The sequence below is a fragment of the Uranotaenia lowii genome, chromosome 2, assembly GCF_029784155.1.
Source record: "Uranotaenia lowii strain MFRU-FL chromosome 2, ASM2978415v1, whole genome shotgun sequence".
Taxonomy (NCBI): domain Eukaryota; kingdom Metazoa; phylum Arthropoda; class Insecta; order Diptera; family Culicidae; genus Uranotaenia; species Uranotaenia lowii.
This window is the reverse complement of record NC_073692.1, coordinates 276,837,047-276,908,874: the sequence shown is the minus strand read 5'-3', so window position 1 is coordinate 276,908,874 and position 71,828 is coordinate 276,837,047. Positions and strand designations below refer to the sequence as shown.

The 71,828-nt window shown below is 39.2% G+C and overlaps 6 protein-coding genes across 6 annotated transcripts; 2 read left to right on the top strand and 4 right to left on the bottom strand.

Moving 5' to 3' along the window:
- Positions 1–21,671: 21,671 nt before the first annotated feature.
- LOC129742713 (uncharacterized) lies at positions 21,672–27,434 on the bottom strand. Its single transcript, XM_055734657.1, has 4 exons — positions 27,120–27,434; positions 25,654–26,229; positions 22,900–25,404; positions 21,672–22,478 (listed from the first exon to the last, which is right to left on the bottom strand). Exons 1-4 carry the CDS (start codon positions 27,432–27,434, stop codon positions 21,672–21,674), a joined length of 4,203 nt encoding a protein of 1,400 aa, XP_055590632.1.
- Positions 27,435–42,755: 15,321 nt separating this feature from the next.
- Positions 42,756–46,703, top strand: LOC129742712 (uncharacterized protein K02A2.6-like). Its single transcript, XM_055734656.1, has one exon. It carries the CDS (start codon positions 42,756–42,758, stop codon positions 46,701–46,703), a length of 3,948 nt encoding a protein of 1,315 aa, XP_055590631.1.
- Positions 46,704–48,579: 1,876 nt separating this feature from the next.
- On the top strand, positions 48,580–49,330 carry LOC129747573 (39S ribosomal protein L12, mitochondrial). Its single transcript, XM_055741853.1, has one exon. It carries the CDS (start codon positions 48,687–48,689, stop codon positions 49,254–49,256), a length of 570 nt encoding a protein of 189 aa, XP_055597828.1. The 5' UTR covers positions 48,580–48,686; the 3' UTR covers positions 49,257–49,330.
- Positions 49,331–49,579: 249 nt separating this feature from the next.
- On the bottom strand, positions 49,580–50,586 carry LOC129747133 (eukaryotic translation initiation factor 3 subunit K). The gene is made up of 3 exons (XM_055741167.1): positions 50,401–50,586; positions 49,872–50,311; positions 49,580–49,811 (listed from the first exon to the last, which is right to left on the bottom strand). The coding sequence occupies exons 1-3, from the start codon at positions 50,469–50,471 to the stop codon at positions 49,657–49,659; spliced, it is 666 nt and encodes a 221-aa protein (XP_055597142.1). The 5' UTR covers positions 50,472–50,586; the 3' UTR covers positions 49,580–49,656.
- Positions 50,587–59,714: 9,128 nt separating this feature from the next.
- Positions 59,715–61,559, bottom strand: LOC129742711 (uncharacterized protein K02A2.6-like). The gene has a single exon (XM_055734655.1). The coding sequence runs from the start codon at positions 61,557–61,559 to the stop codon at positions 59,715–59,717; it is 1,845 nt and encodes a 614-aa protein (XP_055590630.1).
- Positions 61,560–64,837: 3,278 nt separating this feature from the next.
- LOC129742710 (uncharacterized protein K02A2.6-like) lies at positions 64,838–70,024 on the bottom strand. Its single transcript, XM_055734654.1, has 3 exons — positions 67,817–70,024; positions 67,597–67,708; positions 64,838–66,633 (listed from the first exon to the last, which is right to left on the bottom strand). The coding sequence occupies exons 1-3, from the start codon at positions 70,022–70,024 to the stop codon at positions 64,838–64,840; spliced, it is 4,116 nt and encodes a 1,371-aa protein (XP_055590629.1).
- Between the last annotated feature and the right edge of the window lie 1,804 nt (positions 70,025–71,828).

Sequence of the window (71,828 nt, the reverse complement as noted above, 5' to 3'; positions counted from 1 at the left end):
GGTGAAATCATTAGGTACGTTATTGAAGATTAATCGTCTTTTTTGGTGCATTTGCTTATCAAAGGTATTCCTACGAAATGCCCGGATAAGAAGACCACGACAATTGGCGCCCAGAAAACGGCTTATTTGGTTTGATGAGAATTTTTGTGATGCGATAAATATTTCTTTACTTTATGGTAATAATGTTGAGCTTTTAGTTTATGGTACACTTTGAGTTGGTTCAGAAAGATTAAAATTTAAACTCAAGCTGGGAGAAATAAAAATTCAGTTGAGAGTGAGTTCCAATCCGTGCCGATGGCCATGCAATAGTGGATCTCAGTTTAGATATACTTTGATCGCGGTTCGGTTAAGATCGTTACATGATATCGTGTTTTCTTTCGCTCGGTTGAAGTTCACATGCAATTGAAGTGTTTCTTTACAATTATTACTACCGCATTACTAAATTTACATGTATTAGCAAAAGCTAAAAATCTTTTTAATACATACCTATAATAAAACTAGTGTAATTACAATAAAATTGTGTGTTCGTAAAGGTGTTATTTCTTGGTTGATAATAAGAATAAGAACACCAAGATACTTTGCTTAGATTTACCATTTGCTCGAGTTTTATTCTATATCAAGGTGTTTTGCAGAAACGAAAGTTCAACAAAACTTAGATAGAATCTAAGAAAAAAGTGTCGTTTAGGGTATAAAGATTCGAGAATAATCAATTGAAAAAGAAAAGTTGAAAATAAAATCGGTGCAATTACGTGTAGTAGTTAATACGGGAAGAATAATACTAATAATACCAAGAAGCAGTTGTGATCAACAAGGATTTTGGTGGTTGATCCTCAAATTTGCAATCATCGTTGATTTTATAATAATAAACCAGGTGAAGTGGAAAAGCAAGTTTCAGAAAAAAAACAAAATCAAGTGTTCAAATTGTCCCCGTAAAAAGCAAAAAAAAAATACGGAATCTCTACTGCACTGTGCATTGTGATAAACAGCTCGCTTTCTGAGATCTTTTCATCTGGCTGGTAAGTGTTCGTGTAGGTACTATACACTTCAGATTGGGATTATTATTTCTTCATTTTTTTTCTCGTTTTTGCATTTGCTTTTCTAAGCAGCATGAATTTATCACACTTGCTTACTGAGCAGTTTAACTATGAGTGCTCAATTAGGAAGATTTCTTCTTCATTTAATGGGGGAATGCGACATAAGATTTTGGAACAAACCATCATGAAAGAGCAAGTGGGGGATATTATTGCTCCAGTATTAGATCCATCTTTAGACATAGGGAAAGAAATTGAATTATTGCAGAAATACGTCAACACTTTGTATCCTGCGTTAGAGGAAGCACTGTTAGAGAAAAATGTTTCGAAAATTAAGCCCTTTCTTTCCCAGCTGGTACACTTGGATCAGCGCGCTTGTAGAATCAAGTCAAATGATGATAATATAATAAGGGACAGGGAAATGATTTTAATACAAACACGTTGCATTGCAGAAGATTTGGAGGAAAGTTTCCCAAACGAATTTGCTGCTAATATACTTGAGAATTCTGGTGACACAGATAGGATGATAGGGTGTGAAACAGAAGATTTTGAAGTTCCGACGGGAGGTAATATACGCATTTCTAAAACCGCTGAAAAAACTTTTGATCCCCAAATTCCGGTTACTTTTAATGGAGATGGTGAGGAATTGCCAGCCTACGAGACAATGTTGAAGTCGCCCAACCCAAACACAGGCACTATAAGAAAAACTAGGTTTCGTGCGAACTCTACCACGTACGATGGGGTGAACCGTGATCAAGTGAAGGTTCGCGAAACGGATCGCGAGAGAGATTACGGTCAAGCAACTTCAGGTTCTAATTCTGATTATTTAGTGCAGCAGCTAGAGGAGCTTCGACATTCCGTAAATAATTTGTTATTGCGAGATCGAAATAGTTTTCGTATGCATGAATCGTTGGGGAGAAATTCTCAGTCAATAACCATGGATCGATCCCATGGAAAACCGGTTCATTTGTGGAAGATAGAGTTTTCAGGGGAATCAGGTATGAGTGCTAATGACTTTTTGGATTCTATTTCTATCTATCAGAATGCAGAGAAGGTTTCAAATCAAGATATGCGGTCCTCCATTGTCCACCTCCTTCGGGGCGCTGCGTTGAGATGGTATCGCGAAAAATACTACGATTTTTCTTCTTGGAGAGATTTTCAAAAGAAATTTAGGGAACAGTTTCTACCCCCACACTATGACGAACTTCTTCTACAAGAAATCGACACAAGACTGCAAGGAGAAGATGAATCGTTTGCCACTTATCATTCGGCGATGTCCTTGCTCTTTCGTTGGATTTCCGTACCTTTTTCTGAACATCAAAAGTTGTTTTATCTAAGGAAGAATTTAAACTTGTTCTACTTTGAAAGAGTTTCTATTCATGATTTGAAGTCGGTAGATGAATTAGTTGCGTTGTGTAAAAAAATAGAATCGGCTAAATTCCTCATGGATAGAAGAAGACATGTTCGTAGAATGCCCTTTTCATGTCTTTTAGAACCATCTTTATCAGCTCCTTTTAAGTCTCGCGGAATTAACATGATCGACTCCAATTCAGAACAGGAGCCCCGTTCAGAAACAAATGATCCGGAAATAAACTATTTGAGAAAAACTTTCAAGTCTCCACCCCTCAAAGTTGACAAGGCAACCTCGACTTCAACTCTCGATAATCCTGATAATAAATTTCAACGAACATGTTGGAACTGTCATTCAGGAGAACATTTTCTCCAGCAGTGTCCTGTTCCACGGGAAGGGCTGATATGCTTCAAATGTGGCCAGAAAGATGCTACAGTTAAAAATTGCCCTAACAAGGATCAACATCGCTCGGATTCCGGAAACGAGTAGGCGAAATCGCAGTACCGGGGGAAAACTGTGGTTTCGCGAATAGTTACACTCCAGTAAATAAAAATGATTGTGCCTCCGAGGTCGCACATGCTTCGCGATCAGTGGAACTTCAAACGTTTGATGAAAATTCGGATTCTGATCTATCTAGTGAAGATTCATTTAAGGAAGATTGTTGCTCAGATGAAGTTCACCCAACTGTGTATTCAATTATCGAAGGGTGCAATGGAGATTCTCGCCCCTACTTGTCTGTAAAGATTTTAGGAAAAGTTTTCTGTGGGTTGCTTGATTCGGGAGCCAACATTACTATTGCTGGTTCAGAAGAGGAAAGTCGTCTTAAACAGCTGCAATTGCAAGAATTCCCTTCAAACGTAGTTGTCTCCACTGCCGACGGTACAAAACATTACTCTTCAGCGTATGTCAATGTCCCCTTTGAAGTCAAAGGAAATATCCGAGTCCTACCAGTTCATATTGTACCCACTATCCAGAAACCGTTGATTTTGGGAATCAACTTCTGGAAAATTTTTGGAATTAAACCGTGTTTCTGTGACACTCTAACAGTCGATCAATCAGTTTCTACTCCGCCAACTCCGAAAGTTTTGGACATAAATCAACAGGAGCGATTGAACGAGGTGATCCGCAAATTTCCGTTTACTATCGAGGGTCAATTAGGTCGTACGTCCGCCATACAACATGAGATAGATACAGGGAACACTGCTCCGATCAAGCAACGGTACTACCCAGTATCGAAGCATCGGTTGAACCTTATGCATCAGGAACTAGATCGGATGTTAAGTATGGATGTAGTAGAAGCTTCCTCTAGTTCGTGGAATAATCAAGTAGTTTGTGTACCAAAGAAGAACGGGAAGGTGCGCCTCTGCCTTGATTCGCGAAAACTGAATGAGGTTACCAAGAAAGATGCCTATCCGCTTCCATTCATAGATGATATATTTAGTAAGATTGAGGGAACACGGTACCTCAGCACTATCGACCTTAGCGACAGTTTTTGGCAAATTCCTTTAAAAAATTCGGATCGATGTAAAACCGCTTTCACGGTGCCTGGACGAGGGCTCTTTCACTTTAAGGTTATGCCATTTGGTTTGACAAACGCCCCAGCAACAATGAGCAGAGCTGTTTCCCAAATATTAGGTTTTGATCTACAACCCAAGGTGTGGACATTCTTAGACGATATTCTCATTGCAACATCTACTTTCGAAGAACATATTTTGATGCTAGAGGAAGTCGGTGCACGTTTGGGTGCAAGCGGTATCACGATGAATCGTGAAAAGTCGGCATTTTGTGTGCCTAGTGTTCGCTACCTTGGTTATGTTTTGAGTGAGGATGGGGTACATACAGACCCTGAGAAAGTTTCCGTTATTGTAAATTATCCAGTTCCTCGATCAATTACTGAAGTGCGTCGATTTTTAGGCATGGCTGGATACTACCGTCGTTTCATTTCAAATTATTCTAACATGTGCTCTCCTCTTACTGACATTATAAAGAAAAACCAAAAATTCTGCTGGACAGTAGAAGCGGATGAGGCGTTTACCCAGTTAAAATCTGCGCTTGTTTCTTCTGCCGTTTTGTCTATTCCAGATTATACCAAACCTTTTCGAATAGAGTGTGATGCTAGCGGATTTGCTATCGGGGCGGTCCTCTGTCAAGGTGAAGGTGCACACGAAAGAGTAATAGCCTTTATGAGCAAGAAACTCACAGGTTCGCAAAAGAACTATAGTGCTTCAGAAAAAGAGTGTTTGGCCGTCATAAAGGCAATTGAACACTTTAAGCATTACGTCGAGGGGTCACACTTTACCGTATGTACCGATCATAAGGCTTTAACATGCCTCAAGAACCTCAAAGATCCTTACGGTAGGTTGGCAAGATGGGCTTTACGGTTAGCGGCGTTCGATTTCGATGTGGTTTATAAGAAGGGGTCACAAAATGCGGTTCCAGATGCTTTATCGAGAATTCAGGAAAATATATCTCCGCAGTTCGAAGAGGATTTAAATACTTCAAGTTTAGCTACCTCCACCCTGTTTCAAAATAATGATGAGTCCCTCCGAAATTTAGGTGTTGAGGTCGTGGATCAAAACTGTAAAAATATTGATAAATGGTATGAGGATTTGATGTCGAAAGTAAGAAACGAACCCGACAACTACCCACAGTATCGGATCACGAATGGCACATTGCAGCGCTATGAGCCTCTCAAGACGCCGGATACCAGCCTATCGTGGAAAACGGTTGTACCTTCAGCCAATCGGGAGGAGCTTATTGGGAAATTCCACGGCGGTTCTTTTGGATGTCATCTGGGCATAAGAAAAACTACCCATAAACTCTGGCAAAACTTCTACTGGCCAGGTCTTTCGCAAGATGTAAAGAAATTTATCCGAACATGTGATACCTGCAAGATGTCGAAACCAACCAACCGGCGTGAGTTAGCGCCTATGGGAATCCAAAAGCCCTCGGATTACCCGTTTCAGGTTATTTCGTTAGACTATGTCACCCATTTTCCACGTTCTAAGTCGGGCAATGCAGTGTTACTGGTCTGTACTGATTGGTTTACCAAATGGGTGGTTGCTAAACCTTATCGATCAGCAACTGCTGCTAACGTTATATCATTTTTTCGAGAGGAAATCTTGTTTAAATTTGGCATACCTGAAATAGTCATAACCGATAACGGGAAGCAGTTTGTTTCTCAAATTTTTCTGGATCTGTTGGCAGGACATGGAATTAAACATTGGAAAAATTCGTTCTACCATCCCCAAAGTAACCCCACTGAAAGAACTAATCAAATTATTGGAACGTCTATTAGAAGCTTATTGGGTGCTGATCAAAAATGTTGGGATAACCATATCCAAGAAATTGTTTGTGCTATTAATACTTCCGTGCATGAAATTACCAAGTACACCCCGTATTTTTTGAACTTTGGACACGAAATGAGAACTGAATTTGCCAAAAACAAATCTAACGAGGAAGATCATAGGGAAAAGCTTGATAAAATTGGCAAGATCAGGGAAATCGTAAAAGAAAACATCGCGAAGGGTCATGAGAAAAGCAAGGCAAGATATGACCTTAGAACACGACCAATAACGTATTCGGAAGGAGAACAGGTTTGGCGGAAAAACTTTACCTTATCCGACGCTTCTAAGGAATATTCCGCTAAGTTAGGGCCAGTCTATTTGAAGTGCGTGGTAGTGAAGAAACTTGGAACTAATTCTTATCAGCTTCAAGATGTTGATTCAAAAAAAGTAGGAATATATAGTACCGAGCATATGAAGAAATAGTTTAACACACAATTTTATAATTTTTGTCTTTAATGTTTTCTCCCTAATTCAATTATCTATAAGTTATTTAAACCCATTTTTTTTAATTATCTTTCGAAAATACACTTCCAGTCAATTCTTAATATAGTGAACATAAGAGCAGATACATGAGTGTTCTTCTTGAAGCAAAGATTTTAGTTATAGTTTTTATAAGTATCTGATTTTTTTTTACATTTTTTATCCTAAAAATTTAAGGAATAATTATTCGAGTTCAGTTCCATCTAAAGATATTTCGCTGGAGACCAGAGTTCTTTAACGTTGACGGTCAGTAGCTCTCTGAGTGAAATAGAGATGTAGTCTCCGGACCATGATCATATATGACCCCGAGTATCTTTAGAATAGAATTGCCTTCGCAAAGATTCTTAATGTAATTCCCTCGACATCGCTGGAGACCTGAGTCTAACCACGTTGACGGTCAGTAGCAAAATGTGAAATTGAGATGTAGTCTTCGGACAATGATCATATATGACCCCGATTGTCGAAATGGGATACCGAATTACTTTTGTACTTTTTTTTCCTGCGAAGTTTTGTGGTGGACCTGGTAAGCTAATACACTTTAAAAGAGGTTGTTCGTCAGTTCAGTTTAGCTTGAATTTTCCTGAAAATAATTTCTAAACACCTTGCAGAAATACTTCGTTAGTTTGGATTTCTAGCTCAGGGGGTGGTTTCTCCAATCGGTAGAGAGGGTCATAGAAAAAACCTTGTTTTTCCCTTGATGAAGGGGGTAGTGTAACGGTTCACGAAATAAGTTGTTCACGAAAAAATCCCTCATGGAAGGAATATACACGCATAGGACTCTGTGTAAAAAAATATCCAGAAAGCGAAAAATATGGAAAACTTTCGGTATAATGGAAAACCCTCCAAAGGCGATAAAATAACTTATCGTTATTTAGTCAGCCGCTCAGGTTACTGATGGCGGTTTTTCTAAGGGAAAATAGCGGGGAAGTTTACCTGGAAGGAAGAAGGGAGAATATACCTCCTTATGGATTTTGGTTTTGCTATCGAGAAGTTGAGATTTTGAGAAATCGGATCGTGATATCGGGAAAATTCACCATTTTGGCGGTTGTATTGTCGGCCTCGTGAACCCGGAATTATTTAGCGCGAACGTTCGTTGGAATCAAGAAATCCCGAATACCGGAAACGGAACTGCTATCGCCCCCGGTCCGTGGAAACTTAGCCGGAAGTGCCTGTATGCGGAAGGAATTCGATTTACCGGTAAGTTTTTCTATTGGACTGTTTCTGGATATATTTTACTTTAGCGGCGGTATAGGAAATTCATTTGTGGATTATTTCGTGAACATAGGCTAATACAAATATTATTTATCGCGATATTTCTTCTTTCTGTGCCGATTTGGTAAGAAACCTCCCCTGAGATCGAGTCCGGGCTTTACAGCGACTTCTGCACATCAATTTCTTTTAATTGTTGGCGCTTAAGTGCTAGAAGTTAGAGTACGCAATAAGTGCTAATAACTTATTCTTTGGGTGAAATCATTAGGTACGTTATTGAAGATTAATCGTCTTTTTTGGTGCATTTGCTTATCAAAGGTATTCCTACGAAATGCCCGGATAAGAAGACCACGACAAGTGTTCCGAAAATCACTCATATTCAATGAATGTTCCTGATTGCACTTCGCAACTGAACGTACAGCGATCGGGTTTTGTTATTGATTGCTACTGGACTTATCCCATCATCGATCGTTCTATTCATCGCTAAAATACAGATCACCTCGCACGATGTTTGCTGTCAAAACAGTGCAGCACTATCATAAAATTGGAATCTCACCATTGAGCGATGCATACGGCGAATCATGTTGGGCTAGGATCAGGAGTGAATGGTTCAGGCAGTGAGCGAGTGATACATGTAACCGATCATTAGCAAATGTTATTTGATTTTAAACATAGCCAATTAATAAATTTATTTGATTTTTCAGCTTTTTTTAGTACAGTAAGGATAAAATCAAACTGTAGTTGTGTTTGTGATGGAAAGATGGTCACTTCCGCCGTCTTTTCAATTTCTAATCAGCCAGGCGGATATTGAGTGGGTGACATTCAGAATGGATCAGTTGGTATCTCACTCATCTCCGATATGCGATGTTTGCAAACCCGATGATTCTGAATGATGGGACTCGGTTGGCATTGCTGAGTAGAGCGCTGATCGAGATTGCATACCAGTCAGGCGAAGCAGTTGCGAGAGGCGCTATCCCATTATACAATCAGAATGTATCCAACAGGAAACGCATCCTGAGTGTTTATTTTGATTGATTTTCGAAACATTGAACACAATGATTCAAATATTGAACAGGCAATGTTCTAATTATTGAACACGTAAACATTTAATGTCATTGTATATATTTAGGGGTGTTTCGCTTGATAGTATACTTTGTAGGGGAAATTTGGTTGAGCTAGCAACCAAGAAACAGTTTGTTTATATTTCCAAACACCAACTGTTTTCTTCATCCAGCCGAAAAACCAAGCCTAAATTTGAACACATATTCTAGTTTCGGGGATTGTGGCTTTAAGAGTCCGAAATTCTTGACAAAAATTTCAACAGAGGTAGAAAATGCTTCAACAGTCACACAACGATTTTTAGTACATTTTTCTCCTGTAAATTATTGTTTTAAATGGTTAGTGTTTTAATACTGTTCAATATCTGGTACCTGTTCAATAACTAGCGCTTCTACCCTATAAGTTTTAAATCATTCATCAACTTTCCTCAAGACTTGTAAGTTTTGTAGTTTTGAGTCTGCGAAAAAAGTAATAGAAGTTTTCTATTTGTTTACTTTTCCCCATTCAAAGAATTTTTAAAGAAGTGTTTAACCCTTCATTTCATAAAGAAACAAATTTGCAACAATCAATGTATGGAAAAAGTGAACAATCGTATTTTATTTTAATTTTTTTCTCGATGTACTCATCATTTCCAACTGTTAAAAATGGATTCAAAGGAAAAATAAAAAAAACATGAAATGAAGGGTTAACTATATTAATTTTTAAGGCATAAATCCATATTTTTACATGTTTCAACAAATTTAATAAATGAAATAAAGTTTTTTTTAGTTTCTGCAGTAATACTTGTAATGATATCTCGCCAAATTTGTAAAAATGATAGAATTTTACTTGTATAGTTCATGCATTATAATCAACAAAATATTATTCCTTAAATGAATGAAGTATAAAAAGCAAATTCAGAATCAATTTTTTCTTCACAGATCCGCCTTAAATGTTAATAAACTTATCTTTACCATCTTCATATTTTGTTCTTATTTTCAAATAAATTTACCAAATTTTAAAGTCAAACTATTTAAGTTTTTTGAAATATTTCGTATTTTTTATTTTTTGTTTCGATTATAGTCGTTTTAACATCTTGATGTCATTCGCGACTTATATCAACGATGCAGTTGGCGGACAGTCATTGAAAGACTTATCCGATACAACAGTGATCGATGTTTACTCTTGGGCTCGAACTCACGGACATCCGCTCAAGAGGTAAATGACTTGCCAACTGAGCTATATCACAAGCCCAAAAAAGCCCAAAAACATAAGCATTTGAATTTAATTTTTTATAAAAAAAAATCTACCTTCTGTTCTTTCCAGGACCGAATGTTTCAATTGAAATTGACAAAATCTTCAGAAATTGAAATTTTAAACCTTTAAACCTGCGATTGAAAATTTATAAACCTTTCATTTATTTATATGTTTTATATGTTGTTTGGATTGATCATGATATTTCAATTTATTTTCAAAAAGTTAAAAAAATGATTCTAAGTAGCAACTTTTAAGCATTGTATTTGCTTTGTACTTTCAATATTTACAACAAAACATGGAATTTTTATCTATTGTTTTAATCAGTTTTTTTATTCGCAACACGACATTTACTTTGACAGTATAATTGAACATGATGTATCAAAAATATATGCAAAAATTCAGTTGAAAATAAAGATAAAAATCTTACAGGCTAGCTAGCGAATAACGTTTTTTAATACCGACCTCTGCATTTTGTAAAAAAAAATCAATGACTTACCGGGAATAGCATTAGTTCGAAACATTCATAATGATTTGTTTTGAAAATTTTGATTTTATTTTTCAGCAGAATTATTAGGTACTAGGTAAAGTTTACCTGAATCGAGCAGACAAAAGTGGTAGAATTCATCTATAAAAAAAAAGGTAAATTCAAAAAAAGGTACTTTTTTTACCTCTTCGAGGTAATGCTTACCTTGTAGCGAGATGGAATTGACCTGGATTGCGCTGAAAAAAAAAACGATACAATTCACCTCGAAATAAAGGTAACAGTTTTCCGAACCCGTTTATTGAGGTTTAGTGGGTTTTTTTTCATCCAGGAATACGTTTTATTTCGGGCGCAATACTTGAAAATAGGAACAGAAAGGTAAATTTAGTATAAGATTTCATTTTGTTGTGCTAGTTCCAATCATGAAACTATATAACAAATTGGCCTGCTGAGCTACAAAGTTTTTTCCTCATAGTTCCGGAACAGCTAATATTATCCCCCAGCCTGGCCGCATGCGTCGAATGTTGCGGAAGGACACTGAAAAGGCAACGTTGATGCCCGAGAGGATGCAAAAGTAATTTCATCCATCAAAACGGAACATTCAAGAAAAATAACGGAGTTCATCCCGATACCACTGTAGTACATCTTTCCTGTAGTGGCAGCTTGCCAAATCTGGCCAAAACTTTACTGGTCTTTTGTGAGATCTAATGTACGGAAGAATACGTTTTCTCAGCCACTCCTCCTTGTACATTTTGGAGTCCATGGTATTGTTTGTCACAAAAACCGGGGTTTTTCGTCCGCAGCTGCAAATAACTTGTCAGATCAAACACCTTTTTGAAAACTTATCGGCAAAAACAAATTTGAACCTGCCGGGGACATAACCCCGACGAATGGTTTTATAAAACTTTTGGCTTGGAAGCTGCCCAAAATCCATCATTACGTACGTTTCGTCATCCATGAGGATGCATCCATCGTACTTCGTTGGAACTTTGTTGTATAACTTCCAGGCACGTCCTTTGACTACTAGATTCTGCTTCAATGTCCGATTTGACCTACTGGCTTTAAAAAATCATTCCTTCCCTCAGACGAATCCTTCTGACGGTGCACCGGTCGGCATTGAATTTCTTGGCGATGTCATAGTCCGACTGCCCAGGGTTTGCCTTGATCGTTCTCACCACCTTCAAATGCAGTTTCCGATTCTTAGTTCCACTATAACGCTTGGTATGAACCTGCCGATCGATAGTATACATCTCACGAAAACGTTTGAGAACGCTACACACGGTCGAATTGACCATTTTCAACGATTTCGCGATTTTTAAACCTGACCACATCAGGGTTTTGACATTTTCAGCATTGAACAACATTCCAAAAAAGTACTGTCAAAAAGTTCCAGATCCGATCACTAGGAGCGCTGTGGTTTAATATACAATGTTATGCTTCAAATCCCAAGGGTTTGAACAAATGTTGGTTGGTACCTGGTTTCTATTCTACCAATATCGGAAAACCTGTGAAGACGTTTTTAAGTCTTCTTGAGAAGCCTCATCCAAGTGAAATTTTGAACAGTTTATTTGAATTGACGGTTTAACATTTGAGATAAGTGTCGTGGCTGATCGGACCGACCAGATTCTCCTCGCTGGAATAAGTAAAAGTCTTGTGAGTAGTTTTCTAAAAAAAACCAACGGTAGCAGTGATACTAAACCAATCATTGCAACTTAAAACAGGTATCAAAAATGCAGCAAATCCTCTTTAAACATTTCGTTTTGTTTCTCAAGAGCAAATTGTGTAGAATTAAACAGAAGGTAGCGGAAGGATCATAAAATTGTTTGCCATTCTTAAACTTCGAGCGTTATTTTTTATTTTATCCTTTCTTATAAACATTCCGCTGACGACGAAGACGGGACAGGAATATAAGCAGAACAAAAAATACCAGTTACATTCAGTCGACCGAAGCCCGGTAAAATATGGCTCCGGTCTCCTGGTCTGTTGTTTTCTGATCCCACCGGATATCTTTTGCCATGAGTCTTACCATTTCGTTTTTATTTCACGAGAGGTTCCGGAAACATTCGTAGAATTTATGACCCAGAGAAAAACAATCCGGAATTAAATCGGCCTGTGGCTACTCAACAGCAACCTCGAATTGCATTATATCCTGTTGTCTACGCCTTTATAATGCAATACTGTTCCCCCGGATTTGCGTTGGATGGCCCGGCATGAGAGACGCAGCCAAGATTTGGTCCTTCCAATCCTTTTGCTGAGACCCTTCTAATTGGGCTGAGCACTAGCCACCACGTTGCATTGAGGGCAGAGAAGAGGCTCTTGTTTGATTTTGTCTGCACATCGTCGTCGTCTTGACCGAGGAAGAACGGGATGGCGCATTTATGAAACGGAAAGGAAATACAGACGATAGCAGACATGAAAGCTAAAACCACAAACCAAAGCTTGTTTAACAGTTTGTTTTGGGGAGGTTTGCTTGTTTGTCTGTGGTGGTTCGAGCAGATTGAACAAACTTGACACTGCAGCAGTAACTACATACTTAAAATGGCACAGCAGACCCTACAAATGAGATTTCGATATGACTTTGAAATTTGTTTTGCAATGATTGTACCCGCTCATATGTGGCAGCCACAATGTTGGGAATAAAAAGAACTCATTTAGAAGCTACATCAAATTGCTTGCTATTAGTTTTTGGGGCCCCAAGCTTTACAACATGGTATTAGGATATAGTAAAGCTGATAATCGCTGTTTGTTTCAGATGGAGTAAGATGATCTTGGATATACTGGGTGTGGTTGCCGTGGGCTGTATTTTGCTCTCGTAATGGGGAAATGAACCGAAAGTCCGAAAACGCAATGATTTTGTTGGCCATATCCTCGATCGATTCAATGACCGCAATTCGATGAAGATCTTCGGTGCTGTGCCAAGGTGGAAGCCGCAAAATCATGTTCAGAACCTTGTTCTGAATCCTCTGGATGGCTTTCTTCCTCGTCGCGCAGCAGTTAGACCAAATCGGAACCGCATACATTATCACTGGTCGGAACAACTGTTTGTAAATAAGCATCTTATTTCGCGTTGACCCGAATGACAATTGTTAAAGGGTCTTTAATAAATATTAATAATAATAATCTTATTTCGCAGGCAAAATTTTGATTTTCTGTTGATGAGAGAATAAAGAGATTTAGTGTATTTATTACAATTAGATCGAATATCTTCAATGTGATTTTTAACAGTAAGATTCCGATCAAGTGTGAGTCCCAAGTACTTCACGTGATCAGACCATTCTAATGAAACCCCATTAAAATTTATGGAATGATTTTCATTAGGTTTTCAAAATTTTGCTCTTGGCTTATGGGGGAATAAAATAAGTTGAGTTTTAGAAGCGTTAGGAGAAATTTTTCACCTTTTCAAGTAATTCAAAAAGTAATTTAAATTTTGTTGCAATCTACTGCGTACCACCCGTAAATTACTACCTCTGGCTGAAAGCAAAGTGTCGTCAGCAAATAATCTTCTGCCTTTTCCTCCTGAATCATCAGGAAGATCAGAAGTAAAAATACTATATAAAATTGGCCCAAGTATACTGCCCTGAGGGACACTAGCTCTAATGGGTGTTCAGAGCATGAATTTTGATAGCTTACTTGTAAAGTTCGGCTAGTCAAGTAAATTTGAATCATTTTAGTGAGATGTACAGAAAAATAAAATCGAGCTAATTTAGCTACTAAACCTTTGTGCCAAACACTGTCAAAAGCTTTTTCAATATCTAGAAGAGCAACACCAGTTCAAAAACCTTCAGATTTGCTAGCGTTGATCATATTAGTTACACACAAATGTTGATGTGTAGTAGATTAACCATGGCGAAAACAAAATTATTCATCGGGGAAAATAGAATTCTGATTAATGTTGATCATCATTCTATTCAAAATAACTTTCTAAAATAGTTCACTTAAAGAAGGAAACAAACCATGGCCGTAGGAAGAACCGACTCATGGGGGGGTTTTGGTTACTAATTTTAACCTATGATTTTTTGTCTTACAACACACGAATAAAGATAAATCAAAACAAATTATGTTTGTAACTATATGATTATTCATTTTTAAGTACTTATCAATAGTTTTTGTATGAAATTGTAATTTGAGGGAAGACACGGATGCCCCAAGGATGGTAAAATGTCATTAATAAAACCTTAAAAAAAGAAACTTTAGAAAAGTGGCCTTTAGCCTTAAGGGTGAGCTAAATTTTTTTTAATGAAACCTCTAGGAACAAAATATAAAATTCTTTTAAGCGATGGTTGACATTTTTGAACTTATTTAAAAGTCCGGTAGATCTAAGTTATTTAATTTGACTATAAAATAAGTTCTTTTAAGGGTAGCCTTCAATTTCTTATTAAAAAAAACTTATTCTATACTCAAGCCTCGATCAAGCACAATCTTCTAAAGTATTTTGCTCAAAACTTAGAAAATTATCTCAAATTCTACTTTTTATTTGGGATTTTCAGCTGAATTTTGTGTACAAACTAATTCTGATTAAAAATTTTGAATCTGGAAATTGAATTGACAAGCAAATTTTAAAGTTTATGTTCTCTTGAATTTCTCAACAATTTTAAGTTGATTTAAAAACTCATTCACAAGCTAAATCGTTTTCTGAATTTGAAATCTGAATCCTAAACCTGAATTCAAAAATTGAACTTTGAATCTGTTTCCGAATTTCTATACAATTTCCGAAATGTGTACAAAATACGATTTCCGAATCTTAATTCCAGATCAGAATTTCATGAGACAAATCTAAGACATGAATCTTTTATTTAAATTCTCTAGTGCTGATTCAATCTTGATTCATTATTTCAATTATTTATTTTTAGTCTGTTTTGTGAATCTGATTTAAAATGTGAATTTCGAATGATGAATCAGAATCTGGTTTTCAATTTGGGATCGCCACTTAGAAGCTTTAAATGTATAAATTTTGTGTTAAAATACAGTTTAAGAACTTCGAGTTTGAATATAAAACAAATTTCTTTTTTTTCCATTTTCGGAAAACTATTAGCAAATAATTTTTCCGACCGGGGTAACTTTAAGGTTATGTAGTGGCTTTTCGGTCTTATCGGTAAGTGATTAAAACACTTATTTGTGCTTCCTCCACCAAACTATTATCAAAATTGATATTGATTATCAAATTTGATATGAACCGAATTCGAACAAGGATTTCAAAGTAGCTTTGCATTCCTAATTTCTTATGAATATTCGAACTGAAACTCAAAAATCCTAAACTTTATACAATATCAGAAATATGAAAATATGTAGAAATACAATTTTGGTTATAGGAATATGGAATCAGAACCTCCAAAATGGGTTTATTTTAAAATTTAATATTCAGACCTGAATTTCAATGATAAAGTTACCAAATTGCCCGGATTGGCCCGGACATTTAATGAAAATTTGGGAAGGTTTTTAAGTTTTTTTTTTTAGATTCCTGATGAGTAATTCCTAGGATTCAACAAAATTGCCCAGTTTTGCCTGGATTTGGACGACAATTTTGAAATTAAATACCCGGATTTTGCCAGGTTTTTATATAAAATAGCCCGGATTTGTCCGGCCTGGATACGTACTGAAAAAAATCTGATAACCTTATTCTATGAACAAGTGAGAAAATTTTGAAAAACTGTAGCCGAATTTTGAACTTGAAATGAGTTTATGAGGTTTTTGTATTAGTTTTTAGTTCAGGTAGTTACTCTTAAATATCTTTGCTCTATTTTCATAATTTGATTATGAATTTAAAATTTTGAGTGTAGAGTAGAATACCTCGCTTGCTTTTTTTAACCCTCATGGGGGGTGTTTAACCCCCAAAATCCACCCCCCCCCCCCGTTCCTACGGCCATGAAACAAACTAATTGGTCGATAACTTGAAGGCTCTGAAGTACTTTTTCCAGGTGTCAAAATTGGAATTACTTTGGCATTTTTCCATTTATTGGGAAAATAAGCCAAGTGAAATTATTTATTAAAGATTTTAACTAAAAAATTCAAAGTGCTTTCAGGCAACTTTTTTATAAGAATATAGAAAATCCCATCTGCCCCCGGAGCTTTCATATTTTAAAATTGATTGAAAATCAATTTAAGTTTATCAATATTTGTCTCACAAGAACTTTCAAATACATTTTGCTTAGAAAGAATATCACCAAATTCAAGGGAAATTTGAGCATCAATTGGACTTAGGGCCTGTCCATTTATGATGTCACGCAAAATTTGGAAAAAATTTACACCCCCCTCCCCCCTCCGTCACATATTGTCACAAATTCCGTAACCCCCCTTTTGTATTACGTCACGTTTTCCTACCCCCTCCCCCCTGGAGTTAAATTTTCAACTCTTAGAAATTTGATTAAAATTGTTGCTTTTTTAAATTCATCAGTTTTATTCAAAGAATTGAAAAAAAGGTTAACAATTTTTAACAAGCCTTCAAACACATTTCAATCATGAGTTTTAGGATTATGTTGATCACTTTCCATATCAATGACCAAATCTAGTCTATCCAACCATCCAAATCTAGTTCCTCTTCTTCAATCCATTCGCAATCCAAATCTTCTCCACAGGTTAGAATAGCCAAGCAATCCTGTTCACGTTTTGCCACAATTTAAGTGGGAAGGACTGTCCTGACTCCTGAGTGTCGTAGTAAAAGTGTTTGTGTTAACTTTCTAATGCTAATAAAATTTACCAAAAGTGATTACGTGAGTATTACCTATTATTCATTAAATGAATGGTGCAAGTATGGTTTTATTGAATTTAGGATAAAATTATTTGTTATTGTTTTGCTGTGTTTTTTTTTGTAATGATAAGTGATGTCACGCTCAAGCTGACCCCCCCTCCCTCCATGTCACAAATTGTCACAAAAATCGAAACCCCCTCTCCCCCCTAACGCGTGACATCATTTATGAACGGCCCCTTACAACGTTTAAATTAAAATCATGAGCAGACTCAAATTGTTGGGCTAATTTTTTAGCTTTTTCTGCGTTAGTTAAAAGAAGTTTATTTCTATACTTCAAAGTAGGAATTGGCTTCTGGGGCTTTTTCAGAGTTTTAGTTAATTTCTAAAATGACTTTGATTAGGGTTTTATGTTCTCTACTGCTGACAACGTTGACATTGCGTAACATTATGAAGAAAATTGATAGAAGATTTTCAAAAAGGTTCAAATTCGACGCGACCATGAAACATAAGACGAGCCTTTTCAAGAATTTGCAAATTATTTACCTTATCCTTTTTAAAATGGATTAAATGAAGCTCAGGAGCAAAACCAACACTAATGATATTATTCATGTTGGTTCTTTTCCTCATTTGAATTACTTGAATCGGGTAAAAACCTAACAAAGAATTTAACTCGGTTGTGATTTCATCAACAACGAAGTACAACTTTGAAAGGACGATCACTTTCAGTGTCGTAGGAAAAAAAGTTGTTGTTTTTTATCATTCAATTAATTTAAAATTTTGAAAATCATCAAAAGATTCCGTTAATATACGAGCAGTTCCCCTTCGACTGATTTGAAAAGAAATCTTCACATCCTTGACGGAACGGACGATTTCTTTCCAAAAGGCATTGAAGTCAGGAATCGTGACCGTAATTGGTGGAACCTTTTCGTTTTTAAGAGTATAAGAAGAAGAAGGTTTGTACTCTTATCAGAATTAAATATGAATATTTCCTCATCACCGATGTTATGAAAGACATTGAATGAATTGGAAATTTCAACTTTTTCGGGCGATGGACCTGAATTAGGTTCGGCCATCCGTTTTCTTCCGGCTCTTGAGCCGGCCGATGACTTCCCCGTGCTGGAAAGAAAAGAGAAAAATATGAATAAAAGAAAATGAAAATAATTTTAGCACTGAAAAATGCTTAGTTTAAAACAGGTAACAATTTAAAAAATAATGTAAAATGTTCCTGCAACGATACGATGCTCCGGCGTACGTGTTGACGGCTCAACGGTACAGATGGAAGTCCGTAGATCTTTGTTCGTTCGCACTAAATATAATTAAGCTTCCACTCATGCGGGGATCTCGCATGGCCTACTGTTGTGATGTTATGTGAAGAAAAGTTTTCAAATTAAAAATAACCTACGCCCATTTCCAAGTCTTTCTTTCTTGGTGGTATGAACTATCCAATATTACGAAAACCCCTTAAAAAATCAAGTCTTTCGTCTTCTTCTAATCTTTCATCCGTATATAATCTTCAAGTCTTAAAAAAATCTTCTTAAAGAATATAACATTCACCGATATAGCCGTCAAAATAAATCAAAGATGATTAACTCCTAAACCAGTGTTCTAACCCTCAAATAAAGCATAGATCACGATGAATCTGAACGCACTGTTTATTATACCATTGCGCTCATAGTTGTTAGATCTGGAATGTTTTGACAGTACTTTGTTCGGAAATGTTTCCTCTACCAGTGTTGAAAATTTCATTGCGATTCGTTTTGTTCCAAAACAGTTATACGTGATGACAACTGCGAGACGAAAATAAATTTTGGACACCCATGTCAAAAACGTGGTTGGGTTCAAAGGATATCGCAAAATCCTGGCGCGAATTCCAAATCCTGGCCAAAAATTTTATAAAGCCACTGCAGTGGTGCACTAAACTGGTCGGGGTGATGTCCCCGGCAAGTTCGAATTCGTTTTTGCCGATAAGTTTGCAAGAAAGTATTTGATCTGGCAAGGTTTTTGCAGCTGCGTACGAAAAACCCCGGTTTTTGTGCAAAACAAGACCATGGGCTCCGAAATGTACAAGGAAGAGTTCCTGAAAAACGTTTTTTTTCCGCACATTAGATCCCACAAAGGACCAGTTAAGTTTTCGCCAAATTTGGCAAGCTGCCACTACAGCAAATACATAGGTACTACACTGGTATCGGGCCAACGGGTGGATTTTGTCGAAAGGACATCAACCCACCCAACTGCCCCCAATTCCGCCCTATCGAAAAATTTTGGGCAATTGTCAAGCAGAAGATGAAGAAGAATGCAACAATCGGGATGCAACAGAGATGAAGAGATTGTGGAACAAAATGGCCGCTGAGGTGTCCAAACTATGATGAGTGGTACTCGACGAAAGTTCGAAAATTCATCAAAACACTGGCCCTTATTCTGCGCCGCGCGTGACCTGATGATAGTCGAGTCACCCAAGTCGCTCTATTCCGGTAGTCGGTTTAGGTGAGGAACGTCACGTCGGATGAACTTGGTGAGCTCCTATTCTCGTAGTCACCGTGGGTGAGAATCGTCGCATTCGGGTGACGATTTTAGGTGACAATTGTCGGTACCTTTTCAGGTGGTGACGAGATAGAAATTCAATGAAGATTTTTCATAAAGTTAGGATCTGAATAGTTTATCACAGTTAAGTATGAGAATTTTTAGAACAACTGGATAAATTTAGTTACCCTTTAAGAGAAAATATTTTTTTGCATTCTGTGAAAACAAAATTTGTAACGCAAAACGATTTAAAGAGCTGATTTGCATATCTGAATTTGAAGTTTGTTTCTACGTATAAAAATTTATTTATTTTAGAAATCAAAATCCAAAATTATAATCTAACAATAATAGGTAGCACAATTTTTATATGAAGGTTTTGGTGATAATCCTTTCAACGAGTAATCATCTCCTGGAACTGAAGCTTTCTGACGAACATGTTTCCTGGATCGCATCCGCATCTGATAGCTGATAGGGAACTTCCCCAACAATTATGGTGACCAATACTTTGTGTCCGGTTGCTTCCAATTTTCGGCGGTATTCCATGATGCTAACAAAATCTGCCACCTTCATTTCAACCCAACGGAAAGTGCAAAAAAATAAATCTGGATTTGCTCGGGTCATTGTTATTTTTCATTAAACTTACTTGTTGTAAAATGCTTTCTTTTTCTGGTACATTACAACACCGGTTTGTCGGGACAGCAGCCGAGACGACTCGTGCATTCGTTTAGCGTGTTTTTCTCTGACTAGATATGATCGTATCAACAAGAAACTTGGTTGTTTTTTCACACCATCCGCTGCACTCCTGAACTCCTGAACATGTCCAGCTCAAATGTCTTGCTCAGATCGTACAATTCGACGGTAGCCTTTTCCGATTCGAAAATCTCACTAGTTGAATTAAAAACTAATTTAAAAGTTTGAAAGCGATTACAAAACAAATCAAACCAAGCCGGTTAGACACATGAGTTCATTTGGTCACTCACTCACAAATGAGCACCTGTCACTTCACCCACACCGACTCCGGGAATAAGGTAACAAAGCTCACGGTGACTCGACAATCATCATGTCACGCGCGGCGCAGAATAAGGGCCACTTACGGAATAATTTTTTTATTATTTTTCCTTTAAAGTGCATTTGTTTATGTCCGGATGGGCCTCTTACCACCAACCTGATGCCAGAATATCCGTCGGGGGATGGCTTGTCCGACCTGGAAGCCAACCGTCGTTATAGCCCAAAAATTCAACCAGTGGTCGTCGTGCAGCATGCAAATTTTTCCCCTTGGAAGATAGGATTCTCGGCGCAATTAAAATAACTCGCGGATTAGCTTAACATTTACTCTATATTAGCGATTCTTTTTCTTAACGCTAAATTAAACTTAACTATAAACTTTAAAAGAAGCCTTTTACTACCCGGCTAGGGTTCAGACGAGTTCGGTGTCGATCGGTAGTGGATGGTCAACTGTCTCATCGGTCCTCGGTAAAGCAGCTGTGCAGTGGTAAATTGCGGGTATTGTTCGAGCAATCCAATTGTTATCGGAGAACTCACGCTCTTATCGGTCGTCAGTATGATCATTGCTGATCTTCGATGATCAACTTCTCGATGGTTTCTCTGACAATACCTCCGCTTCTCATTAATCGGGTTTATGCTACGGTACAGTGGTTCCCAAACAGAACATCCTCACCCACCCAGAAATTAATTGTGAATTTCTGTATCTATTAAATTTTACCTTAAGAATGACTTGTGAGAATTTGTTGGTGAACTTAACTGACTCAATTACTTACTAACCTCGGACTGACTTTTATATACTCATCAGACTTAATATTCATTATCAACCGACATTAAAGTCAGACATATTTTCCATTTTATCCAACCAGAAGTCTGACATTATTCTGACCAAAGATATTCCAATCTGGATATTCTCATTTCCCAATCTGACACAACATCTGACACCGTTCTGACGGATAGCTGACATAATTCATTCTGTTTGATTTTCTGACGCATTCTGATCTGTATTTTCATTACAATCTGACATTGGTAAGAGACACAACCTTTCAACAGGTCGCTTTTTTAAACCTGACTCCGTTTTCAGCGTAACAACCCGAGTGATACCATCCTGTCCCGGGTGAAGCTCAACAACTCTGCCTATTTTCCATCTACAGGGAGGAACATTTTCATCTTTAATGATGACTAGGCTACCAATATCAACAGATACAGAAGGTTTCCATCTTTTTGTTCTAGCTTGAAGTAGACATAAATATTCCCTACGCCACCGGTTTCAAATCAGCTGAACATTTTTCTGCATCAGCTGCATTTGGTTGAGCCTGTTATCTGGGGTTTTTTCGTAGGATTTATCTGGCTTGGACTGTAAGGACTCTCCGATTATAAAATGACCCGGTGTCAAAGGTTCTAGATCATTAGGATCGTTCGAAAGTGGTGTAATGGGCCGCGAATTCAAACAAGCTTCAACCTGAACTAGAAGCGTCGTGAAATCTTCCGTACTCACAGGATTTTCCCCGATAACCCTTAAAATATGCTTTTTTGCGGAACGCACCGCTGCCTCCCACAAACCTCCAAAATGTGGGGCACTAGGGGGATTGAAATGCCACTTGATTCCATCGTTACCACATTCCTTGTAATCCTTTTCTCTATGATTCTGACTCTTCAACAGACTAAACAATTCCGACATTTGATTTCTAGCTCCGACAAAGTTCGTACCGTTGTCTGAAAATATCTCTGAGCATTTTCCTCTTCTTCCGACAAACCTGCGCAAGGCCTGTACGAACCGTTCTGTGGATAGATCTGACACAAGCTCAAGATGTACTGCTTTAGTTGACATGCACACAAAAATAGCAACGTATGCCTTTACTACTGGGCGTCTGGGAGCCGGGCGGATGTATATTGGACCGAAATAATCCACTCCTGTCTTACAAAATGCACGCGATACCGTTACGCGTGAAGCCGGCAGTTCTGCCATGAACTGCTGAATTGGTGTGGGCGAGCCTTGAAGCATGTGTGACATTTTTGAATAACCTGCCGAGCTACGCTTCTTCCACCCAAAGGCCAAAGTGACGGTGAAAGTGTTCTAGGATTAGTCGAGTGAAATCGTGACGGGCTGGTAAGACTATCGGATGTTTTGCCGCTTCTGACTCGGTCGAATTGCTCAATCTACCACCAATTCTCAACAAACCATCGGGGAATATTTTGGGATTGAACCACCTGAGTTTCGATTGCCTTGACACAAAATCGCCCTTGGAAAGAGCCTTCAATTCCTCAGCGAAACACTCTTTTTGAACACACATCGCTAAAACTCTTTCAGCTTCATCCATCTCAGCTGTTTGTAGGAAAGGTTGAAATTTGACCTGACGCTTTGACCTTAACAGCTTCATAAATCTTAACAAGTAAGCCGTACATCTGACCATTTTAGTGTAATCCGAATACAAGCTAAAATACCAACAATTGAAATCTGACTCATGCTTGGAAGTGTTTGTTGCCAATACTGTTACTGTTGTTCGGCGCTTTTCCTCTTCGCCAATCTCCGTTAAGTGATTATCTGGTAGTTCTGGCCAGTTTTCCTTTTCAAGTGCTAACCAGGACGGACCTTCCCACCATAAACGAGAATGACCTATTTCGGCGGGAGAAATGCCGCGGGAAATCAGATCTGATGGGTTGTCGACGCCAGGGACATGCCTCCATTCACATCCCTCTGTGAGATTTTGTATTTTGGCAACTCGATTTGCCACATAGGTAGTCCAAGTAGATGGAACAGCCTGTAACCATCGCCACACGCACGTGGAATCTGTCCAGAAGTAAACTGGATATTCGAACTTCATGGATTCCTGAACAAATTTGAAAAGTTCGGCAGTTAGTAATGCCCCACACAATTCTAAACGTGGAATTGACTGACTTGCTAGCGGAGATACCCTCGATTTGGCAGACAACAAACAAATCTTAACCTCTCCATTTGGGTTGACGCTTTTCAAATAGACGCAGCCACCATACGCCTTCTCCGAAGCGTCCGAAAAACAGTGGATTTCCATGTAGATGGCTCCTGGGATTATGTTGCACCGTTTGATACGAATGTTGTTGAGAGAAACCAGTTGTTCGTAGTACTTCAGCCAATCCTCACCCACCGTTGGAGGCAATGGCTGATCCCAGTCCAATCTTTGGTCGTCGCTATTCCTTAACGTCCACAATTGCTGCATAAATATTTTAGCAGTTGTTATTGCAGCACCAAGAAGTCCCAATGGGTCGAAAAGCGTAGCTATTACCGACAGCACCTTGCGTTTTGTTAAAACCGTGGATTTTGGAATTTCAGGGATGTTGAAGTTGTACTTGAAGACATCAGGTTTCGGTAACCATGTGAGCCCAAGTATCTTCATTGAAGGATCTTTCTCTGATCTATCTGAAGACTCTTCTATAGCTACACTGTCTTGTGGAAGCCCTTGCAGGACTTCTGCACAATTTGATGCGAATTTTCGTAACCGAAATCCTCCAGCTTTTGCAGCTTTATCTAACTGAATTCTCAGTTTGAGTGCTGCTTTTGCATCGTCTGCACCAGATACAACATCGTCCATATATGTATCTTCCGAAAATACCCGCGAGGCCAGTGGAAATCTCTCTGCTTCGTCTAACGCCAACTGCTTTAGAGTACGAGTAGCTAAAAACGGAGCTGGTTTAGTACCGTACGTTACCGTGTTCAGTTCGAAAGTCTTTACTGGTTCCGATGGTGAATTCCTCCATAGAATTGACTGAAGTGGGCGATCTTCCTTTGCTACGTTGATTTGTCGAAACATTTTCTCGACGTCAGCCACGACCATGATCTGACACATTCGACAGCGGAGTATTATCGCCCTAAGATCATCCTGGATAACCGGACCTGTTAATAACCCATCGTTTAATGAAATACCAGGTGTAGTTTTACACGAGGCGTCGAATACTACACGCAACTTAGTAGTCGTACTACTCTCCTTCTCGACCGGATGATGTGGCAAAAAACAGCGTTTAGTATCTGACGTTTCATTTACTTCTCTCATGTGCCCTAGCTGTATATATTCGTCCATGAACTTGGTATACAGCTCATGCAATTCCGGACTCCTAGCTAGTCTGCGCTCGGTTGCGCCCAAGCGCCGTAAGGCTATTTCCCTCGAATCGCCTAAGTTGGGGAAAACCTCTTCGTTCTTAGGAAGAGAGACTGTGTACCTTCCATCGCCGTCTCTCTGTACCGTTTTCTGGAAAATTTCCTCGCAACGCTTTTCATCTCGTGAGTAAAGGTTTTCCGAACCTAGCTCCTCACAAGCCCAGAACCGAGCGACAAGAGTATCAAGAGACTCTGTCGTTGAAACAGTGCAAGCAATCCGTGCTGAAGTCTCTTGCGATAAACCTCCAGAAACAACCCAACCGAAAACTGACTCTGTTAGTGTAGGCAATTGGTCTCCGATGGAAATCCGTTTTCCCGTTTCGAAGAAGTCGAAGAACGACTCAATACCTAACACCAAATCCACCACCTTCGACTCAAAAAATGATGGATCCGCTAACTCAATACCATTCGGGAATGACCATTCATCCGTTGAAACCGTAGCAGTTGGCAGATCGACCGTTACCTTGGGTAAAACCAGGAATTCCATTTCCTTAACGTAACTGTTCACCCTTGATCGCACCACTGCTTGAACCTTGTGGTTAACCCTGGTAGATGTCCGACCAATACCAAGTATCGCAACATCTACCCTTTTCCGACTCATCTTCAAACGCTGACTCAATCTTTCCGACATAAAATTGCTTTCTGATCCCGAATCGAGCAGCGCTCGAGCTGGATATCTATTTCCCATTTCATCTTCTAAGAGAACCACGACAGTTGCTAAAAGAACCCGACAATTAGCCTTGCGCCCGACACCCGATGTCAAGCATGATGATGAAGCTGTGTTAGAAACCTGACAAGATGTTTCTCCTCTCTTAGAAGTGCCATTGGTTTCACCTGACCTTGAAGATTCCGAAATTTCTCCGTTTTTACCCTTAAAACACACCAGAGTATGATGGCGACCTCCACAATTCCGACACGAAAACTTTGACTGACAATCTCGAGCCATATGAGATGTTCTGAAACAGTTCCGACATAAAGAGTGATTTCTCAAAACCGAATCCCTTTCTGACACAGACAATTTCAAAAATTTCTGACACTGATGCAAGGGATGCTGACCATTACAAGCAAAACATTTAGACCCATTCATATTCACATTATTATGAAATGTTCTGACACTGACTCTCTGTTTAGCTGACATTTGTGGAGGTGCACCCTTAGTATCATTCAACCTTGGTGGAAGAGCTTCCAAAACTCGAACCCGCCTGTGCAGAAAATCTGTTAAATCGGATAAAGTATCTTCTTCCTTGGAGGCTGATTCTTCTTCCCAACTTCTACGAGTTACTGGATCAAGGAGAGACACGAGATAGTTCACCAATAGAAGATCCTTGTGATCCTTTGCTTCTAATACCTGATCCAAAGTGTTAACTATTCTCTCGAACCCTTCTAATAGTTGAAGAAGATCATTAACGGACTCTTTGCTCACCGAAGACAACTTGAAAAGCGATTGTACCTGCCTCTTTTTCAGTTGTTTGCTGTTGTTGTACCGCTTTAAAAGAATATCCCATGCAACTACGTAGTTAGCTCTTGTGATTTGTAGAGGATCAATCAACGATTTTGGTTCACCTTGGAGACAACCTTTCAAGTAGTGGAATTTTTCTACCTCTGGCAAATCAGGTTTACAATGGATAAGTGAGATGTAAAGATCGCGAAACCCAAGCCATTCGTCAATATTTCCATTGAAAGACTGCAGTTTGATCTGCCCAAGTAACCATAAGCATTAAGCCAAAACCCTTAATCAGCATTAAATCAACATTGTTAATGCAAGTTAGCAGGAAATCAACTTTTCTAATGCAAGTTGGCATCAAATCAACAATCATGATGCATTTTAGTTTTATATAAGCATTATTAATGCATATAAGCAATAAAGAAAATTAGCACTAATGAGAGCACTATATGCACATATAGAGCTACTTTATAAAGTTAACAAGCATTAAGAGTGGCGTGACCCGAACAGTACTTGAAGTGCTTGAAGTACGGGTTTTTTCACCCATGTTATCAGTATCAAGAGTGGTCGAAATGGTAAAGGCGCAAGGAAAGATAAAGGCTGCTGCGGGATCCTCGGTTCGAGACTCATCAAATGTATTCCATAATTCAATTATAATCACTTCTTATTTCATAGGAGAATTCATTGAGCAGGCATAATCCTTCATTCAGCAGGTTGGTTGATGTTGTAGATAATAATTATTATTTTTTAATTTTTGTCCATTTTAATAATTCAAAAAAAAAATTAAATAATCAAAAGGTGTTCTAAGTATGCATTGTTAATGCTTTTATACGGCTTGCGAAAAATGACGTTTTGACGGTGCTCTAATTCAGCATTTGTAATGCTTATTAAAGGCTATGTTGTGATAGCACTTAATCAGCTCGCTATTTCGCCTTTTTAGCATTAAATCTGCATTATATACGCATATAGTGCAAAACAAGCATTAATACAGAGTTATATATGGGAATATAGTGTTGATTAAGGGCTATGTTTTAGTGCTTATGGTTACTTGGGTGTGGCAGCCTAACGTGATCGAAACCACCGCGATTATTAGTTTCACCTGCACGAACGGATTGATCAAGATCAGAAAACTCCAAACGAACCTTAGCTTTATCCATCAAAAACGATTTTGCGAAATAATATCGATCACTTAGCTCCTTTCGCTCCTTATCGTAAAGCTCTACATCCGCTACAAAATCTTCATGTGATTTGATATCGATCAACACTTCACCAAACCTTTCCCATAAATCATCAATCGCTGAAAGTCGAACCGAAATCTGCGCATGAGTAGCATCCTCTTGAAACGTTTCCACAAATTCCCACACATCAGAAAAGGACGACTGGATTTCCTTTAATTTGACTATCAAATACTTCAACGAAGGATTCTTCGAATCCTTAACAGCTTTGACCGTAGGCATGTTAGAAATCCGCAATTAATCAATCCAATATTATTTCAACTTTGTATCACCAAAATGTTGCAATAAGGGAGCAAGGTGAAGAAAAACCAAGGTAAAGGCCGAGAAAAAAGAGACAATTGTTCTAACGAACAGTTTTTATCTCAAGGAATTGCGCCGTTATAAATTACCACCAAAATTCGTTTCACCATATATTCTTTCAAAAACAGAATCACCAAATTTAAAAATATCATAAAAATATTCGAACCAAAAATATTCTTAAAAATTCTCACAAGTTCACCAACTGTTTAGGAACCACTGATTATATAGTAGCTTACCGATCGTAGCATAAGTGTGTCACCCAACTCGCCGTCGCTGTAGATCGAACCGTTGCCTTCCTTGTTGAAACCTCGCTTCGGATCTCGTAGCTAGCCCACCATGCACAGGACTACCCTTTCCTCCACAGCGATGATCAGGCCTACCATGCACCTGATGTCGATCGAGCACCGATGTTGCACCAATTGCAACTAGCCAACAGTGGATGAGCTTGTAGGATTGTTGAACCAAAGGGAGGGGGCGATCGGAACCACCAGGATAGCCGCGCCTCACCTTTCGACCACCGTTTCGTAGGTTGAGAACCAAAGGACCGTCTTGCATGCACCGATCCTGAACCAGTCCGATTTCCGAAAACCCTTGTTGAGTTGAGCACCACCGAATCGTCAAGCATGCACCGATCCCAATGCAATCGATTTCCAAAGCGCTTATTGCATTGAACCTCACCGAATCGTACAAAATGCACCGATCCTGGTTCGCATCGATATTCGAAATCCGGAATGAGATCACCTATTGATCCCAATCAATAGTGAACAAAACACCCTTTGTGTTTGATCACTATCCGCGATGGCGGCGCTATCCAGCAAGCGTCCCTTTTCCCGTGCAAATGGCGAATTCTATGGTTGGCGTCTCTTTTCGTGTCCAGAATTCAACGGTATCGTATCCGGTCTCAGGCCCTCATCCGGCTCGAAGGAGCAATGTTTATGTCCGGATGGGCCTCTTACCACCAACCTGATGCCAGAATATCCGTCGGGGGATGGCTTGTCCGACCTGGAAGCCAACCGTCGTTATAGCCCAAAAATTCAACCAGTGGTCGTCGTGCAGCATGCAAATTCTTCCCCTTGGAAGATAGGATTCTCGGCGCAATTAAAATAACTCGCGGATTAGCTTAACATTTACTCTATATTAGCGATTCTTTTTCTTAACGCTAAATTAAACTTAACTATAAACTTTAAAAGAAGCCTTTTACTACCCGGCTAGGGTTCAGACGAGTTCGGTGCCAATGTTTGTGTCCGGATGGGCCTATTACTACCAACCTGGTATCAGAATTTCCGTTGGGGAGTGGCTTGTTCGACCTGGAAGTCAACCGTCGTTGCAGACCAAAATTCAGCCAGTGGTCGTCGTGCAGCATGCAAATCTTCCCCTTGGAAGATGGAATTCACGGATCAAATAAATAACACGCGACTTCTACTTAGTATAAGAAGTTTTACTTAGAGCGAATTGGTCTTAAAATTAACTTTATAAAATGAGGCCTTTTAAACACCCGGCCAAGGTTTAACTTTATTCGCGTCGATCGGTAGTGGATGGTCAACTGTCTCATCGGTCCTCGGTAAAGCAGCTGTGCAGTGGTAAATTGCGGGTATTGTTCGAGCAATCCAATTGTTATCGGAGAACTCACGCTCTTATCGGTCGTCAGTATGATCATTGCTGATCTTCGATGATCAATTTCTCGATGGTTTCTCTGACAATACCTCCGCTTCTCATTAATCGGGTTTATGCTACGGTACAGTGGTTCCCGAACAGAACAGCATTAAAAACCCTACATTTCAAGTACAAAACAATTTTATTTAGTTTACATAGCTCCGAGATAGACCCGTTTTAAGGCGTCCAGATTCATCGTGATCCATGCTTTAGATCTTTAAAATTTCCTCATGGATTATGACCACAATAACAGAAAACTGACACATTTTTTATGCTAAAATGACTGAATTTCAGATTTTTTGGATTGGTAATCTTGAATTTCATACAGAAAAGGTGGATGATTAGTTGAACAATCTTTTAAAGAAAATAAACCTTGCGAGTTATTTATTTCATCCAACTTTTATGCTAGAATTCTCAGAAATAGTCATATGTGTATTTTACATTTTGCTTCCAAGTCGGAAGAGGATATATAAAAAACAGAAACCACAATTGCCATCAAACTGGTAAATTGCTCATAATCAGTTGTGCGGAAAGTCTGTCATTAAATATACAGATGGGCAAAAAGGTCATCACAATCGCACAACGGTCCAGGACTATGTCGAGACGTGTTGATTATGAATCAAACCACAAAGTGAACAAAATGAGTCTTGCCGTCAATCAACCATGCATCAAATGTATAGATATGTTTGAGACACTGCTCATGCGGTACATTTATAAGTTTTTTCTTCGGAGAGGTTATACATGAACATGAGAATTAATTTTGCTTAAAAGTATTTCAAATGTTATGGTGTATAAATTCACGTACAGTTGACACGTATCCTTCAAGCAACCGAATGGCCAAACATCAACTTCGCTACTAGCTGGTCCTGTTCCGGAAAAAGCAAAACCAACCGGGGAAAATGTTAGCACTTCCGACACATATGGAGGACGTAACACAAAGTCCAACCCGGCCGTCCCGCCGAAAGTGAGCCAAAGTTTCAGGATATGGTTTTTGTTTCGGAATGATTATAACAGAGTGTGAAAAGCTACTCGCTAATTTCGGCGTTAGCGTATTGTTCTAAATGCTCGAGTAACCATCGTCGTCATTTTTGTGTGCTTTTCGGTGTATGTATGATGTTATATTATGGCCCTATACTTCTGGTATCCGGAGGGCATCGATAGCTGGAATCAGGGATATCGTTCATGTCGGCAGGTCCATGCCTGGCTCGACTGTAGTTTAACTTTCGTGACCAATTTCAAAGTTGTAACAGGAAATGGCGCAGGCAACCATTAGGCTTATTATTTCGGTTTAACAAGGGTGGGGGCCGCTGTTGTCTGAGATTGAGCTCTGGATTCGAAGCATGATCGCAAATTTTGGGTTTGATGATGTTATGAAGTGTCAGTGTTCAAAGGAAAAATATACCTCGAAACATCAGCTATAAAGGTGCACTTTTGGGTAGGATTGGAGGAATGGGAAAAAATTCTAACCTATGCTGAATTTAAGTTCTAAATATTGGGTGTGATTTCAAGAGCTTTAAATTACTCGACCCTCAAACATCAGGAAAAAAAATTGTCAAATTTTTGTGATAGCAAATGACGTTATTATAAAACGTGTTGAGATCTGGTGTTATTTCGAAAAAAGCGAAAGTCAACTTTTTTGGACTTGTTTATTTTAACCCGTTAACAAAATTAACGAAAAATTCATAAATGACAATCATGAATAGTCGAAGAAAATAACAACAATTACAAAAATGGCAAAAAGTATAAAGATTCAATCAAATGAATGTTCATGCCAAAATAATCAAAATTACAAAACAGACTAACATAACGACCGAAAAAAAAACAAACAAGATTTGTCTAAAAAAAATTTAAAAAAACTGAGAGCAGTGACAAAAATGGGAAAAAAGTATTTATTTGTTGTTTTATTTATTTTAAAAGACTTGAAAATAACAATTCATTCGCTGTTGGAAATAACAACAATTACAAAAATGGCAAAAATTATAATGATTCAATGAAATGAATGATCACGCCAAAATAATCATAATTACAAAATAAACTTACATAACGACAAAAAAAAACATGATTTGTCTAAAAAAAATTAAAAGAAAAACTGAGAATAGTGACAAAAATGGGAAAAAAATTGTTTGTTGTTTTATTTATTTTAAAAGACTTTAAAATCGATTTTGGCTCCTTGAAACCTAAATTTTTGAGCCAAAATGATCAATGTTTCCAGAAAGACAAAAATTAAAAAGGATTTATTTCATTGTTTTTTTTTATCTTTCTTATTAAAATCTTCTTGACCTGATATAATGTAATTTCACAAAAAGGTTATCGTCACTGAATAAAGAAACAATTACAATTAAAATTACAATTACCAAAATAACAAAAATGGCTAAAAAAGCAAAATGACAAAAATCAGAACAATCATTACATATTTGAAAAAAAAAATTGGCAAAACGACAAAAGACAACTGAAAAAAATAAACTTTTACGGAAGAAAAATAGCTTTAGTTACAACACTGATCAGTGATTACAACATGATTGTTTTTTCTTTTAAATAATTGTTATTTTTATCAATTTGTCATTTTTGTGATTTTGTCATTTTTGTAATTTTTGTCATTTTTGTAGTCATTACATTTCGTGTAACAAAATATATAGAAATGCAAAATGATAAAAATAATTTGTAGAAAATTTAAAAAAAAAATTTTTTTAGTTTTTTTTATTTTTTTATTTTTGTCATTTTTTTTATTCATTTTCGTCAGTTTTGTTATTTTTTTCGTTTTTATAATTTTCGACAAAATTGTTTTTGCACTTTTTGTATATTTTAGTCATTTCAGTTTTTTTTTTGTATTTTCATTATTTGAAACGGCTCATACCTTGAGGCTTTAAGGAGCCAAACTCGTTTTTTATGTTTACAATTGTTTGCTTCATCACCATCATCACATTTTGAAGAGAACAGGAAATAGAGAGGGAAACAAAATAAAAAGAATTATAGATGGAGATCAATAGCTTTTAGGAAAAGGTATACAGTAAGGTTTTTTTTTACACTGATATACGTACCGCGTAAAAAAAACCGTGTAAAAAAAACCGTGTTAATTCCCGAAAACCGTGTAAAAAAAAACCGTGCTAATTCCCGAAAACCGTGTAAAAAAAAACCGTGTTAATTCCCGAAAACCGTGTAAAAAAAGACCAATCGAATTCTGCAGCTCTGAAGTTCTGGCACTTAAGACCTGAGACCTGAGATTTGAGACTTGAGACCTGGACTTGAGAATGTAGACTAGAGACATGAGACCTGAGACTTTAGACATGACACCTGAGACCTAAGTCCACATTAGACCTGAGACCTGAGACTAGAAACCTAAGACATAAAACACGAGACCTGACACCTGAGACATGGGACATGAGACCTGAGACATGAGACTTGAGACTTAAGACATGACACCTGAGACCTGAGACATGAGACATGAGACATGAGACATGAGGCATGAGACATGAGGCATGAGATATGAGACCTGAGACCTGAGACATGAGACATAAGACATGAGACATAAGACATGAGACTTGAGGTATGAGACAAGAGCCATGAAAGATGAGACCTGAGACATGAGACTTTAGACTTGAGACAAGCTACTAGTGTTTTTACCGCGAAAAATTAGATTAGCTCCGATTTCAACTGGCGACCCCTCTAGTGAAAGGGTTTGACTTGTAGGTAACGAAAAATAGTGTCGCGAAATCGCTAGTACAAGCTACTAGTGTTAGTATCGCGGAAAATTAGTTTAGCTCCGATTTCAACTTTCGACCGGTCAAGTGAAAGGGTTTGATTTGTAGGTAACGAAAAATAGTGTCGCGACTTCGCTAGTACAAGCTACTAGGATTAGTACCGCGAGAAATTAGCTTAGCTCAGATTTAGACATGCGACCCCTCTAGTGAAAGGGTTTGACTTCTAGGTGACGAAAAATAGTGTCGCGTGTTCGCTGGTACAAGTTACTAGTGTTAGTACCGCGAGATATTAGTTTAGCTCCGATTTCAACTTGCAACCCCTCTAGTGAAAGGGTTTGACTTCTAGGTGACGACAAATAGTGTCGCGACTTCGCTAGTACAAGCTACTAGGATTAGTACCGCGAGAAATTAGTTAAGCTTCGATTTCAACTTGCGACCCCTCTAGTGAAAGGGTTTGACTTCTAGGTGACGAAAAATAGTGTCGCGTGTTCGCTAGTACAAGCTACTATTGTTAGTACCGCGAGAAATTAGTTTAGCTCCGATTTCAATTTTCGACCGATCGAATGAAAGGGTTTGACTTCTAGGTGACGAAAAATAGTGTCGCGTGTTCGCTAGTACAAGCTACTCGGATTAGTACCGCGAGAAATTAGTTAAGCTCCGATTTCAACTTGCGACCCCTCTAGTGAAAGGGTTTGACTTGTAGGTGATGAAAAATAGTGTTGCGTGTTCGCTAGTACAAGTACTAGTGTTAGTACAGCGAGATATTAGTTTAGCTCCGATTTCAACTTCCTACCCCTCTAGTGAAAGGGTTTGACAAGTAGGTAACGAAAAATAGTGTCGCGTCTTCGCTAGTACAAGCTTCTAGTGTTAGTACCGCGAGAAATTAGTTAAGCTCTGATTTCAACTTGCGACCCCTCTAGTGAAAGGGTTTCACTTGTGGGTGACGAAAAATAGTGTCAAACCCTTTCACTTGAACGGTTGAAAGTTGAAATCGGAGCTAAACTAATTTCTCGCGGTACTAACAATAGTAGCTTGTACTAGCGAAGTCGCGACACTATTTTTCGTGACCTACAAGTCAAACCCTTTCACTAGAGGGGTCGCAAGTTGAAATCGGAGCTAAACTAATTTCTCGCGGTACTAATCCTAGTAGCTTGTACTAGCGAACACGCGACACTATTTTTCGTCACCTAGAAGTCAAACCCTTTCATTCGACCGGTCGAAAGTTGAAATCGGAGCTAAACTAATTTCTCGCGGTACTAACAATAGTAGCTTGTACTAGCGAAGTCGCGACACTAATTTTCGTCATCTACAAGTCAAACCCTTTCACTTGACCGGTCGAAAGTTGAAATCGGAGCTTAACTAATTTCTCGCGGTACTAACACTAGTAGCTTGTACTAACGAAGTCGCGACACTATTTTTCGTCACCCACAAGTCAAACCCTTTCACTAGAGGGGTCGCATGTTGAAATCGGAGCGAAGCTTATTTTTCGCGGTACTAATACTAGCAGCTTGTCTCCGGTCTCAGGTCCAAAGTCTCATGTCTCAGGCCTCAGGTCTCATGTTTTATGGCTCTTGTCTCTTGCCTCAGGTCTCATGTCTTATGTCTTATGTCTCATGCCTCATGTCTCATGTCTCATGTCCCATGTTTCAGGTCTAAAGTCTCATGTTTCATGGTTCCTGTCTCATGCCTCAGGTCTCAGGTCTCAGGTCTGATGTCTCATGCTGAGGTCTCAAGTCTAATATCCCTTGTCTCAGGTTCCAGGACTCAGGTCTCATGTCTAATTTCTAATGTTTCATGCCTCAGGTCTCATGTCTCATGTCTCATGTCTCATGTCTCAAGTCTCAGATCTCAGGTCTCAGGTCTCAAGTCTCAGGTCTCAGGTCTCAGGTCTCAGGTCCCAGGTCTCAGGTCCCAGGTCTCAGGTCTCATGTATCATGTTCTTTGTCTAAGAGATAAGATTTTCCCAACTTCAAAAAGATTCTAAGTGTTTTCCTTTGAAAAGGACTTAGAATATTTTCTCTCAAAAACCGTGTTAATTCGCGAAAACCGTGTAAAAAAAAACCGTGTTAATTCCCGAAAACCGTGTAAAAAAAGCCGTGTAAAAAAAAACCGCGTAAAAAAAAACCGTGTAAAAAAAACCTAGGTGTATTTCAAACATGTAATCAATGTCTATCGCAACTAGTACGTCTCTTAATGAGATGCAGGGTGGTTTTCCTCGGGTCCGAAGGAACTGTCTTATAAATCTATTAATCAAAACTAAAAAATACACTTTTAAGGATGCATCATCCCAGAGGATGAAAATCCCGTATAAAAAAAATACACTGTATCATCCACATCTTAGTGGTGGATCATTAACAATAGATAACACGTACGATCAGGTGGTTCGTTGTAATTGAATCGTTTTTCTTAAATCTGAATCTTAAAAACAAAAAGGATGATTTTGATAATGGAAAAACATGAGCTTTTTGCATTAAAGGGTGATACGGTCAAAATTTGGTCAAGGGAAAACGCGTGTAAATCGGTGAAATCGTTTATTTAAAAAATCAAATTAAATTTCTTTTTCAAGTTTAATTATTATAAAATTCAGGAAAAATATTCAGTTAGGCTTCCGCTTTTCCAAATCCGAATTGCCGGGCCTTACGCTTAACCCCTGCCATCAGATTTTGTACAGCCACCTTGTCCACCTTCTTCGCCGCAGAAAGCCAGTATGCCTTGAACTGCTGCTCGTCCTTAGCAGTTTTTTGGTCGACTTTAGGTTCCGCTTGACAATAGCCCAGTATTTCTCAATTGGGCGGAGCTCTTGCATGTTGGGAGGGTTCTCGTCCTTGGGAACCACCTGCACGTTGTTGGCAGCGTACCACTCCATGGCCTTTTTACCGTAATGGCAAGATGCCAAATCCGGCCAAAACAGTACGGAACAACCGTGTTTCTTCAGGAAAGGCAGCAGACGTTTATTCAAACACTCTTTCACGTAAATTTCTTGGTTGACAGTCCCGGAAGCTATGAAAATGCTGCTTTTCAAGCCACAGGTACCAGATATTTCTTCGCGAACTTTGACAGTTTCATGTGCTTGAAAATATCTGCTACCTTTCCCATTCCTTTTGCCGTATAATACTCCTGTCCGGGAATCTGCTTGTAGTCGGCTTTGACATAGGTTTCGTCGTCCATTACCACGCAGTCAAACTTCGTCAGCATCGTCGTGTACAGCCTCCGGGATCGCGCTTTGGCCGTCGTATTTTGTTTATCATCGCGATTTGGAGTCACTACCTTCTTGTAAGTCGATAGTCTGGCTCGTTTTTGGCTCGATGCACGGTTGTAGAAGATACATCCAGCTTATTTGCGGCATCTCGGAGAGAGAGGTTAGGGTTTCGCTTGAAACTACCGGCAACTCTCTTTGTCGTCTCAGCGGCTTCCGGTTTTCGATTTCCCCCCGATCCAGACTTCCTGGCTGTCGACAAACGTTCCCCAAACACTTTAATTACATTTGTAACGATTGATTTGGCAACTTTTAGCGATGTTGCCAGCTTTGCGTGCGAGTAGCTCGGATTTTCGCGATGCGCGAGCAAAATTTTGATACGCTGCTTTTCTTCCTTGGACGGCATTTTGACAATTGAAGAGTGAATTCCAAAATCAAAATTGGAGCAAAATTCTACACACACACACACCTTCAAAATGAGGGATGTTCAGGTTTTTTAAATGCAAAATTGAAAGAAATACGTCAAGTTGATATTGACCAAATTTTGACCATATCACCATTTATGTTGTTGAAAGACTAAGTTCAAAATTTATTCAAATTTATATCATTTCCAGAACAAATACCTAAACTTAAAAATAAATCAGTTTCTTTTGGAAACAAAACAAAAGCTTTAATTTTGGTTATCAAGATACTTTATTACTGGAATACAAATAAAACTCTGTTAGTTCGGTGACATAACGTTAAAAGTAGTATAATTAATATAATTGAAAAGGCTCCTGTCCAAAGTTAAATACGCAACATTGACGGCTCTTCAATATAAAATAAGTTTTTGTTAATTGAATTTATATTTATAACTGAATAATTTGAAAGTTTTTCGATGACAAATGGCACTATTGAATTTGTTAATCGATTGAATTAAAAATGTGTTATAAATTTAGATTGCTTCACCTTAAATTACATTCCTTGATTTGCCACACCTTGCATTGTATACATCTTGCTATCAGCTGTCAAACTTCCCCACGCTTTTTGTACTTCCGTTAGTCAGAGAAAACCGAGCAAAGAATATACACGCGTTTAGAAAAGATTTCGTGTTTTCATTGCTGCCTTCCAGACGTTCCCTAGTGACCCACATTGCGGCCAACCTACGGCCACTTCCACAACAGTTAATTTGGCGACGAGTGGTTTTGAACGCTGGAAAGGATGTTTCGGGACGATCCGCCTGCAAATCGTGCTGTTGCTGCTGCCCCAGCTGCTGCTGCTGTTCCAGTTGCCGTGCCGCCATCTTTCACAATTGAACCATTCGACCGAAATCGAATGAAGTGGTCAAGATGGGTGGACCGACTAGAATTTTCGTTCACCTTGTTCGGCATTCGGGAGGATTTCCGATTGTTTATGTTGCTGCCAACCCCCTGGCAACTTGACAGTTCTGGCGAGTTTCGTGTGCCTGATTAAAATTCGCAGATGTCGCATGTGTACCGCTTGTGTACATACTTTTCGAGCCATTCGTATGGAAAGGGCACATCATCAAATGTGGTGCGAATCATACACAGCAATTTTTTTTTTGCTGGAAACCAGCAAAATTTTGCTGGTTTTTGTCCCGCTGACTTTCCAGCAAAATTTTCAGCAATTTAAATTGCTGGAAAGAACAGCAAACGTTGATGCTGGTTTCCAGCAATTTAAATTGCTGGAAAATCAGCAATCCAGATTGCTGGAAACCAGCTATTTCTTTCAAAACAACCGGCTGTATTTAGTATCAAATTTATATTTAATTAAAAATTAAATATTGAATACTGACTGTGCATATAATCGGCAATAAGAAACAATTACTTTCTTCCATTTTTCAATAATGTTTGTATTTATTTCCAAAAACTTTTTCTAAAAATTTTACAACACCGGCTCTAGAGTGGCAGCTTTGTGCCAAAGGCCCTTATTCTGCGCCGCGCGTGACGTGATGATAGTCACCTCACCTCGGAGTCACCGTGAGATTTGTCACCTTATTCCCGGAGTCGTTGCGGGTAAAGTGACAGAGGTTCATTCTAGGTGAGCGCCCGAATGAACACATCTGTCAAAATGGCAGAATTCGGGTTGGTGCTGTTTTGATTTTGCTCTCGCTTCGGATTTTCCGAATTAAGTTTTTGTATAACTGGTTGGAATTTCGGTTCGAAAATGGCCATCACCGGATTGTACGGTCACAGCAAGCTGCTCAAGAATGATAAACGGACGATTTATGCGACGTAAGTTGAAATTTCGCTCATCAAAGCTGGGGTTGGATCTGGGTCATATTGCCGAAAAAACAAAAGCAGGTGCCGACGGCTGTTGCTCCAAAGAATATTAAGCTGTTTGCTGAACATTTTCCTTTTTTCAAAACATTTATCAGGTACGTAAAAAAGTTTGTGTATTGTACTTGAAACTGTTCGATCAGAATGGTTTCAGTAAATTTTAACCATTCAAGAAAAGATAAATTTTATTTTTCGTTTTCAGTAAGTGCTGCTGAAGGTTCTATTCCGAAGTGAAATTTAAAAATACATGGAAGAAGTGTACCCCGCTGGAGCAAGTGTCAAGAAACCAACCAGGAACGCACCGAGCAGCAGCGGAAATCTGCCACAACCGGAACATGAAAGATGGTTTCCAATATGCCGCCCTGCGAAGCCCATGATGCTGGATGATTATCGTACTGGATTTGAAAAGTGGCAGCTGTCTGAAATTTGCAACAGGCAAACCGTGAAGCAAATTAAATTTTAAATAATTTTTGTCGGCTACCTTATAGTTGCTTATAGTCGTATTATGCAGCCAATAGAGTGATGTAAAATCTACAAATAAATTATTTTTAAGCTACAAACTGCATTATATATTTGACCGTTTATTACGCCGTATTGACTCATAGAAATTATTTCGAAATACTCAGATTCGGATTTCAAGTTTAATATTTTCCCCTAAAATCTTATTAAAAGATTAAAAAAAAACGATAAAAATTTTAAAATCGTTTCAACTTCATGAAATTGTTCTTGCTTGCCCCACTGGATGAAAATTTTTGGTTAAATTTTTTCCAAGTCGGTACCTAAATCGATACCGACAATTGTCACCTAAAATCGTCACCCAAACGCGACTATTCTCACCCACGGTGACTACGAGGATATGGTAAGAACTCACAAAGTTCATCCGAAGTGACGTTCCTCACCTAAACCGACTACTGGAATAGAGTGACTTGGGTGACTCTACTATCATCACGTCACGCGCGGCGCAGAATAAGGGCCAAAGTGTTGATCATTCGCCACCTGAAAAAAGAATTCTGATTAGTATCTTTTATGAAATATCTACATGTTAAATAAAAACTCACTCTTGATTTGATGTCTGGTTGCTAGAATATAGAGGAAAATAAAAATAATTATATTAATCTAACCAAAATTCGTAAAATAGACCTTGCATCAGCATACGAAAACAAACAGACTTCAATTTGACAACTCGATTGCTGATTTCCCAGCAAACTAGATCAATTGCTGAAAAGTCCAGCAATTTGGAAACCGATTGCTGATTTTTCAGCAAAAATGACAAGAACACAACCGAATGCTGAAAAATCCAGCAATTCGAAAATCGATTGCTGGTTTCCAGCAAAATTTTGGATTGCTGAACGTTTCCAGCAATTTTTTTTGCTGGAAATCGAGGCAAAAATTTACAGTGTAGAATTCGAATGAATGGAAAAAAAAAGTTTCAACCGAAATTATTCCCAATACACAATTTGGCTGCTTAAGATCGGCAATTTGCTGAACAAAAGCTGAGCTAAACCGTAATTGCTGCTTCAGCTTACTGGTTGAATAAAGACAAACTGTAACCCCCATGTTTCAGCGTTTAAAGAAGTCTCAGTGCAGCCAATGGGAGGAGTTGAAGAGTTGCTTCTATAACACTATTCCAGCCTTTATTCAACCCTTCGCTACCATTGGAATTTTACAGGCTGTGAACTGTGGTAAAACTGCCCTGCATAATGGCGGCTCGATTGGAATGAGAGGGGAATTTTTGTTTTCCTTATGCAATGACATTTTTTATGATTTCTTATATTTAGCTTAATTATGAAATGAAGAGAAGATTTTCCCAAAAAATTGATTTTTGGTGCCCTAAACTGAAAAAAATATCATTTCACTCACACTTATTTAAAAAAAAATCGGTTGAAAGGCAAATTATCATTGCGCCGCAGACTTCTTTATTGGTTCTGCGTACTGCGGCATGCGACCAACAAGCCGGAGGTTTAAAAATCGGGGCAGTTGAAACAAAAAAAACAACATAGACGGGAAAAAGTGGGTGCCAAACATCGGACAGCATATGGTCCTTTTTTTGTTTTTTTTTTTTAGTTGATCCGTCCGTTGATTAAAAATTGAAGCACGATATTTTTTCAGCTTTTATTCAGCAAAAAGTGTTGTTGGGATATTCTCATTCAACATTCTACCTGTTTATTTATTGTATAGGAACAGTTTTCCGATATAATTTGAAAGTTTTGTTATTCTAAAACTCTCATATGTATCTCAGTTTATGAAAATCATTCGATGATTGTTGTGGTAATGTTTTGTTTTATATTTATTGTGTCAATCGTCATCAATAGTTTTGGTGTAAGGGGCCGTTCAGATACCACGTGGACAGAAAAATGAGATTTTTGACCCCCTCCTCCCCCTCCGTGGACAAGCGTGGTCATTTGGCAAACCCTACCCCCCTCCCCGGATGTCCACGTGGACAAATATGAAAATTTTTAATTTTAAATACCTATAATTTGATAGTTAGAAAACATCTCTTTTTGCCTTTTTGTTATAGAAATGGCTGAATTTGTAAAACCGAATAAGAATTTCCTGATATGAAACAAATTAAAATTTTTTAATTTCTTCATTATCACATTTATCACTTGCTTTCAAGTAGCTACTTATTGTTTAAACTTAAACTGGAAAGATATGCCATTTAAGATTTTGATTTAAACATCTTAATATTCATTCACCTTTAGAAAATATTTTGAAAGTAAGTATGTCCACGTGGACATGACCCAAACCCCTACCCCCCTCTCCGTGGACAAGCGTGGACATTTCCATACCCCCCCTCCCTCCCCCCCTAACCTGTCCACGTGGTATGTGAACGGCTCCTAAGGGTTTCTTGCCCCAAAAAACTTTAGTAAGTGAATTATTTTCATCAGTCCACAAGTTTTAAACCTAATAAACTGCCGTTGGACGCATAATTGTCACATGTGACATTTCGACGTTTTTCACTTTTTGATGCCAATCGTCATAATTTGATACGTATTATTGAAATTCTTTGTCGAAACATAAAGTTTATTCTAGAAATTTCAAGAAAAATTCAAAGTCAATTTGTCACACTGGGACAAATGGACGCATAACTGTCACACTGAGACGATTGGACGCATATTTGTCACACTCAAGAAATGAACGTGTTTTAACTTCGGAACGTCTAAATAGAATTTCACCAAACTTGGCATACGAGTCCTTGATAGTCGGGAAGGGATCGCGGAGATATGAAGAGGGGGAGGGTCACTGTTATCGCGACATCCCAGCATGTGCAAGAAAAACTCTGCAAACTGCTTCGGGTTCGTTGCTGGCGCTTGCATGTAAAAATACCCGCTTCATTGCATTAGTCAAATTATTACTCTTCCGGCGCCGTTTAACTGTAATTCACAATTATCCAGGATGGCCATATGTGGTTGTCGGTGGTTTTAGCAGACCATTTTTTTATGTTTTGCTTTGAGTTTAAGATTTTGGCGCACTTCGCAAAATACCGGAGATGTCTGTTTTCAATGTTTACGAATTATTCCGCCAGAGTTACTTCATCCGGAACTTGTCCCAGGACCGTATTCACTTCAAACGGATTGATTGTCCTCTTCTGGTATCGCTTCTCTCGTGGTTGCGACATTTTCAACACGGCAGCTTACAATTAGTTGAAGAAATGTTGCTTCCTGTTAAGTAAGTGAGCTGCCGCAAATTGCTCCTCCGACCCGTTTTATTGATCGAACCCGTTAAAGACTTCATGTTTGTCACCAGATAATGTTCGCTTTTAAATAATCCGATTCAGACATGATTTTTTCAATTTAAGCTTCCATTCACGAATAAAACGCAAGAGCCACACACGAAATACCAAACCAAACAACTACAGGGAAAATGTTCGTGGTGTGACAAATATGCGTCCATTTTTCGACTTTTCATAGAATTTCGCGGCATAAATGTCACACAAGGATTTTCATTGAAAAAACAGTTCATTTTCGAAAAATTTGATCGAGGCTCATATGATAGGAGTATACTTTAGAGATCTACGGCATTGGAGTCAACAAAAATTGCGAAACTGTGCGATAACAGCGAAGTGTTTTTGTGAAACTTTGATTGCGTGTTTCTCGCTTTGCCTTTTTGTAACATGTGACAATTATGCTTCCAACGGCAGTAAAGGACACACAGATTTACGTCTATGTGCCGTTTGCTTCGACTGAACTTTTGAAAACAGATTCACTTTACGTATAACTGAGCTTATTTTAAATTTGAATCGTTTTTTTTTCGTTTGTTGAATCAATTAAAAGAAAAAAATATTTCCATATGAGCCCTTCCGACATGTTAAGTCGCTTGATTTTCGATTTGACAGAACCAGAGAACCAAAAAAAAACTGGCACACTTGATTTGTATTGGAAACGTCAAGTTGCCAGGGGGTTGGTTGCTGCACTATATGGGGGGAGAAAATTACGATATCGTTTGTGACAAATTATCACCCCGAAGACCGCAAGAGCAGACGTATGCTCAAATTGTGGCCCTGCTGGAGGCGCATTTTAATCCTGTGCCGTTGGAGATTTTGGAAAATTTCCGCTTCAAGTGCCGCAAACAAGGAGATGAACGACCGGAAGAGACAATCGACGAGTACTTGGTAGCACTTCGAAAGCTTGCTATCACCTGCAATTTCGGCGAATATCTCAACACTGCTTTGCGGAACCAGTTCGTCTTTGGTTTGAAGGATCGTGCCATTCAAGCGCGGCTGCTTGAAGTGCGGGATCTCACTCTGGATCGTGCCCGGGATACTGCGGTTTCAATGGAGCTCTCCAACAAAGGCGGAAGAGAGATCCAATTGAAACAAGGAAGAAGTGAAATGAATTTCGTGGACCATTCTCGATCTGCGAAAGCCACCCGGTCGAATACAAACAAGAAGAAGAAGAGTGAAAATATGAATGCCGGGAAGAAGAAAGGTGAATGTTTTCGTTGCGGAAGTCCAGATCATTTCGCAAACAAGTGTCCGTACCAGGATGCGGTGTGCAGGCATTGCAAAGTATCCGGACATCTACAAAAAGTGTGCCTAAAGATGAAGAAGAACGCGAAAAGTGACGCCAAGTGCGTAAAATCGGATGCAAATTTACTCGAAGAATCACAAGAAAGTGCAAGTGAGGTTATATCCTTGGATGAAGTGTGCAAGTTAGACGGTGTCACCGTGTCACCATCCCCAAAGTATTGGTTGGATGTGAACGTAAATAGTGCTACGATACGGTTTGAAGTGGACACTGGTGCTCCAGTAACAATAATAAGTGTGAAAGACAAAGAAATGTACTTTCCTGAGAATGCGATGCTACCGTCTAACTTGGAGTTAGTGAGTTTTTGTGATACGAAAATTAAAATCCGAGGAATGCTGAAAGTGAGTGTAAATTACAAAGAAAAATCGATGCTGTTGCCGTTGTACGTTTCGAACGTGAAGAAACATCCGCTGCTGGGACGTCAGTGGTTGTCGGTGATGCGAGTTGATTTGAACAAGATCGCCTACCACGATGTCCATACGATTGCTGCTGCTGCTGTGCCGCTGAAAACAACGCCTGCTGCTGTGAAATCGCTTGTTGAGAGGTATGCTGTTCTCTACGACGAGTCGATTGGAAAGATAAAAGGGTTGTCCGTCAAGCTATGCCTGAAGCCAAATACGAATCCGGTCTACATCAAAGCCAGAACAGTGCCTTTCTCCTTACGTGGCGCTGTTGAGAAGGAGCTCGATAAGTTGGTGAATGATGGAGTGCTCGAAAAAGTGAACCACAGTGCATGGGCGACTCCCGTGGTTCCAGTCCCAAAGGCCAATAATAAAGTGCGACTCTGCGGTGACTACAAGATTACTGTCAATCCAAATCTGGTAGTTGACGATCATCCGCTGCCGACAATTGAGGAGCTTTTCGCCAATGTTGCTGGAGGCGAGAAGTTCACGAAGATCGACTTGACGCAAGCGTACCTGCAACTGGAAGTTGATCCGGATGATCGAGAAGTGCTGACTCTTAATACACACAAGGGTCTATACCGGCCGACGCGCCTGATGTACGGCATTGCGTCTGCACCTGCGATTTGGCAAAGATTGATCGAGCAAATACTGAATGGAATACCTGGTGTTACCGTGTTCCTGGACGATATTCGGGTTACTGGTCCGAATGATCATGTACATTTGCAACGGCTTGAAGAAGTTCTGAAGCGCCTCAGTTCGTACAACATGCGCATCAACCTGGAGAAGTGCCATTTCTTCGCGAACGAGATTGAATACTGTGGGTACAGAATCGACAAAAACGGTATCCACAAGGTTGACAAGAAGATCGCTGCCATTCAGAACATGCCCAGACCGGAGAATAAGGAACAGATTCGCTCGTTCGTTGGACTTGTGAATTATTATGGAAGGTTCTTCCCAAACCTTAGTACGACTCTTTACCCGCTGAATAACCTGTTGAAGAATGACGTCCGTTTCGAGTGGTCGAAGCAATGCGAAGAAGCATTCAGCAAAGTCAAGCAAGAAATGCAGTCCGACAAGTTCCTTGTTCACTACGACCCAACCCTGCCGCTAGTTCTCGCTACTGATGCCTCACCCTATGGTGTCGGTGCGGTACTGAGCCACGTCTATTCCGATGGTTCGGAAAGACCAATCCAATACGCGTCTCAAACGCTCAATGCTACGCAACAGGCCTACAAGCAAGTTGACCGAGAGGCATACGGAATCATTTTTGGAGTTCGCGAGTTTTACCAGTACCTGTACGGGAGGAGATTCACTCTGCTAACAGATAACCAGCCATTGAAGCAGATCTTCTCCGACGCGAAAGGTCTTCCGAAAATGTCTGCCCTGAGAATGCAGCATTATGCTACATTTCTTCAGTCATTCAACTACGAAATCAAGTTCAGGCCTACCGGACAACACTACAATGCCGATGCTTTCTCACGTCTACCGCTGAAGGAGAAAACTCCGGAGAATGTCATCGAAGAGACAGACTACCTGGAAATCAACATGATCGAGACATTGCCACTGACCGTAGAGGAGCTCGCTAAAGCTACTACTACGGACCAGTCTGTGAAAGTACTGCTGGAAGGTTTGCGGAATGGGAAGACCGTCGAACCTAGAGACCGTTTCGGCGTTGATCAACAGGAGTTCACGGTGCAGAAAGGCTGCGTCATGAGGGGAATTCGAGTTTACATTCCTCCGTGCTTGCGAGTGAAAGTGCTTGCCGAATTACACTCAACACATTTCGGCACAAATCGATTGAAGGCGCTCGCTCGAGGATACGTGTGGTGGGAAAAGATCGATCAAGACATCGAGGAGATCGTGCGCAACTGCAGCTACTGTCAGTCCACCAGGGCTGAACCCACCAAAGCGCCGACGCACTGCTGGGAAACACCGACTGCACCATTCGAACGAGTTCACGTCGATTTTGCTGGTCCGTTCATGAACACATACTTTATTGTGCTTGTGGACGCCTACACAAAATGGCCTGAGGTGCGTATACTGAATAACATTACTACTGCTACTACCATCCAAATCTGTCGTGAATACTTCGCAACGTACGGAATTCCATCCGTCCTGGTGAGCGACCGTGGAGTTCAATTCACATCCGAGGAGTTTCAAAGGTTTTTGAAAATGAATGGAGTCTATCACAAGATGGGTGCACCGTATCATCCTGCGACGAACGGTCAAGTCGAAAGATTCGTTCAGACATTCAAAGCGAAGTTGAAAAGCTTGCAGTGTGACAGATCATCGATACATGCTGAGTTGTGCAAGATTTTGCTGGCCTACCGGAAGACGATACACCCAGCAACTGGTAAATCGCCTTCGATGATGCTGTTCAACCGACAGATACGATCTCGTTTGGATTTGCTGATTCCAAATTCAACAACCGAAGCCAAGAAGATCGATGGTAAGGTGCGCGACATCGCTGAGGGGGCGAGAGTTGCGGCCAGAGATTACCTCAACAAGGAGAAATGGAAATACGGTGTGGTTTCTGAAAAACTTGGAAAACTGCATTATCATATTCGACTCGATGATGGGAGAACCTGGAAACGCCACATAGACCAAATCCGAGAAGTAGGACAACATCTGCCGAACAAAAACGATCAACCTACACCTGTGTTGATTGAGAACGATCCTGTTACCGAGACAACAGTACCTGTGGCCATCGAGCGAACTACCATGAACATACCTGTGACTCCAAGAGTACTGCCGTCGGGTCCGAAGTCTCCTACCAAGCCACCATCCATGCCAGCTAGGTCTACAGAGGATCAAGTCACCGAAGTCGCCTTGGGTCCAAGAGAAGCTGCTGCCAACACTGGTCGTAGCCACGATCACCAATCACCAAGACGTTCGGGACGGGTCATCCGACCACCTAAGAAGCTGGATTTGTGAAAGAGATGTTTGTACCCTAGCTTACTTATTACTTTGAAATGTATTTGAATTCCATTTGTTAGGAGGGAAGAGCTGTTATAAATTTAGATTGCTTCACCTTAAATTACATTCCTTGATTTGCCACACCTTGCATTGTATACATCTTGCTATCAGCTGTCAAACTTCCCCACGCTTTTTGTACTTCCGTTAGTCAGAGAAAACCGAGCAAAGAATATACACGCGTTTAGAAAAGATTTCGTGTTTTCATTGCTGCCTTCCAGACGTTCCCTAGTGACCCACATTGCGGCCAACCTACGGCCACTTCCACAACAAAATGGATAAAACAGAACTTAAAAATTTAAAGTGTCTAAAATAAGAGAAAAGAAAGAACTCAAAATCAAAGTTGTCTTGATTCTTGAAAGCCAGATTATTTACATAGTATTCCGTCTCACGACATAACTTGACGAACATAATTCCTAAAATTCACTCGGTCCATGGCAACCGTTCTCCAATTTCTCGGGCACCCCACGTTCGCCAGATCACGCTCCACTTGGTCTAACCACCTCGCTCGTTGCGCCCCCGCTCGTCTTGTTCCTACCGGATTCGTGGCGAACACCTGTTTTGCAGGACAGTCATCCGGCATTCTCGCAACATGTCCCGCCCAGCGTATCCGGCCAGCCTTCACCACCTTCTGGATACTGGGTTCGCCGTAGAGTCGCGCGAGCTCGTGGTTCATCCTTCGCCTCCGCATTCGGTTCTCCTGTACGCCGCCAAAGATGGTTCTTAACACTCGTCGCTCGAATACTCCGAGTGTACGCAGGTCCTCCTCGAGCAATATCCATGTCTCGTGCCCGTAGAGAACAACCGGAAGCCAGATTATCTAGTTTTGTTTTATAAGTAATTTAAACTGAATCACAGACAACGACTTTTTACAAAGGCCTTTTTAAAAAGTTGTTTTGTTCATTTTTTTTTTTTTTTTTTTGAAAAACAGATTTTAAAGATTTATTAGCATTGCCATCTAAAATTAATCTTTTAAAGTATAAATAAACCAAGTAAACTAACGAAGAGGGATGAATCATCCTTCGGGATGAAAATCCCGAGGAAAAGAAAAAAAAAGTAAATTAACGAAATCAGCACATGTTCGCGCGAAATTTGTTTGTATCGTGTGTGGGCGAGCATAGATTAAACAATCATCGTGGGATCATCGCATTTGCACACGCCATTTGTGAAGTCTATGTATGTATGGCCCGCTAACACTACTTTTTCGATTGACCACCTCTTCGTTTCGTTTTTTAACTATCATTCTTTCTCTGTTGTTGTTGTTGTGTTTTGACAGATTGGCCTGCATGAGGGGCGAATCTTCCTGTTGATGCATTTTCGTTGGGACGTGGAGTTACGCCTATTCAAAATGGGGTTAATTATTTTTCTATTCGTGTAGGGCCAATAGGCTTAACTGAGTTGACCGTGTGTGACAAAACGGCCTAATTAGTTTTGGCGTGTAGAACCAAAGGACGAAACTTCAAAACCAAACCAAAAACGGCCGATCAATTGGGCGAAACTTGCAGGCGTAACTGAAATCGAAAACAAAAAAAAAGGCAAAACTCGAAAATCTCTTAAATTTAAATGAAAAAAGTTCAAGTAACAATGAGTGAATATAATGCACATTTTTTTATTTTGTTAAACAAAAATTGGTCGATTTAAATATGATTTGATTATATGTTCTGAAATTTCAAACGCTCTTTTCTCGTTTCAAGCTAGCAGCTAGTTTCGCCCTTATGAGATGTTACGCTATAATTTTCAAGGCAGATTCATGTTTTGAAGTACAGAGTGCGCTTTTTATTTTGATTTTCCGATTATTTTTGAACGCATTTGTTTTGGCGATTTTGACAGTTATGTAATCAAAAAAAATCCGACTTTCATGTGTTTCACGAGCTTGTTTAACTCGTCTTTTTCCGAACAATTTAAGTAATAATCAAATATCAGTAGCTTTTTAAATACTCCGACATGTTCCAGCTGAGATCAGTTTTTGCCGTTACTCGCCAAAATATTCGGCGAGTTTCTTCGACTCTCAATGTCAGAAATGCAGAAGTCGCAGCAGCAGCTCCTAGTGCCGGCGATAAACTCACTATACCGTTTCCGGAAGGAGCAGAAAAACCAGCTAGTCCAAAATTGGTTGCCCTTGTGGACAGTATTGCAGCCTTAAATTTGCTGGAAGTTTCCGAACTAAGTGGGCTACTCAAGAAAAAACTGAATCTTCCCGATGCCGCTTTGATGCCAGCAGGATTTGCCGGCTTTGGTGGTGGTCCAGCTGCGGCCGCCGTGGCAGAAGAAGAAGAAGCCGCGCCGAAAGTAGTCAAAACTACCTTCAAAGTTAAGCTGGTTAAGTTCGACGACAAACAGAAGGTAGCGCTGATTAAGGAAGTCAAAAACTTGCTGGAAGGTATGAATCTGGTACAGGCCAAGAAGTTTGTGGAAAGTGCTCCAACCGTGGTCAAAGAAGATATTCCCAAGGACGAGGCGGAAAAACTAAAGGAAGCATTCACGAAAGTGGGAGCCGTTATAGAAATTGAGTAGACGAAGTCATTGGTTGATTTTCCTTCCTATCTTAAGACTAGTTAATAAAAATGAAGATTTACTTACTAAAAAAAGCCTTTCTTAAGTTTTTAAATATTACATCCTTGAACCTTAAAATATTCCTATATTACTTTCAAGTCCCGGTTATTTCAATGAAAAGATCTTTTCTATGAACTTGTCAAATAAGTTAAATTGCAGCTTGAAAAATAATTTAGGAGAACCTAAAAGCTTACAAAATCAAAATTGGTTTCGAAACGCTAACATTAAAGAAGAGAAATTCGACTGTGATAAAAAAAAGATTAAGAGTTTTAATTCCGATGGGATTGTGAAGTTATTCTAGCATTTATTGATGTTTAATAATCCTTGGAAATGCATTTTTGTTGCGGTCAAAAGGAAGCGCTTATAGGCAATTCGCCATCAGCGGACCGAGATTTTCGAAGTCAATTTTTTCAGTAATATGTTTAGTCTTGATGTTACCTTCCTGTTGTGCCACCGTTATGTACTGGCCATCTTCCTTCCAGTTGTTTTTCTTAACCCAAACTCGGAGGACGTTATCTATAAAATGAAATACAAATTAGGTAAATAGAGGTCAAATTTCGCTTATTCAAAACTTACCATCGACATCACCCAGCAACCGAACCAGGTAGCTTTTGTCGATCGACTGAAAAGTGATTCCAACGACGTGGCAAACAAATTTCCGGATCGAATCGTAAAATCCACTGATTTTCTTCACGAACTGAGCATTCGAGGCAACCCGGGACCAGAACAAAGTGAAGTCACATTTCTCCAAAATGTCGGCCAAATAGATAATTTCTTTCACGGTATCATCGTTCATCTGTGCTGGGAGTAATAAACATTTGCACAGAGTAAAATCCGTATGCGGGAAGTTAGTCAAAGACTTCAGCAGGATGATGTAGGTGACATCCAAATTCATCAGCTGAGGGTTGAACTGATAAAGCTTCAAGCAGGCAAGGTTGGCCTCCAGATCGTACTGATTATCCCGAGCCTGCTCTTCGACGTATGCCTCGATCACTTTCAGATGTTCTGGGTTGTATCTGGAATGCGATGGTTAAAAACACGTAAACAAACCAAATTTGAGGTTAGGGAACATATTTTTGGATTTAGGAATTATTGTAAAACTTACCGTTCGATGCTCTTAAGCATATCCTGGATTGGCATTACTTTGCCGTCTTCCATCTTGACGTAGTGCACCATTTCTGACCGCAAACAATGATTCCGAACGCAAAGATTATTGGCTGGATGTTTCCGCAGTACGGAAATCCTGAATACGTGATGAGCTCAAACAGCAAAAAGAGAAGAAAAATTTAACGCTACACTCTAAAATAAAACTGGTTGGATTTTGAACAATATTACCTGCTGGACATGTAGCGTTCTCTGCTTTTCAAAACATGAACTAAAACATTTTAAATTATTTTTTCACAGACAAAACAGCCATGCCATGCACTATACGTAAAATGCTGGTAAAATATTCGATGTAATTATTCACAAAATTTAAAAAAAAAACAGTACAGTGTATATATCTAAAATATAGACGAACGTTTGATGAGTCAATTTTATAAGGTTCGGATACAGCACTAAGTTTACGTTCTAAGATAATCGTCTATTATATAAAAAAACGTGATCGGAATGGGTTTTTATATTAATTCTCAATAGAAAAATGAAAAAGCGTGAACGTGATTTGCACAAAAAAAATTTTTTTGATCCTTGCGTGTTTTGATGAAAACGTGTTATTTATTCATAATCAACATTTTTGAAAATTTGTATTATCAGGAAGATTCGAGCAAGCCGTATTTAAGCCCAAGGTGGCCCAAGTTGAAATTTCATCTATCGCTGCAATTGCAATCTATTGCACTAAATGGTAAACTGACAAGCCTGTGAAAATCTGATTTTTTTTTTATTTGTTGTATTTACTGGAAGATATCTTTTTATCACTGATCTCATAATTTCCTTCTCACAACCTGGGAATACGTAGTTAATTAAAATTCGGTTTTTGATCTTTTTCGCGCCCAGATATCCATTCATAAAGTTTCCGATTATTGTGCCAAGAAGTTTTTTACCGTGGTAATTTAAGGCAAGAACATAATTTAGCAGGTTTGGTCGAGTTAAATTTTAAAAAAAATAAAGCATTGATTGCTCAAATAAGATTGCGTATTGATGTGAAATGTTTACCCTAGTATGTGTCACTCAATCCGAAGTTTTTAAAGATTCATGTCAAACAAGACTATATTCGTGGACAGGTCGTGACCGATATCGAAATGTTTTTATTTTGCAGTTTAGGTAGGAAAAAATTCCAGCACATTTACCTAAATTAAATCAACCATAACAATGGAGGGGCCCTTTAAAAGGTCGATTGATCCGGTATCTGTTTTATTTTCGATAAAGTCATCATTTACAAACAAATAAGAAGCAATTATTTGAGTTTTAATCAACCATAATAGAAATTTATCTGAAGTGATTGCCAAAAATGAAAATTTCTTACATAGTTTCACAATCATTTAATTGTAATCATTTAAAGCATTGTTTCTTTAATGTTTCAGTTTATTTGGAATGATTTTTGTGTATTACTTTATCTATATATATAAAAAGCAATTTCTGTATGTTTGTTTGTTTGTTTGTCCTCTATAGACTCAGCCGTCTTAAGAGCTAGAGGTCTGAAATTTGGCATGGATGCTCATTAGGACCAGGAAAGATGAAAAAAGTTTTAAGATTTTCGGATGACCCCTTTTGAAGGGGGTCGTCCATATAAGACAAATATTGTTTTCGCGATATTGACGTTACTTTTCGTCGGATTGTTTTGAAAATTTGCACATGAGTGTTTTGAAAGACGAGCAATCGATGTCAGGTGTCAAATTTTGTGTAAGGGGTCAGCCAAAGGGGTCGTCCATATTAACTATTCACTGTTAATGCGATATTGTCGTTATTATACATCGGATTCAGATGAAATTTGGTACATGAAAGTTTCAAGGGACGGGCAATCGATATCAGGTATTGAATTCAGTGTAAAGGGCCAGCAAAGGGGGTCGTCCATATAAACCTTTCAATATTTTTGCAATATCTTCGTTATCATACATCGGATTGGGATGAAAATTTGCCTACGATAGTTTTCGGGTACGGGCAATCGATTTCAGATGTCAAATGTTTTGCTAGGGGTTGAAGGGATCTCGTTTATTGAATCACAACTCACATTTACCTCGTCCCAAAATTCACGCAACATTTTCCTCGTATCTCTTCCGCGCCGGTGTCAACAATACTCCCCGTCCACACGCTCGGCCATAACTACCCGTTCCCCTCTCGCGTAACATGTCGCATGGGCTCATTTCCTAATTGCGAGTAACACTACGTTTGGGTGCGCCTCTACATCCCCCCTAACACATCCTGATCTAATGTGACCCATAGGTTTAGAACCATGCAGATTACTTACACATCTGCTTTATTTCACCAGCTACTCGATCATCGGTTTTCGCAATAGTTATCTTCAGAATTCTTTCAATCACGCAGAAAAATATATTTTAAAAATAATAAGATTTCGGCCAAAAATAATAAAAATTTTGGTTGGGAAAATGCACAAATATATTTTTGATAACACTGACAAAAAATATCGATTCGATTTAAACTTATCGTTTGATTGAAACAAAAATACACCTTTTTCAAAAATGAATCGAAATTTCTGTCAAAACAATAAAATAGAATTGAGTTGAGAACTACAAAAATTTTATTTTTGGAAAAACGTATCATTAGGGGGTTCAAAAAGATAAAACTTTGTGCTGGAAATATTTTGTTTTTGTTTTAAATTTAAAAATATGTTGATCTGAAAAATTTTCGGATCTATTAATACAATCTAAAAAAAACATTTATGATATACTTTCTTTATTCGCATATTTCTTTAAACACTAATGGAACATTAAAACAATTACCATTCCGGAATTCCGGCCGGCATTGGAGACTGCTTCCGTTTTTTCTTGATGCAGGATAAAGGGCCCAACTCGCACTTTTAATCACTTTCTGCTTCCGGATGCTGTAGTAGTCGACCATCTCCGACTGCTGCATAACAGTGTTGCATGACTGGAGTAGGCACGATGGCAAGCTTCGTCTTGGCCGGAATGATGCCCTACCGGCCCTTGATGTTCTTTTTTGGGTCCTTACCGTCTTCCGGATGGGTGGCACCTGCACTGTGTCTAATTTGTTCATTAGAACGAGGCACTGAGGACCCGGGCTTACGTCCATCCTATTCCGGCCTTAAAGCACTGTACGGGCAGCAGTGTTACTGTGACGGTGACCTCTTGTGACTGTTGTTGTTCGGACGATGCTGAAAACTCATTAATTTTTTTTCTTTTTTCGACTGATCGTTTTTTAGTTACATGTTCATCGCATAAAACCAATATTGGTTTCAAACTAAACCAAAATTTTTATGCATGTAATAAAAAATGAGTGTGTAAAAATAACAAAATTCTTCGATTATTTATATTCCAAATTTTTGTGAAAGCTGTTCAAAAATCTGCTTTTAAAATACAAAATAAAATAACAAAACGTTTTGTTGAAACTATACCCCATTCTTTTTCTGCGTGATTAGTTACAATTCTTAAGTCGAATGATATTCCTTCTGTACTTAACAACGACTCAATACGACTTAGTAATTAAGGCATACTTACGAAAAGACTAGGACCCTCTTGCGGGACTCCTGCATGTCCATGAACACACAGCTCCTATAATCTTCATGTGATCACGGATATCAGAATCATATCCTTCCCACATTTGCCCAGTGTCACTAATTGTTCCATGATACCTATGTGTACATTTGTTTTATCGTTTTCCTTACCAACCGTTCAATCTAGTAGTAATTCTCTGCACCATGTTACACACTCCTGCTTAGCGCTGCTGATAAGCTTTCTCTCCTATATCCTTTTAAACAACATGGTTCCCAGCAAATTCACTGTTCATATGACACTCGTCAATAGGAACCTCCTGAGATTATAGAACCCTTTAATATTTACTCTTTTCGACTCGCGTTTACTTTACAAGGTCACAATTGCATTGTAATGTATTTTATCCAGATCTCTCTAAATCTTTGTTATGGATTTTAAAGTCTGTTTGTTTCTTCGAGGCGAAGAACTTATTGACCTATATCTTTCTTTTACCTTTCTTTTACTCTTCCGTTGCCAGAATCTATCAGATACTCTTTTAACTTTAATGGTCATTAATATCATACCGCCTTTTAAATGCAACCCCAATACACCTCTTTAGTGAAAGAGTTCGATTGAAAGCCCGAATAGCAAAGACCATAGTATTAATATAACCGAACAATAATTTTCACCTTTACAATAAACTTCATTGTAATATCTAAATCTCTGTCAACCACATTAAATTTTGAAACCACCATAGTTTTTCAAGTCACCGTGGAGTATATCGTTATTTCAAAATACTTCATAGTGCTCGAAAATGTCAGACGCACGGTATCACAATAACTTTCTTGTGGTTATTATTGTAACTGTGTACTTTATGGTAGAATTAAAATCTGAACCATATCGAAGATTGGTTATTTTCTGTTCTTTTTACACAATTGCAATTTTCCGTGTAGTACCTATGAAGCGCGCCATTTTGTTCGGAAGAACAAAACAAATACTGAGCAGTCGGAAAAGGACAAATGCGTGAATTCGGGAATCGTTTGGATTTTAACTGGCCGGGTTTTAACCAGCTCTGGTGAATTTCCGGTCAGAGCATTCTTTTGGCTGGAGGAAACAGCTCCCGTTTATCATCCATTGCCTAGCAATGGCTCAGGTGAGAAATTAATTTATTTTAAAATCATACGGCTAGTAATGAAGAGGAACAATTCTCTTTCAGGTAGTAGGTAAAACATTGGCGTGCAATTTCATCCCGAGGAAATACAATGGTCGGAAATCGAATCCAGCTTCTGGAACCGACCAAAAAGCTGGCGAGTTGATGCCCATGGACACTGGCATGGATTAAGAAAATAGTGTTAAACTCATGTTTCCAATTTGTTTTAAATTTATGATTAATGAAAAATGTGTGTGTTATATAATGATGTTTTTATTAAAAATAAAACTTAAAAACAAAAAAGTGTTTTAATTGAATATATATACTTTTGAAACAAATAATTGAAACTTTAAAACCATGAAAATTCACGGTACCAAATATTTTTATGCACTATGAAAAAACAATAATGTTCATTGTTGTTAAAACTATGAAAATTCCTTGAAAAACAATAAATTCCACAGTTTTTCTTGAGCAATTTGAACCATGTTATAACCATACATTGCATAGTATTTTGTTTCAGAATGTATGGAAAAAAGTTGATTTTTTCATTGTTAAGTTGCTTAACAACCCCCTTTTTTCATGGTAAATTTTGCCAATACCATAAAATTCACTGTCAAAAATTATGAATTTAACAGTGCATTCACGGTTTCATGTACCATGATTCGCATAGTTGCAACCATAAAATTCATGGATGCGTGAAAATGAAATTCATGGTATTTTCACAATGTTTTTCTATTCGGGTTGACCTATATCTTTCTTTTACCTTTCTTTTACTCTTCCGTTGCCAGAATCTATCAGATACTCTTTTAACTTTAATGGTCATTAATATCATACCGCCTTTTAAATGCAACCCCAATACACCTCTTTAGTGAAAGAGTTCGATTGAAAAGGTATACTTCGTTTAAAAATCTACTTCGTTTCACACGTGTACCCACTCCGCCACAGCCTGCTGAAAATTACTATGAGAATCAGTATGTTGCTTAATTCGCAGTAATGTAAAGTACATTTTCTGTCTCATTTATAGAAACGTGAAAATCTACCGGACACAATTATCAGATGAACTTCGGACTATGATAATGGACTTGGATATAATAATAGATGGCGGACGTTCCTTCCAATATGAAGCATCTGAACTGTGCTACCATCACCGCAAAATTCACTCAAAAACTATTAGATAGTTTGGATGTTAGACTTACAACCAGTGCCTGTGGGCTTGTCCACTTTCGTTGATAAGTGCTTTAATTATTTTTTTTTTGCGCAACAGGAAAACCATTAGGAATTATTAAGGTGAAAACACACAAAGCAGAACTACCCTTTTAAAAATAAGTTATCAAGCTATAAGGGCGAAATCCACTTCGATACCGGAAGAACGTGTATTAAATATCTAACCAAACTTTTTTAACTAGATATTAATCGCAGCGCACTAAATTGGACTGCGCACTCATGACTGCGACATTTGTGCGAATTTGTACATTCATGCGACCTGTCAAATCAGTGCAAAACCTGTCGGAGTTCTACACGCTAACCTCTTTTCAGTCAACCTTTGTACGGATAACTGCGACTGCAAAACATTGCACGAAATCCAATTTTCAATGAAAGAGATAATACATGTTTTCTTATTTTCCGACTATAGTTGAACTCTTGGTTTTTTTTTCTTCGCATTAGCAGACTTCACATTATATTCCTATTTATCGTTGGTAGTGTTCGTGGCTTATGTTGGGTGTTTCAATAACACTTACAGTTTCGGGGAAATACAACCTCAAAAACCACCGTGTTTGAAAGTTTTTTTTTTTTTAAGGTTTTAAGTGTACAAAAGAAATGTCAGAAACAACTCTATTGCATTCAATATGAAATTATGTTTTTTTTTATTACAAAACATTCAGTTCAAAGACCTGGGTGGTTTACAAAATAACATGTAAAAACTACATTCATCTTTAAGAATGTCAACAATTTTTTTGTTCAACAAAAATGGAATCGATACCTCAGTTATTAAAGTTCATTATGATAATCATTACTCTTTAGAATTACAACATTTGAAAATTATCGGCACTCCTCAAAGTTAGCCGAACTATTGTTAAACTGTTCCTAAATTATCAAAATCATCAAAATCATTAAAGTTTCTCAGAACAATACACACATCTCAGTGTAAAGGAAAGGTTGAACAAAACTGCATGTACTTGGCTCTTCGAAGCCTGATGTTTTTTTTTTGTTTGTTATGATCAACACTCAAGTCTCTCTGACTCTCGCTCCTCATAATCACAAAATCGAATGCAAATATGCAGAACCGGATTTCTCTACACACTTCATACCATTCCTCCTCAGAGGGTTCTGTTTCATCTTTTTTCATATCCTCCTCAGAGGAGTCTTCTTTTGACCTCTTCGGAGGAACCCCAACCATGTTCTCCAGGACGTGCTTTTTAATTTCTCTTCAGAGTCAAAGAATTTATTCTAAGCGTAATAAAAGGACATGGCTCTCAGAGCTATCCGAACTTCTCGGAGTCCCAACATATTAAGCAACAGGAACTCTACTCGACTTCTCAAAGTCTTTTCTTATCCGATACTCATCAGTTTCTTAGAACTATTATCATTGTACCATTATGTTTATACCAGTCCAATCAAGGTCCTCGGAACTATCAACACTTGATAAGTACTCGGACAAAGTCAATTTGGGAATCGATACGTATTCCTCAGAACCATCTGCATCAAAATCATTATGATTTCCCGATCAAATCACTTATTTTTCTTCAGAAAAATTCTTATTGTTCCTCAAAACAATTTGTTATTGTTTCTCAAAACAAAACTCTTATTGTTCCTCAGAACAATTCTCTTATTGTTCCTCGGAACAAATCTCTCATTTTTTCCTCAGAACCATTCTCTCAATGTTCCTCAGAACAAATTTCTTATTGTTCCTCAGAACAAATCTCTTATTGATCCTCAGAACAAATTCCTTATCGTTCCTCAGAACAAATTTCTTATTGTTCCTCAGAACAAATCCCTTATTGTTCCTCAGAACAAATCTCTTATTGTTCCTCAGAACAAATTCCATATTGTTCCTCAGAACAAATCTCTTATTGTTCCTCAGAACAAATCTCTCAATGTCCCTCAGAACATATTACTCATTGTTCCTCAGAACAAGTTTTTTTTAATGTTCCTCAGAACTAATAACTCATTGTTCCTCAGAAGAAGTTTCTTAATGTTCCTCAGAACAATTATAATTTTTAGTATTCCTGGGAAATATTCACTTGTTATTCCGCAGAACAAATCACTGATAATTCTCCATTTAACAAATCCGATTTGCTCCTAAAACCACATCGCTACCTTTTCCCAGGAACAAATCACTAACCGCTCCTCAGAACAAGATACAAGTCGTCCTCTTGAACGGATCACAAACTATTCTTCGGAAACTTAAACACAAAAAGCATATTTTCATCTCTCAACAGCAAAAACAGCATAACACCAACAGATCTTCCATTCTCCGTACACAACTCGCACGAGACGAGACGTACATCAGACGCACTCAAATCCACCACTATGCAGGAAAATCGCGTTTGAAACATTTGGGTGCTACGCCCCAACAATTTGGTTGCAACTTTTTCCCAACAATTTCTTTTCATTCAAAGTTGTAAAAAAAGGCTCAACTTACCGAACGATCTTTTTTATCCTCGTCGCCAGATGTAGGGATCTCGTTTATTGAATCACAACTCACATTTACCTCGTCCCAAAATTCACGCAACATTTTCCTCGTATCTCTTCCGCACCGGTGTCAACAAAACTCCCCGTCCACACGCTCGGCCATAACTACCCGTTCCCCTCTCGCGTAACATGTCGCATGGGCTCATTTCCTAATTGCGAGTAACACTACGTTTGGGTGCGCCTCTACAGGGGTCGACGAAAAGGGTCGACCATATAAATTAATTTTTCACTGTTTTTAGCAATATTGACGTTATTATGCAATGGATGGCTTTGAAAATTTGCACACGGGAGTTTTGAGGAAAGAGCAATCGATTTCAGTTATCAAAGATTGTAGAAGAGGCCACCGAAAGAGGTTAAACTTTTTGGCTATAATTGCGTTGTTATGCAACGATCGAGTTTCAAATTTAGTAGCAGACGACAGAAAAAGTGATCGTCCAGTATTTTTGCAATAATTACTTAACAATAAATTAGGAAGTGCATCTGGGAAATGCTTGGCAATTGACTTCCATACAAACTGTTCATGATATATTTATTCCAAGTTGAAAGCGAAACGGAGTTCGTATGGGATCAGCTAGTACTTGATAAAAAAAGGCTCCAAAGAATATTAGTTTGATATTTTTTCGATAATTATTTTCAAAACTTATCAATCCAACAAATGAACTGAATGTTGAACACTCAGTTGATTTTAAAACATTTTTATAAAAAGAAGGTAAATGTTAATCCATTGATTTTGTTTTTATTTTTATGTTAGTGAATGTTTCATTTTTTTTAAACAAATTGTTTTATTATCTCGAAGTAATAACGTAATAAGACAAACTATGGTGTAACAGTACTTTATTGAACGATCTTACATCGGTGACGGACAGTATAAAACTGATGCTCGTAGTTGTAAGGATAGAGCGTGAGAGTTTGTTGTAGCTAACATAGGGTGTTTCTAAATACTGTAACATCCTCCCTACTCTAAGAAAACTGTTATTCAAATGTTACTTCAAAGTCCTTGAATCTATCCGGAATGCGTATTTCGCGTTTCGGTCTTCCTGCAACTGCTTCATTCGGAACCTGCTTTTGAGTTTGTTGTGTTGATCGTGTATGTTTTGAAGTGGGCGTCGGCCGGGTGCGCGACGCTGCTGATGTTGATGTCGACGGATTGGAATCGATCGAAGCAAGCTGTGTTGTTGTGTTTTCCTCCTGCCAATTGTTCGGTTGTTCAGTTTCTCGGACGTCTACTTGATTCGGGCTTGAAGAACTTGTTTCAGGAATGGCCAAAGTTTGATCGAGGTTCGAGGTATCGGGTTCATTACGTGGCTTAAGATGTACGAGGCTACGACGATAATCCACTCCATCAACGTTGACTACATAGGACCGCTCACTCAAACGATTGGCAATTGTTCCAGCGGACCATTGCTTAGAAGTTTCTGGATGCAACTGGGTGTATACTGGCGAACCAACTTGGAGATCAGGTAATTTCCGAGTTTTTCTATCATAATGTCGTTTGTATGATTTACGGTTTTCTTCTATAGCTTCAGGTACCTTTTCTACCACCTTTGGGAGCAATTTTGCGGTCGATGTTGGTACTCCAGATCGGGTTGAGCGTGAAAATAAGCGAGATGCAGGACTGGAACCAATCTTATTCGGAATGTTCCTCCAATGAAGAAGTGCGTACCAGTAGTCAGTGCCAGTTTCTTCCGCTTTCTTGAGCAAACGTTTTGCTATTTTCACAGCCGCTTCTGATTTATCATTCGCTTTTTGGTGATGTGGTGCTGAAGTTACCAACTCGAAATCCCATTCTTTAGAAAACTGGACCATTTTAACGTTCGAAAAGTTTGTGGCGTTATCACTAAGGACTCGTTGCGGTTTACCATGACGAGCAAAATTTTGCTTGCAGATGCTGATTACTGATTCAGGAGTCAAGTCTTTCAGTAGATCCAGTTTAAAAAAGTCAGAGTAATGGTCTACGGTGACTAGGAACTTACGTTTGATGCCATTATATTCTGCTTGGAACACATCCATGGACACTAGGTGGAAAGGATACACTGGTATGCAGTGGGTCATCATCGTAGGATTCGGTTGCGAGGCGGCATATTTGGCACAGGTGACGCACTGCTTGACGACATCTTTGATCTGCGATGACATACCCGGCCAGAAGATGTTTGCTCTAGCCAGCTTGAGTGTTGATTCGATTCCATTGTGGCTTATGTGACAGCAGTCTACAAGTTTACGTCGTAGTACATGTGGTATCACTATTCGGTCTCCGCGAAACACTAAACCATCTTGAGTAGATAGCTCGTCACGGAAATTGAAATAAATCTTAACGCTGTCGGGTACACGATCGGCCGTCACAGGCCAACCGTGCTGTACGTATCCAATGATCAGTTGCATTGACTGGTCCTTGTTGGTCTCGGTTTTTATTTCCTCCAAGCGACTATCCGAAACTCCTAGAAACTTACTCAACTGCAGTTGTTCAACTTCGTTGGATACTTTGTAGATTTCACGTTTTTCGAAGAACTCTTCGGGGTTCTGGAGATTGAGCAGCATATGTTGAAGACGTCGCGGAGCAGAGATTAGAGGCTTTTGGAACAAATTAATAAGCGGCTTGTGGTCTGTTTTGATAACGGTCTTGGGATTGCCAACGATCAATTGATCGAATCGAGTGCACGCAAATAAAATGGCCAGCAGCTCCTTCTCAATCTGTGCGTAGTTCCGTTCCGTTTGGGTAAGCGTTCTCGATGCATACGCCAGTACTCCATCCATCTGGTAAACAACTGCACCCAAACCAAAACAACTGGCATCGCACTCAATGGTAAGTGGCTCGTTCATGTTGTAGTACCGAAGAGTGCCCACATCTGCAACAAGCGCCTTCACTCGACGAAACTCTTCTTCTTCGGTCGATGTCCATTACCATGGCACCGATTCTAGGATTAACTTGCGGAGATTGGTGAGATTAGCACTAAGATTTTTCAAGAAACGGCTCAGGTAATTGACCATACCTATGAAGCGATGGACCTCCTTGCGATTTGTTGGTGTGGGAAAGTTTTGGATCGTAGCTATCTTACTTTCGTCTGGCTTTATTCCTTCATCCGTCAGCACATGACCGTAGAACTTAACTGACGTCTGACAGAGTTTGAGCTTGGATTTGTTCAATTTCACATTGTGCTCTGCCAAACGATTTAAAAGTGTTTCCAAACAGCGGTTATGGTTGATCAGAGCCTCTTCCAATGTGTCGCCGGTTCCATAGACAAGCAAGTCATCCGCTATGCACTCAACTCCATTTAGTCCTTGAATTACTTCCTGTAGACGCATTTGAAATATTTCAGGAGCGGGTGCTATTCCAAATGGTAGGCGGGTCCAGCGATAGCGACCGAACGGGGTCCAGAACGTGGTAAGTTTGCTGCTGGGCTCATCTAATACCACATGCCAAAAACCTTTTTTAGCGTCGACAGTCGAAAATATTTTCGCCTTCCCCAATTCTGGAAGTATTTCGTCCAGCGTAACAAATTGGAGATTTGGACGCTTCAAAGCCTTATTCAACGGAATGGGGTCAAAACATATTCTGATACTAGGGTTTTCGGGGCTACCACGCTGTACAATAACTATGTTGCTTACCCATTCTGTGTGTTTCAGCTCTTTCACTATCAGGCCATCCTTCTCGAGAGATTCCAACTCCTTCTTCAGCTTGTCTCGCATAGCAATTGGCACTCTACGGGGTGGCTGAATTGAAGGTGCAATGCTCCTATCCACTTCTAGGGAAACGGTTCCAGCTAATTTCCCATACCCATTGAAAATATCATTATGAGCCTCAATAATTCTGGATGCTTGGACTCTGTAGACATTTAACAGCTTCCGGGAAGTGTCGGTCGACTTGGGTGCGATGAACGATACTTCTTTACAAAATCTCACGAAACCCAAAATACGGCACGCTTTCGCCGATAGCAACGGACAGTGGTCACCCTCTACAACTTGAAGTACCAACTTGTATTTCTTATTTCTGCGGCGACATGGTATCTTTACTTCTCCAAGAACTTTAATTGGATTGCCTCCAAAACTTTGCAGACGGTATCTTGACGGAAACAATGACGGATTTGACTGCCCAGACAGTTTGGCTAAACATTGTTGACCAACTAGACTCGTGCTAGCTCCTGTATCCAATTCGCATTTCACTGATTTCCAAACACTACCGAACTTTAGAGCGAGATCCGCTACCACCACTTTCAGAGTTATCCACTATTTTTCCAATTACATATTCTTCATCACTTTCACTTGAAGTGTGGTTTGATGATTCGTCCTCCGATTCACTTGCGCTTTTTTCTTTTATTATTTCCTTCACTTTCTTCGGTTTTTTATAGCTGGAACTCTGGCGTTTGCTGCAGACTTTCTCGTAATGGTTTTTTCCTTTACAGAGACGGCACCTTTTCCCCAAAGCTGGGCACGAGCGTTTGAAGAACTCATGTCGATCACCACAAAATTTGCAGATGGGAGTTTTCTTCACCGGTCTTGAAACTTTTTTTACATCACTGGTACTTGGAATCGCCAACTCCACAGATCTCTTTGCTGCTATCTCCTCCGCTCTGCACATGTCAACAGCTTTTGCCAAAGTTATATCGGTGATTGTTAACATTTTAGTACGGAGTTGTGACCACTTATTGGCAGTAACGACTTTATAAGTGATCAGTTCTGTTTCCAATACTCCCAGCCTGGCAGATTTGGCTAGAACCTTCAGGCGAGTCGTATAATCGTCGATGCATTCTCCAGACAACTGCGAAGCTGAGAAAAAGTCCAAACGATCTATGATGACGTTGCGCTTTGCTATGACTTTTTCCTTTATTGCTGCCAGAGCGTTTTCCACCGTTGCTTGTTCTGCTGTTGTTAGCTCGAAATTAAAGTATTTCTTCCTTGCCGGCTCTCCAATAACAGACATGAGGAAGCTCACTTTTTGTTCCTCGGTCACTCCAGGCCATCGGTCCATTCCAACAGCTTTAACGTAGCTAGTCCAACTTTTTTCGAAGAAATCGAAATTCTGCTCCATATCGCCTTCCAGGGTTAGTGCTGCTGGTTGTGGAACCGAAATATTGCCTCCCAGAGAGGGTCCCACAGGTGCAGCAAACTGAGCCGCAGCATTGGACTTTTGTATGCCGACCATCATTTGACCAAACAGCTTGGTCTGGTGCTCCAAAAGTTGAGCAAATTGATTTGGATCCATTGCGACGATCGAATAATCCAAAATGGCTGCCGTAGCCACAAAATTTTCTCAAAACAACTTTTTCACTACGCGATAAAAATTGCAAACGACGTTTTAAAACGCACAAACTGTTTCGAAATGTACACCAAATGTCTAACTAGCCGATTCTTCACTACGCGCAAATTCCAGAAATGTCTTTATTGAGAACTTTCTCGAAAATATTCTTTCACTGCGCGGCGAAAATTACAAATGGCTACCGACAACGAACGAACTGTCCTTAAGCACTTTTCTCGCGATTTCACAATGACGCCAAGAAATTGTTTTCAGAAGCACATGATGACTTCTGACACCATGTTTTATTATCTCGAAGTAATAACGTAATAAGACAAATTATGGTGTAACAGTACTTTATTGAACGATCTTACATCGGTGACGGACAGTATAAAACTGATGCTCGTAGTTGTAAGGATAGAGCGTGAGAGTTTGTTGTAGCTAACATGGGTGTTTCTAAATACTGTAACACAAATATTCCTGGTTCTATTGAGAACTTTTGACATATATATATATATATATATGTACAAGTAATTTCCTTTATTGATAGTTTTGTATGAGAAATAAATGAGGATTTTATATTGGGACCATATCTCTTCAATAATTTAACAGTTATATTTAAAAACAGTAGAAGCGTAGGAAATTTATTATAGAAAACTCAAATCGTTATGTTCTAGTTCGGAATAAAAACACCGGAATTAACTTTTAACAACTTTATTATTTAACGAGGTATCAGTTTTATGATCCGAGCCGGACGCGATGCGAGAATAAACTGCCCGCCAAATAGTGTAAGTGTGTTGGTGTCATGGTGTTACAAACGGGGGCGCTTCGATGTATAATATAACATCCTCCTTTTTCTCAAAAACGGCTAAAAGTCCAGGTCATAATCTTTGAGTTTTGCTGGAGCACGAACGATCCTTTTTGGGCGCGGCGCTTGTGTTTTTTTCTCCGTGCTTGTGGGCGGTTGCCCCATTTTCGAAGACTCAGCAGGCGATGTGTTTTCATTTCGGGTAAACAAAGCAGTTGGCTGTTTCTCGGAATGTTGAGTTTGACCATCGGCGAAATCGTCATTTCGGGTGTAGGAATTCGGTTGTGAGTCTTTAGGATTGTGATAAACTGCTTCGCTTGGATTCGGAACCGTGGATGGCAAGCTGAGAGGCGGTGTTTCAGGTTCTTTACGTGGCTTCAAATGTACCAGCGAGCGACGGTAGTCCACACCATCAACATTCACCAAATACGAACGATCGTTGAGGCGGTTGGCTATTGTGCCTGGTGACCAGGTTTTGGATGTGTCAGGTCTAAGTTGTACGTGTACCGGAGCTCCTTTTTGCAACTCAGGTAGTGGCTTCGATTTCTTGTCGTAGTAGTACTTGGCTTTCTTACGGTTTTTCTCAATTGCAGGTGGAACATTTTCTACTACTTTTGGGCACAATCGTTCAGCTGCTACCGGCACACCACAACGAGTAGATCGTGAAAACAAGCGAGTTGCTGGGCTTGAACCCACCTTATTTGGAATATTGCGCCAGTGCAATAAAGCGTACCAACAATCCGTACCACTCTCCTCTGCTTTCTTCAATAGGCGTTTGGCGATTTTCACGGCAGCTTCGGATTTCCCATTGGCCTGTTGATGATAGGGAGCGGAAGAGACAAGCTGGAAATCCCAATCCAATGAAAACTTAACCATTTTTTGGCTGGTAAAATTGGTGGCATTGTCACAGACAACCCGCTGCGGAACCCCATGTCGAGAGAAATTTTCCTTACACGAAGCAATCACAGAGTCGGGGGTGAGATCTTTTAAAATGTTGAGCTCGAAAAAGTCGGAGTAATGGTCCACAGTAATAAGGAAATTACGTTTTGCTCCTTTGTACTCCGCGAAGAACACGTCCATTGAAACGAGCTGGAACGGATGAACAGGAATGTCATGGCTCAACATCGGGGGATTGGATTGAGATGGAGCGTATTTGGCACATATGGTACATTGTTGAACAACATCTTTTATTTGCGATGACATTCCAGGCCAGAAGAGATTGGAGCGAGCGAGTTTCAAAGTCGCTTCGATACCGTTATGACTGGTATGGCAGCTGTCAATGAGGTTTCTTCGAAGAATGTGAGGAACGACAATTCGATCATTTCGAAAAATCAAGCCATCTTGAGTGGACAGTTCGTTATGGTAGCTGAAATATACTCTCACACTATCGGGTACCTGGTCAACGGAGACTGGCCAACCATTCTGAATGTAGCGCAAAATCAGCTGCATCGTGGGGTCATTTTCAGTTTGCTCGATGATTTCTTTTATTTTGCTATCCGACACGCTCAGAAATGAGCTCAATTTAACATTTTCAACCTTCTTGAAAATCTTGTAGATGGTATTCTTCTTATAGCAATCTAGATCTGATGAAGCCGTAGAAGCACGTGAGAGAGCGTCAGCGACCACATTTTCTTTGCCGGTTACAAATTCTACCGATAAGTTGTAACGTTGTAGATTTAATAGCATGTGTTGTAATCGGCGGGGGGCGGAAAGCAATGGTTTTTTGAATATCGCTATGAGAGGTTTGTGATCGGTTTTAACTGTAGCTTTGGGATTCCCTACTATCAGCTGATCGAAACGTACACAGGCGAATAGAATGGCCAATAGCTCTTTTTCGATTTGAGCGTAGTTTCTTTCTGTTGCAGAAAGAGTTCTTGAAGCATAACCTATAACCCCATCACGCTGGAATATAGCCACTCCTAAGCCACCCAAGTAACCATAAGCACTAAAATCTAGCATCAACTCTGCTCTAGCGTCAGCTATAGTGCTTGATTCTGTGCATCATTTTAGCTCTGTGAGCCAGGTTTGGCGAAATTAACTGCTGCATTAGTGCAGAAACTGGTATAACCCTATAAAAGCACTGTTATAGCATTGATTGATGCTACAAGGTTGGCGGGCAAAATGCTGGGAAAATGCAAATGGCGTTCGAATGAGGTTCGACCATGCGAAAAAAAATATTTTGGATTTTTGTTCGGTTCATTTTTCGGCCATGATACTAAATTTGTAATTATTTTTATATTCGCTTATGCATATTGAGGAGATCTCTCGGATTGAATTTTCTACATGATATTTTTTTTATTTCTCAGCTGAAAATGACCTGGAATCGAACTCATGACATATGTGGCTCTGACATTTGACATTGACTCTGCCTGTGAACCTATCAGGTCCGCGTTAAATCTTTGAAAAAAAAGACCTATTTGAATCAAATTTCTAGCAACCGGTGCCCTGAATTTGCATTGATTCAGCATCAATCAATGCTAATGTGCTTTGGCCTAATGCCACTGTAGTGCTTACATAGTGCTTAAAAGCATTAAAGCAAGCTTGTGTGATGCCAATTTAATGCTTAGAAAATATAGCATTTGTTATTCTGATTTAGAGCAATGTTGCATTTCAAAAGCATTGGGCAAAGCTGATAGAATGCAAGTTGCATTTTAAAAGAGTGGTATAATTCTAACATGATGCAGCATAGCACTCGAAGGGCTGTTGTAATGCAAAATTGCACTTGATGTGCTGATATAGTGTAATTTAGCCTTTGAATGCTGGTGTAAAGCTATAAAAATGCAAAGCTTTAGTGCTTATGGTTACTTGGGCAGTACTACTTGCATCGCATTCGATGGTAAGCGGTTGGGTTATGTCATAATATTTCAGAGTGCTACTGTTTGAAACCAAAGCTTTAACTTTTTCGAATTCTTCTTGCTCAACTGTAGTCCACTGCCAAGGAAATGATTCGGAAATCAATTTTCTTAAGTTGGTTAGGTTTATGCTCAAATTTCGGATAAATCTACCGAGATAGTTTACCATTCCTACAAATCTGTGTACCTCTTTACGATTTGATGGAGTCGGATAGTTTCGAATAGCTGTTATTTTGTCGTTATCTGGTTGGAGACCCTGATCCGTAAGTATGTGGCCATAAAATTTAATCGATCTCTCACACAACTTAAGTTTGGATTTGTTTAATTTGACGTTATGTTGTTCTAAACGACAAAATAGTTGTTTTAAGTTCTCGTTATGGTTAATCAGAGCTTCTTCGAGGGAATCACCTGCGCCATAAATTAAAAGATCATCGGCAATGCACTCGACCCCCTTCAACCCCTGTATTACCTCTTGCAGCTTAATTTGAAAAATTTCGGGTGCTGGTGCAATACCGAAAGGCAAACGAGTCCAGCGGTACCGGCCAAATGGAGTCCAAAAGGTGGTCAATTTACTGCTGGCTTCGTCAAGCATTACATGCCAAAAACCTTTTCGAGCATCGACGGTAGAGAACACTTTTGCTTTTCCCAGTTCCGGGAGAATTTCGTCAAGGGTAACAAATTGCAAGTTGGGTCGTTTTAAGGCTTTGTTCAAAGGTACTGGATCCAAACAGATACGAACCCCCGAGTCTGGCCCACCCCGTTGGACTATTACGAGGTTACTTACCCACTCGGTGTGTCGGTTTACCTTGACTATTATACCGTCTTTTTCGAGCATTTCAATTTCCTTCTTCAGCTTATCACGAACCGCTATTGGGACACGCCGGGGTGGTTGAATTGACGGCGTTATCGAACTGTCAACTTCAAGAGAGACCTCTCCGGGCAGCCTTCCATATCCAATGAAGAGGTTACTATATTCATTCACTAATCCTTGAGCCTCAATTCTGTAGATGTTTAGCAGTCGCTCCACTTGGTTTGCTGTTGGCTCCGTAAACGAAACCGATTGACAGAATTTCACGAACCCCAGCTCACGGGATGCCTTAGCAGACAACAGCGGTCGATGATCTCCTTCCACTACCTGGAGTACCAGGATAAACTTTCGATCACGTCGACGACAGGGCACTTTTATTTGTCCAATCACTTTTATTGGGTTTCCTCCGAACCCCTGTAGTCGGAACTTCGTCGGCAGGATAGCAGGACGACTATCGCAAGAAAGTTTCACTAGGCAATCATGGCCAATTAAACTTGTGTTTGCACCAGTGTCTAAGTCACACATAACTGCTTTCCATTTTTTGTTAAATTTTAGGTCCAGTTCGGCCAAAACACTTCCACCAGTTTTCGAATTGTCATACACTTTTCCAATTTCGTACTCTGCCTCACTTTCTTGCGAAGACGTTTCACAATTCGAATCACTGTCCGACTCTTCTGTATCACTATTTTTCACTTCTTTCACTTTTTTAAATCGACGACTCTTCGATTTGTCATTCGATTTGCACACTTTTCTATAGTGGTTTTTTCCTCCACATTTGGTGCACCGCTTTCCGAATGCTGGACACTTTCCTTTGATGAACTCGTGGTGATCCCCGCAGAATTTACAAAGGGGTAGTTTCTCCGGTTTTTCCTTCGATTTTTTTATTTTATTCACTTCCGATTGCTGGTTTCCTGCGCCGAGTTCGACTGCACGAGACGAGGCGATTTCTTCAGCTCTGCAAAGGTCCATCGCCTTCTCCAAAGTGACATCCGTAATGGTCAACAATTTTGTCCGCAGATGTGACCACTTGTTAGAAGTGACCAGCTTAAATGTAACTAATTCCGTAGCGAGATCACCAAGCCGGGCGAGTTTAGCAAGCATTTTCAGCCGGGAGCAAAAATCGTTAGCTGATTCACCAGAAAATTGCATTGCCCCGAAAAAATCCAGACGATCCACGATCAAGTTTCGTTTCGGCACTACTAGCGCTTTAATTGCTCTAAGAGCCGCTTCCGGGTTCACTTTCTGCTCTTCGGTCAGCTCAAAATTGAAGAATTTCTTTCTGGCCGGCTCCCCGATTACGGACAGCAAAAAACTAACCTTTTTCTTGTTATCCGTGTCTGGCCACTGATCCATACCAATTGCGCTTGCATACTCCTGCCAGCTCCTTTCGAACAAATCGTAATTTTCGGCCATATCACCGTCCAATGCCAAAGGGGACGGTAGGGGAACGGAAACTCCAGAGGCACATGGCTGCTGGGTTGAGGATTCTCCTCCTCGGGATCCATTTCCACTGCTCACCGACTGGACAAGTTGTTGAAAAAATCTGGCTTGTTGGTCGATGAAAACTTTAAACTGGTTGTGATCCATTTTAATGAGGACTCACAAATTCAGCTTTTTTCACAAAATGGCCGCTTAACGGCTTTTCTAGTGATATTTTTTTCACTGCACTTAAGTCCGGGGGATCAACGATTTCAACTTCGCGATATATCACAACGAAGCCGGAAAACTTAAGAAGCACACGTCAGCTTCTGACACCATGTTCTAGTTCGGAATAAAAACACCGGAATTAACTTTTAACAACTTTATTATTTAACGAGGTATCAGTTTTATGATCCGAGCCGGACGCGATGCGAGAATAAACTGCCCGCCAAATAGTATGCGTGTAAGTGTGTTGGTGTCATGGTGTTACAAACGGGGGCGCTTCGATGTATAATATAACACGTTACACTAGTCAAAAGTGTCTCCCGATCATATCCTTCCACCCAACGCTCCAACCCAAAATTGTTTTGCTAGGATGCAGAGGTGACCTCGGTCCTAAAGCGCAACATTGTTCTTTCATCCCTTTCTCTCTTTTCCAAACTATCTATTGACTACTAGGACGTGGCCGGCGCCGTTATTGATGTTTAAAGAGAGAGCATCAGTTTTGTTCATTGTGAATGTGCTGTCAATCCCAGACACCATTCTTTTGACCTCTGGACAAAGCTGATGGCCTCGGTCAATCACGGAGTAGCAACCATTGGCGATGTGGAATTCGTTCTACTGAGCCACGCCTGCGATCATGGGATTTGAAATGCATTTGATTACTAATTCATAGTTAAACAAATAAAGAGTTAAAAGCAATACTGGAGAAATTCAACGGAATTGTTCATTATTAATTTATTACTAGAAAATTATAAAAAAAGCATTTCGGGTTCAATGTTTAAAGGTGGATGTGAGTAGTCATTCAAGCTAAGCTAAGCTAAGCTATTTGTTGTATTTACTGGAAGAAATTAAATGATTTACGCCGAGATGTTCTGGAAGTCATCTTAAAAAAGATGAAATCTCGCATGAGCTTTCATAACGTCGAATGAAACAAAAACGAGAACAATGCTTCTGAAATTTAAAGAGCATTTTTCAAATACTATAATAAAACAAACAAACAAACAAACAAACCCTTCAAAAAATAAGCAATATCTATTGAAACTAGTCGTGTCAGATAATGAACATATTATCTCTTTCATTGAAAACTGGATTTCGTGTAATGTTTTGCAGTCGCAGTTATCCGTACAAAGTTTGACTGGAAAGAGGTTAGCGTGTAGAACTCCGACAGATTTTACACCACGGAAAATAAAAAAAAGGTAAAATGTACCTTTTTGCGAGGTGAATTTTTTCCACCCCTCTTTCGAGGTAAATTTTACCTTTTTTCAATTCACCTAGCAAAAAGGTAAATTCTACCTTTTTCGCATTCACCTAGCAAAATAGTAAATAATACCGTTTTCCCATTTACTGATTTAAAAGGTAAATGATGGTTGATTTGATTGGTTTAATCTTCAATAAGGATTAAAAAAATACGAAATTCATTCAAAAATTATATTTAAAAATTATATTTATTGGAGATAAAAAAATATATTTATTGGAGATAAATAGGGACTGGTAATTCGGCTTCACGTTCTTCTGAGCCGCCATGGCCGCTGAATCCTCCTGCGTTGCGTACATTAATGATCTCCTCCGTTCGACTAATCCGGTCAGGTTCGGCTTTTCCGGCTGGAGGATGACGTGAAATACACCGTCATCCGGTGCCGATCTGAAACAAAAGCAATGTATTATGATGAGAACCAGCACAACTAAATGATATCTAAGAAAACACTTACCTTTCTATTCCGATTTTCACATATTAGGCACACAAAACTTG

Coding starts and splice junctions, on each gene's coding strand:
- LOC129742710 (XM_055734654.1), bottom strand. CDS start 70,024: ATGGATCACAACCAGTTTAAAGTTTTCATCGACCAACAAGCCAGATTT. Junction 67,709..67,816: donor CTCCATCAAATCGTAAAGAG/GTACACAGATTT, acceptor TTTCCTTGGCAG/TGGACTACAGTTGAGCAAGA. Junction 66,634..67,596: donor TACCATCGAATGCGATGCAA/GTAGTACTGCCC, acceptor TTTCTGCAACAG/AAAGAAACTACGCTCAAATC.
- LOC129742711 (XM_055734655.1), bottom strand. CDS start 61,559: ATGAACGAGCCACTTACCATTGAGTGCGATGCCAGTTGTTTTGGTTTG.
- LOC129742713 (XM_055734657.1), bottom strand. CDS start 27,434: ATGCCTACGGTCAAAGCTGTTAAGGATTCGAAGAATCCTTCGTTGAAG. Junction 26,230..27,119: donor TTTTGATGGATAAAGCTAAG/GTTCGTTTGGAG, acceptor TTACTTGGGCAG/ATCAAACTGCAGTCTTTCAA. Junction 25,405..25,653: donor AAATGTCAGCTAAACAGAGA/GTCAGTGTCAGA, acceptor GTGTGTTTTAAG/GGTAAAAACGGAGAAATTTC.
- LOC129747573 (XM_055741853.1), top strand. CDS start 48,687: ATGTTCCAGCTGAGATCAGTTTTTGCCGTTACTCGCCAAAATATTCGG.
- LOC129742712 (XM_055734656.1), top strand. CDS start 42,756: ATGGGGGGAGAAAATTACGATATCGTTTGTGACAAATTATCACCCCGA.
- LOC129747133 (XM_055741167.1), bottom strand. CDS start 50,471: ATGGTGCACTACGTCAAGATGGAAGACGGCAAAGTAATGCCAATCCAG. Junction 50,312..50,400: donor ATGCTTAAGAGCATCGAACG/GTAAGTTTTACA, acceptor ATCGCATTCCAG/ATACAACCCAGAACATCTGA. Junction 49,812..49,871: donor GTTGCTGGGTGATGTCGATG/GTAAGTTTTGAA, acceptor TTCATTTTATAG/ATAACGTCCTCCGAGTTTGG.